This window comes from Stenella coeruleoalba (genome assembly GCF_951394435.1).
Source record: "Stenella coeruleoalba genome assembly, chromosome: 1".
Classification (NCBI taxonomy): domain Eukaryota; kingdom Metazoa; phylum Chordata; class Mammalia; order Artiodactyla; family Delphinidae; genus Stenella; species Stenella coeruleoalba.
The window spans coordinates 36,495,929-36,564,971 of NC_137169.1; the positions used below are offsets into that span (position 1 = coordinate 36,495,929).

Sequence of the window (69,043 nt, forward strand, 5' to 3'; positions counted from 1 at the left end):
TTGCTAATATTTTGTGTAGAATTTTTGCATCTGTGTTCATGAGTAAGATTGCTATATAACTTCTCTAGAGCCTCACTTACAGCTGGGGGCAGGGAATCAGAGAACGCAGTTCCCAACCTACAACTTAAACTTGGAACTGCTTTCTAAAACAACAAGTTGGCTGCATCTTCTATCTCTTAACTACGAACCTCTTTCTAGTTCTACACATCAGCCATTTGTCTTTGAAAACCCACATACTTACCCTTATTTAAGTAAAACCTCAAAAGATTCCACTACCAATTCTCAAGTGTTTCTCTCCACGAAAGTCTTTGCCAAGACACAAAAGATTTCCTTAAACTGGGGAGGAACGTGTATGTGTGTACCATGCATGCCCATCCTCCCATATACTCGTTGGTCCCCCAACGTTTGTGGTGCCTTTGTACCTACCAACAAAAACTTGTCTTCCATTGTAGAGAATGACCCCTAAACATGTTCTTACTGGGTAAAAGCTCCTGACAAGAAAATAAAAGGTGGGACTTCCCTGGTGGCGTAGTGGTTAAGAATCCACCTGCCAACATAGGGGACCCGGCTCGAGCCCTGGTCTGGGAAGATCCCACACGTCCCGAGCAACTAAGCCCGTGCGCCACAACTACTGAGCCGGAGGGCCACAACTACTGAAGCCCCCGCGCCTAGAGCCGGTGCGCCACAACAAGAGAAGCCACCTCAAGGAGAAGCCCGCGCACTGCAACAAAGAGTAGCCCCTCTGCTTGCCACAACTCGAGAAGGCCCGTGCACAGTAACAAAGACCCAACGCTGCCATAAATAAATAAATAGATTTCTTTCTAATTTTTTTAAAACGAAAATAAAACATTAATTTTTTGTTTTTCAAACAGATAATACTGTTAATATTTCTCACGTAGTCTACACTGCATTCTGGTATGCAGATGAGCTAGTCAGGGAAACAACTGTGCCCTCGAAGTAGGTGGAGAGGCCAGCGGCACTTGACTCTGCAGCTGGGGGGACAGCTCATTTCTAAGCCCCGTCTTCCATGCAGCAAGCACTTGTGTTTACCCGCTGTCCTATCACACCACATTACCTGCCCGCTACCAGCTCTGCCTGTCTGGGGTTCTTTTCTCTTTACAAAAATATTCAGTCCTCTGCCATCTTCCCAGGCTCTCCCACAGCCCACCGACCCCTTTTATAGCACTTGTCACCAAACTGTTCGCCGGGCACAAGACGCGTCCTATGCAGGTTGACCGAAAGGCTGAGTCAATGCTGGATGGAATGAATGACTGCGAAGCAGCCACAGAAAATGCCCTCTTTAAATTCTAGTCCCCTCCTCCTTCCTAAGCGAATCTTTCCCTCCTTTTGCTTCCACCACTTCCTAGCTGTGGTACCTTATGGCAAGTGCTTTACCTCTCTGTGCCTCATTCCCTCAAATGTCCAATAGGGATAAGTCATCATGCTGTTGCAAAATGAAGCTCCTTGGTCACAGGGATCGTCACTGGGACTCTGAACGGAGAGCCCTCAGCACAGAGCCTAGGCAAACAAGGCCTCAATAAGGGTCCATCAGAAAGCAAAGTTTCTCTAAACTGCTGTCGACCTTGCCTCCTTTCTCATTTTCTGCTACACATCCCCACCCACTTGCTCTGTCTTCCCGTCACCCCTTGTCTTTCCCCATCCTGTCTCCCTTTGAAGACCCGCCGTCCTTCCCTCCTCCAGGAAACCTTCTAGATTCCTCAAAGCCCTTTGGCGGCCCTACCTCTGTGGGGCCTCCAGCTCTTTTCAGCCTCTAAGCCTCCAACCTTCTTCCTCCGGCTCCGGCTGGTTCTGTGAGTCGCAGGGGGCCTCGGCCTCCTCCTCCCTCTCCCCTTTAACCAAGAGCTCCAGAAGGGCAGGACTGAGGGGTCGCCGGCCCAGCTCCCCCCACGCCTGGCACAGTGCTGGCCAGTAAGGGGTGCTAAGAAAGGTCGATAAAGAGTTGGAGGGGAGGGGGTGCTGCTTCCTTGCGAGGGCGAGGGCGGGGAGTGGAGCGCGGGCCTCTCCAGCGCCCCTGCCTTCCCCAACCAACGAGCTGATCAAGGACCTGGTCAACTACGACGTGTGCCCGGCGCTTCTCAAGGGCCTCGTGGCGCTGCTGAAACCGTCCTTCAAGGAGACCAGCAAACAGCAGTCCCAGATCGTCAGCGGTAGGGATCCGCTGCGATCGGGGTGGTGGACCTCGACGGGGCAGGGTGGAAGACGGGGACGAGGGCTCCTCCAGCCTCACGGCCACTCCTCCCTCTTCCAGACTCTTCGGTTCTGCAGCTCAGCACCCACCTGCCGTGGTTCTTGCAGCAGGCCGCGGCCGCCAACGCCACCGGGTAAGCGGGCAGCAGGTAGTGGGCAGATGTGGCAAGCCAGGCCCCGGCGCTGCCCACGGGCCCCCAAGAGCGCTCCGGCCGCCAGAGGGTCCCACGGGGCCGCCACAGCACGAATCCCACCCCCACCCGACGCCACCCACGCCCAGGATCCTGGCGCGAGGCAACACGAGCCTGGCTGAGGAGATGCTGCACCTGCGCGTGGTGCACAGCCTCATGGCCGCCATGGGCAACACGGACCACAGCAACGGTCAGCGGCAGGCCAGCCTCACGCTAGAGGTGCGCTGGGCGGCCGGGTGGCGGGCGGCAGGGCGGCGCGGCAGGCACAGCGCGTGGGCACGGCAGTCACGCCCCCTCGCCCGCCCACGCAGTACTTTGTGCAGTTATTCCCAGTGGTGGAGGAGCACGTGCGCAGGTCCATGGGGGAGGAACTCTACAAGCTCTTCCGTGTAAGTGCTCCCGCCCCGCCGCGCCCCGCGGGACACAACAGTGCCCCTGTGCACAGCCCAGCGCACGGCCCCTACCCCTGTACACCCCACACACAGATTGGCCTCGGGGCCGGCGGCGGGAGGGACTGCCCCGGCTTGGGTTTCTCCACCTGGCATCCTTCCGTCCCCTTTCCTGCCCTTCCAGTCAGGTTAAGAGCCTGACCGCAGCCTGCAACCTCCATGTGCCCACGCCCAACTCCAAGTCCAGGCTGCCCTGGCATCCAGCCCAGTTCCCCTTGCTCCTGTCCTCAGGGCAACGCCGAGGACTTGTACAGGAGAATAGATAGCACTCAGGCGGACATCTTGGCGGCCAACGAAGTCAATGTCACCAAAGGTGAGTGGGGTGTGAGGGGGCTGGAGCAGAGGTGCGGTGGCACCCACACTCAGGCTCATCTCCCTGTCCCCAGAGCTGCATCTCAGTGGCCTCTCCGACAGCACCATGAGCTTTTGCTTTGGCCATTGTAATCAGGGTCAGGTGGCCTACATCACACACTTCCAGAGGGAGGCTGTGGGAGAAAAGGAGCAACAGAGCCTCCAAGGCAAGCCAGGAAGCCCAGGCTGTGTGGCAGGGAAGCCTGGCAGGAGGAAGGAGCCAGGGCCAAGCTCCGGTTGACTCTTCTTGGCCCTTGGTGGGAGGCTGGGGATCTGCCCGCCAGAAGGGGAAAAGGAGAGCTGGCTGGGAAGGGTTCAATAAACAAACGGTCTTGCTATCTATCTGGTGTCCATGTGTGGAGGGCAGAGGGCGATCTAGTGAGAGTTATGATGACGGGTCGGGGTGCCTCTGCTCACCAAGGAAAAACGCTGGTCTGAGGGGAAGGACCACCAACGTCGTAGAAGATTCAAGGGCACAGCCTGTGGAGCGGGCCTTACCTCAGCTCCCTGCTGGCCCCTGCGCTCTCCCCTCCAGGACACCACACCCACCTGGTTTTTCTCCTGCCTCTCCAGTTGCTTCCTTTCATTCTCTTTTGCTGATTCCTCCTCTTCAACCCAGCTTCCTTCAAGGTGGAGTGAGGCAGGACTCTGACCTGGAGCCTCTTCCCTACCTTTACACCCTGGTGATTCCATTGCTTTAAATACCACTTCTGTGCAACGACTCCCACGTTTCTATTTCCAGCTAAACATTTCTACCTCATGGCGTTGTCGACGAAAAATTTAATCAGTCGATCTAAGAGAGCAATGGAAAATTCTATTTGAGCCAAATTGCGGCGTATATAAGCCGGGAACAGCCTCTCGGAAAGCTTCAAGAAGTGTTCTGCCTGTGAGAGGTCAAAGCACAGTTATCCAGGTCTTTGTACGTTAAATACGTACACAGTGACATTCACACAATCCACATCGACACCTACAAAGCAAGTAATGGGTCATGGGTCATCAGGGCCCCTTACAAGATCAAGGAGGAAGGTTATCTCCTAAGGAGTTATCTTGTTGATACTAGGAGAAGGTTGCTCTTTACAGTTGACCAGGTATTTCTGCCCACCGGGAGGTGGGTCGATGCATGGTGCAGATACGCAATGCACAGTAGAGGGAAGAGAGGAGGCCAAAGGGCAGAGAAAATTATTTATGTTCAAATTTTCCTTGACTCGCTTTAGAATATGCATTTGTATTTCATCAGTGTCCAAAGCTGAACTCCCAGTCCTGTGCCATCTTCCCCAACTCAACTGATGGCAACTCATCCTTCCTGCCACTCAGAACAAAATCGTGGTGTTCTCCTTGATGTCTCTCTTTAACCTCTGGATCCGTCCTGTCTGTTGACTCTACCTTCCAAATATATCCAGGATCCAACTATGTCTCACTACCTCCATTGCTAATACTCGGGTCCAAGCCACCATCATCTCTCTTCTAGATGACTCTGCTTTCTGCCCCGTTGTCTTTGTCAGCACAGCAGCCAGAGTGGTCCTGTAAACTTCAGATTCTGTCACTCTGCTCAGAACCTTGCAGGGCTCTCCATTTCACTGAGTAAAGCCCAAGCCCTTACTGTTACGGCCTCCAGGGTGATCTAGGCTCCCATGACTTCTGAACTCTCTCCTACTTCTCTCTCTCTTCTTCACTGGGCACCAGACACATTGGCTGTGTGGTTCTTGAAGTTGACAAAACAAGCTCCCGCTTTAGGGCTTTTGTGCAGACTTTTCTGCTGAACACTTGAGAGAGGTCCTCTTCCTAGAACCCTCACCCCAGGTGTCTGCATGGCTAACTCCATGAATTCCTTTCAACTCTTTACACAAAAGGTATCTTTTCAGGACTTACCTGGTGGTGCAGTGGATAAGACTCCGTGCTCCCAATACAGGGGGCCGGGGTTCATTCCCTGGTCAGGGAACTAGATCCCACGTGCATGCCACAACTAAGGAACTGGTGAGCCACAACTAAGGAGCCCACCAGCCGCAACTAAGACCCGGTGCAACCAAATAAATAAATAATTTTTTAAAAAAACAAAGTTATCTTCGAGGGGGGGGTTACCCTATTTTAAGTCGCGTCCCACACTACCAACCCCTATATTCTGACCCCGACCCCCTACCACTGCTGGTTTTTCCATAGCACTTATTTATGTGTTATTTATTTATTGGGTGTCTCCCCACCTGAATGTAAGCTCCAGCAGGGCAGGGATATTTGTTTTCATTACTGATATGTCCCAAATGCTGAGAACAATGCCTGGCACATATGAATGAACGACCGAGTTACTGTGTGGGCACTGTCCCTCAAAGTCAGAGGACATGAAGTCTGAGGACATGAAGTCAGATGGCAGTAATTCTCCAGGGTGCCACAAGAGGGCATCACCGGCCCTGATCTTGTTGGTCAGAGGCAGCCTAACTTACCCCAAACTGGGATTTTGAGCCTCAGCTTTCCTCTATTTGGGCGGAGGGAGGAGAGAAAAGTTAAGGAAATATCGGTATGTTTTCCATAAAGCCAAATGGATTTCCTGTTTTAAAGACGTGTCCTGTTCTTTGGTGTCAAGTCACTCTTACTGTTTTTAGTCTTGGAATGGCCTTTTTGTAGAATCATGATTTTAAAAATTAGTACCGCAAAATTTTTTTGGAAATTTTAATAATTGGAAAATCCAAAACTCTGGAAACCACTGGTCTAAGACGATAACTTTTTAATAACAATGGAGCTTTTTTTTTTTTTTTTTTTTAACAATGGAGCTTTAAAAAATGAAATCTTAAGGGCCTTCCCTGGTGGTCCAGGGGCTAAGACTGCACGCTACCAATGCAGAGGGGCCCAGGTTCGATCCCTGGTCAGGGACCTAGATCCCACATGCTGCAACTAAGGGTTCTCATGCCGTAGCTAAAGATCATGCGTGCCGCAGTTCAGACCTGGCTCAGCCAAATAAATAAATTTTTTCAAAATAAATAAATAAAAATGAAATCTTAAGTATAATACAAATATCCAAAACAAATATACGTTACATGAAATTTATTACTATACATTTATTCTCCCCCAACTTGTTATTTCCAAATGTTCAGAACTACAACAAGTTGAAAGAATGAGTACCTATGACACATTTTCTTTCTCTCTCTCTGTTTACTGGGCTATTTGAAAGTTTCAGATGTCATGACATTTCACTGCTAAATATTTCACATTACGTGTCTACTAAGAATAAGGCCGTTCTCCTACATAATTACTATATCATTATTGTGGTAGTGTGAGTCGTAGCCTCCAAATACATCCACATCCTGATCCCAGGAACCTGTAGATATGTTACTTCACACGGTAAAAGGGATTCTGCAGGTGTGATTAAGGATCTTGAGATGGGGAGATTCTCCTGGATTATCTAGGTGGGCCCCAGGTAATTACGAGGCTCTTTATACGGCAGGAGGATCCAGAGTTAGGAGACGACACGACAGAAGCAAGAGATTTGGACTGCAAGGAAGGGGTCACAGGCCAAGGAATGAAGCCAGCTTTCTAAAGGCAAGGGAACAGATTCTCCCTTGAAGCCTCTAGAAAGAATGCAGCCCTGTCAACACCTTAATTCTAGACTCCTGCCGTCCAGAAGTTGTTTTAAGTCACTAAGCGTGTGATAATTTGTTACAGCAGCAAGAAAACAAATACAATTATTAATTGAATACTGTCACGTGAAATAGAGTACATACTAAAATTTCCACAAAGGCACCAAAAGTGTACCTTCTGCTTTCTTCCTGCCTTCCTTTCCTTGGTGTGTTATTGGGTTTTGTTCAGGATCCAGTTAAGGTTTGTATATTGCATTGGATTGTCATGCAGTATAAGCTTTTTCTTGTCTGTTTAATTTATGTACTGTATTTAGTTTGGGCTGTGTTGGGTCTTCGTTGCTGCGTGCGGACTTTCTCTAGTTGCGTGGAGCGGGGGCTGCTCTCCGTTGCGGTGCGCGGGCTTCTCACTGCGGTGGCTTCTCTTGTTGCCGAGCACGGGCTCCAGGTGCCCGGGCTTCAGTGCTTGTGGCACTCGGGCTCAGTAGCTGTGGGGCCCGGGCTTAGTTGCTCCGCGGCATGGGGGATCTTCCGGGACCAGGACTCGAACCCGTGTCCGCTGCAGTGAGAGGCGGATTCTTAACCCCTGTACCACCAGGGAAGCCCTAAGCTTACTTCTAAAATTAAAATTTAGAGCAATTACTTGCGGTCTTCATCCACATTAGAAACTGGAAAACTACAGATGATCTTGAGCATTTCCTTTTCTTTGTCTTTTTTTTTTTCTTTTGGCCCCGCCGCGCGGCCTGCTGGGTTTCAGTTCCCCAACGAGGGATAGAACCCGCGGCCTCTGCCGTGGAAGCATGGAGCCCTAACCACTGGACCACCAGGGAATTCCTAGGATTTCTTATTCTTAACAGTTCTAGTTTTAAGGCTAAACTACCTCATCAGAAATTTTATATTTAAATATGTATCATACAAAAATCAACCAACTATACTTCACTTTTTTGGAAGCTTTTAGAAAAGCCAAGTTACACAAGTGCAGCAGTTAAAACCACAAACCCAGAGAGGTGGACCTCGCCGGAGGTGCTCACGTACTGCCTTGAAAAAACCTTTGCAAACAGATGTGCCCAAGGCTGAACCTGAATTCAAGACCTAACCAAAGCCAGGTTAAGCGGATAGTCTACAGCGAGCAACCGTCTACTGGACGACTGACTGCTCTGTGCCAGGACGCGCGCTGTGCACAAGAAGCAGTTCAACTGTATTATGCCTGGTGGTCTCCAACGTGCGAAGATAAACCCGAAGCGCAAGGAACAACGTGCGTTCTCCAGCTCTGTATTTGAATTCCTTATAACTGTGCGGCCGGTCGCGCGAAGAAAGCGGGGCTCACTTCTCCCGCGCCTCTTTCTTTCCCTTCCCCGGTGCCGCCTTTCTCAAGCCAGGATCGATACCGCCTCGCCAGAACACCACACGGACGCCGCAAGCACCAGCTACACCGTCCACAGCTAAACCCGCCTCCTGAAAACAACCTCACAGAAGCATGACACAACACCTTGTTCCCACTGAGAAACGCAGCTGTTTAGGAGCAGCAGTCAGAAACCGCAAGCACGGCTCGCCCCTGTTATTACACCGCTCCGCCAACCAGTTTAACTCCGGGCGCTTGTTCGGGCTCCGAAATCACACGGACTTCAGGCTCGTCACCGCGAGAACACCAGCCCAACAACCACCCACGCAGAGACACGACAAACCAAAAAACAAATTCCTGGACAAAAACGAACGCGGACTCGCTATCCTAAAAACGGTCTACAACTAAGTCGAAGCACCGTTAACTATTCTTTTCAGCGTATGGAACGCTGCCAGTCGGAACACACCAAAACACAAAACATTCTTTTTTTTACACCAACTTATTAACCTTGTTAAAACAAAGCCTCAAAAAATTTGGGTAGAAACTCGGAATTGTTTCTCTCCACGGAAATCTTTAGTAAAAGGCGAAAGATTTATGCGTTCTGAAGAGAAACCAGAGTATACCATCATAACCGCTCACACAGTCCTCGGCTAACTGGAAGTCCCAAGGCACCAACGGTAACTATTTACCCGCAAACAACCAGTGAGTTCTGCAATTATTTCACACACCCCTGTGAAAACATCCTGATTTCGAGCGGGGCCGGGAGTCAAAAGAAATAGAAGGCTAGAGCCTTTTGAAAGTAGGCAAGATCCCGAATGCAATGCATTGTGGGTATGTAAATGAAGCTGAGTCACCAACCTCGCGCTTTGGCAAATGCCTTCCTTTATTAGTTTTCCTGTTCGGTCAAGAGCCACCACCAGGGGGCGGAGTGGAAGCCAGATAGGAATATAGTGGTCGAGTCCAACCAGAAAGTCTGTTTTATTTTGTTTTGTTTTTTTTAAGGGACGACATTTATTCCTTTTCCAAATGTTACAGTAAGACCAGGGGCAAGAAAATGGTTTTAGCAGTTAGAGGAAAAAAAAGTGCAAATCTGGGGTTTGGCCGTTAAAAGTTATTTACAACACTGTGGGGGGAGGGAAGAAAAGAAGTTGTTTCACATTACAGACTTCCCCCCAACCCCAAAGCTTAATACTTGCTTACAAGGCAAAAAAGAGACACAGTTGATTCACAAGCTGGAGGTTGGAACTTGAGTAAGACATTTAGAAAAACCTAGACAAGGGCAGTGTCCTCCCCCGCCCAGGTGCCACTGCAGGCACAGCACAAGAGACTGCAAACAGCAGGGGAAGGTGGACACTCAGGGTTTGGGAGTGTAGGCACCCCCACCTCTGGCTCAGGGATTTGGGGAGTAAACATAACCTACTTGGAGAAGAATTGGGGAAGACAACCAGCAAACTGCCTTCTGCGTGGCTGGGAAAGGGAAGGAGGTAGGGCCAGGGGCAGGAGAATTTCACATCACTAACCTAACTTGGGAAACTGCAAGGGACCATCTTCAACTGGCCTTAAGAGCAAGAGCAGATGGACGATGGTGTTGCCGAAATATCAGCTTGCCTGTGCACCAATGCCGAACAGAAATACGGAGACAGATTTTGGAGGAAGAGAGAGATGGCTTTATTTTTCTGCCAGGCAGAAAGGAAGACACAGCAGGCTAGCGCCTGAAGAACTGTGCCCCCATCTCCTTCGGGAATCGGAAAAGATTTTATATGTGGGGCTCGAAGTCTGGCATATATGATAAGGATCAAAATAGTGAAGGTCTTGCATTCTTCTTCTTCCTGCGTTATTTCAAAACAGTCACTGCTGGCCTCAGGCAGCCCGGTCACTGGGTCGGTGTGTCATAGGTTCGGGATGTCCCTGGTTGCACAGTGGTTAAGAATCCACCTGCCAATGCAGGGGACACGGGTTCGAGCCCTGGCCCGGGAAGATCCCACATGCCAAGGGGCCACTCAGCCTGTGCACCAGAACTACTGAGCCCATACACCACAACTACTGAGCCCATGCGCCACAACTACTGAGCCGGTGTGCTGCCACTATTGAAGCCCATGCGCCTAGAGCCTGTGCTCTGCAAGAAAGAGAACCCACCGCAATGAGAAGCCTGGGCCATGCAATAAGAGTATTCCCCGCCCGCCGGAACTAGAGAAATCCCACATGCATCAATGAAGACCCAATGCAGCCTAAAATTTTAACAAATAAATATATAAATAAATACATAAACTCAAGAGAAGTCTCACTTTTGGCCTTATCCTCTCCACCCCATCCCCTCCACCCTGTGTTCCCCTGTGTTCATTAGTTTCTGGTTTATGTTTACGTGTTTCTTTCTGAAGAAAAAAAAACCCATTATCATCATTATTATCACACATATTTTATTTCCTTTAACAAAAGGTAACATACACTTTACTTATTTCACTTAATACACCCTGGAAATCAAGCAACGTCAGTTTATAGAGATCTCCCTCATTCTTTTGTGGCTGCACAGTACTGCATTGTGTGGACATACTATAATTTATTCGGTCAGTCCCTATAGGTGGGAATTTCAGTTGTTTACAGAATTTTGCTATTACAGATAATACTGAACTAATAGCTTTGTGCATATGTTTTTTCATATTTCTAAGTGTGTATTTTGGGGTAAATTCTCAGAAGTGAATTGTTGAGTCAAAGTCTAAATTCACATGTAGTTTAGTTAAATACTGCCAAATTCTATAGTTTGTTTCCAAGTGTGCTCCCTCCAGCAACATATGAGGGTGTCTGTTTCCCCACAGCTTTGTCAACAGGATATTGTAAAGTTTTAAAATTTCTACCTATCTAAATGGTGAAAAATGGTATCTCAGTGTAGTTTTAAGTTGCATTTCTCTTTTTTATAAGTGAAGTTGAGTATATTTTTCATTTTTGTATCTTTTTTTTTTTTTTTGCGGTACACGGGCTTCTTACTGTCGCGGCCTCTCCCGTTGCAGAGCACAGGCTCTGGACGCGCATGCTCAGCGGCCATGGCTCACGGGCCCAGCCGTTCCGCGGCATGTGGGATCTTCCCGGACCGGGGCACAAACCCGTGTCCCCTGCGTCGGCAGGCAGACTCTCAACCACTGTGCCACCAGGGAAGCCCCACATTTTTGTATCTTTTGTGTGTGTATTTTCTGTTTATATATTTTGTCCATTTTTATGTTTGCTCTTTCCCCTCAATTTTTCTCGGAAAACTGCATTGCCATCTTTCAGCCATGCATCACAGAAAGGAAAAGTTCCCTTTATTTTAAAGAGCTCTCTGTGTGTTAAGGACATTAGTTCTTTATCTGCCATGTATCGTTAAGTTGTTAATATTCTCTCAGGTTTTCATTTTGCCAAGCAGGTGTTTTTTAATGGAGTCAAATTTATAAATCTTTTATCTCTTCTGGATTTTGAGTTATAGTTCAAAAGGCTTTCTTCACACACGGATTATTAAGAAAAATACACTCATGTTTTCTTCTACTATTTCATGTAGTTTCTTTTTTTTTAAATTTATTTATGTATTTATTTTTGGCTTTCTCTAGTTGTGGAGAGTGGGGGCTACTCTTTGTTGTGGTGCACGGGTTTCTCTTGTTGCAGAGCACAGCCTCTAGGTGCACAGGCTCAGTAGTTGTGGCTCGCGGACTCTAGAGTGCAGGCTCAGTAGTTGTGGCGCACGGGCTGAGTTGCTCCACGGCATGTGGGATCTTGCCCGACCAGGGCTTGAACCCATATCCCCTGCATTGGCAGGTGGATTCTTAACCACTGGGCCACCAGGGAAGTCCTAAAATACTTCTTTTAAATCTCTTTTTCACTGATTTCTACCTTTTCCCCTCTCATTTCTTTGAATCTCAACTTTGTAGTTCTTTTTCAAATTATGGAACAAAGCATCAGTTAGGAATATTTTAGTTAGGTATGTTTTCAGTTGTTGATTAAAGAAAACATGAATAATGGTGGCTTAAATAAACAATTTGGGGGACTTCCCTGGTGGTCCAGTGGCTAAGACTCCATGCTCCTAATTCAATGGGCCCGGGTTTGAGCCCTGATCAGGGAACTAGATCCCACATGCTTCAACTAAGAGTTCGCATGCCGCAAATAAAAAGATCCCACATGCCACAACTAGGACCCAGCACAGCCAAATAAATAAATGAATATTTTTAAAAAATAAACAAGTGGGTTTTTCTTTTCTTTTCTTTTCTTTGTAGTTACATAGCAAGGAGTTGGATTGTAGGTGGTTGCTGGCATTAGTTCAACTGTTCAGCCACCAAGAACCTTCTTGGGCTCTTCCTGTCTTCCTACTTGGCTGTCCTGAGTGTGCTGAATTTTTTTGATCTGATGACTATAACCTACCTCATGATCGCAAGACAGCTGTCACAGCTCCTGACAAAACATCCGTGTCCAAGGCAAGAAAAAAGGGGGAGGACATATTACAAGCAAATGATCCTCATTTCAGCCCCTTCTTTTTTGATCTCCAATGTGGAGATAAGTAAGGGAGAAGGGGGCTGAGAATGGCTGTAGGATTAGTCACCAACAGTGTGGGTCACAAACAACTAGCTCATTTGTTTTCTATCTTTCTTGTTTTCTTTATCCCTTCCTGATGCCATTTGGAAGAATCCTCACCCTAATCTTATTGCTCACCATTTCATTTTGCCTGTAACCATTCTGCTATTCAATCCACGTATGGATTTCAACTATTAAATTTTTCATTCCCAGTATTTCCAACTGATTCTTCTTGTTTGTTCCTACCTTAGGTTAACAATATCCTCCCTTATATTTTGGGGATATTTATTATACTTATTTTAAACTTGACCAGGTCTATTAACTCAGCTTCATCTAATATAGGTTTCTCTGTTTGTTGTTTTTCTTTCATTGCAAATGTTTCCCTTTGAGTTCCTATTATTTTAGGCGTGTCAGTGAATTTAGGGGAAGGCTAAGGCCCAGACCCTAGGATATGAAGCAGGTGGGGAGGTAATGTTTAAGGTCTACTGGTCTAGCCCTACCTAGTCAGGCTGGAGTGCTGGGTTTACAGCCTCATGAGGCAATGGGGCAGGTAATGATCCACCCAGGGTCCTGAGGAGTGGGGGTGAGGAGGGGAGAGGCACAGGTGAGCACAACTGAAATAGCTCTCCCTCAGTCTTACCCCCATCTCAAGGCATCTGACGCCCTTCAACTCTGGCTACAGTCACAGTCTCCCCACAACTGGCCCCCAACTACCTTCCGTCTTCTCATGGATTTCTCGGTTTTCACTCTATATTTTCTCAAATCCTTAACCCCTCTTCAGTCCAGTGGTTGAGACTTCGCCTTCCAATGCAGGGGGTGGGGGTTTGAGTTCGATCCCTGGTTGCGGAGCTAGAATCCCACATGCATCGTGGTCAAAAAACCAACACAGAAAACAGAAGCAATATTGTAACAAATTCAATAAAGACTTTAAAAATGGTCCAGAGCAAAAAAAAAAAAATCTTTAAAAAAAATTTTCAAACAAATAAACGTTAAGTACAAAGACACCATTTTCCATTAGACTGCATCTACTATCATCAATTCATGGCCACAGTTATTTCCTGTCTCCCCATCCCTCACCGCTGGCCCACTGGAGTATTGAATAATTTTAAAACAAATCTCATTTCTAGATATAAAAGACTTTAGGGAATTATTTTCAATTTTTTAAGTATAATAATGATACTGTAATTATGTGGGAGAATGGTCTTATTCTTGGGAGATGCATGTTGAAATACTTAGAGCTAAAGAGTCATGATGTTTGCAACGGTTAAAGAGAAAAACCACAGGCCCAAAATGGTGTCACTTGTGCTAAAGCCCATGACACCAATCCTAGATTTAATACCTAACCTATGGCAGTTTCAACCTTCATTGGAAATGTAATCTTAATCACTTAGTCTGGAATTTTCTAGTCAACACCAATGAGGTAATCTGCCAAATGGGCCCTCTTTGTTCCCCAGAGAAAGAAGAGTCAATCTGTATAATAAAACCCTTGCTGTCCCTTCCCCCACAAAAAGATGTCCTGGCCTAAAAATAATCTTTTCTTCTCTTTTGCTAATAGCTCCCTTGCCCCACCCTCCTTCCTATAAAAACCTTCCATTTTATACAACCACTTAGAGCACCCTCCTAGTTGCTAAATGGAATGCTGCCCGATTCATGAGTCACCAGTCTAATTGCCAATTAGATCTTCAAATTTATTCGGTTAAATTGTGTTTTTTTAACACAACTATCAAGTAGTTCAGAAAAAAATAATGAATAAAACCTAAGTCTAGAGGCTGGACTGGATTTAACTTACACATTTTTGGCATCATTATCTCTTAGATGATGCTGTGTACTTCATCTTGTATCCTATCAGGAGACACTTAATGTCAGGGTGCCTCACTACTGGTGATACTGTTTGATCACTTGGCTATAATGGTGACTGCCACTTTTTTCATATAAAGGTGTGCTTTCCCTTTACAAATTGTTAACAAATAATCTGTGGAGCAATACTCTGGCACCATACAAACATCCTGTACTCAGTAACCTTTCACCTAGCATCCACTGAATCATTTAATTAATTGGGAACTGTAGTACAGTTCCAGAGGTTTTTTTATTTCAGTGGCTGTACTTTTAAAGTGTTTCTAGTTTTTGTTTTTTTCATATATGTCTTTTTTGTAAACATATTGTTCTATCCTTTCACAATGATTTTTTTTAACTTGCTATTTTTTTGATGTAAAGCATACCAATTTTATAGACTCTGATTGTTCTATTACCAGTTCAAGGAAGGGAGGGCTTTTTTTCTCTCTATTGTGGTGATATGTACATGGTAATATGTTGGAGTCCCTGGCACACGTAAGTGTCCCCAATTTAATGGCTTTGTGTTTCCAAAAGTCCTAGAGGTTTCATTATTCTCAGACCATGGGACTCTTCTGGGTCAGTTCCCCTTGCTGCTCTGACTACTCTCTTCATTTTTGGCACAAAAGGAATTCTTGACTTTGGAGACTCTGAGTTTCCTATAGGTTTTACTGTTTTTGGACCACTCGGTGTTAATTCCTTGACTTCAGGTTCCTATAACAGGAGGGTATTGGAATCAGAAACAAGTTATGAGGGCTGGAGTTTTATCACCCATTCAGGGCCAGGAGAAATTCACTAGATCTGACCAAGGTTGAGGAACTGGCAATGCCCCCTGCAAAACCCCAAGTGCCCCAAGGGCCTTGGGAAGCAGCAAGGAAGTTTGCAACTACTTGGACCCACAGGTGGAAAAAGCAAAAAAGGTAGCGAAGGGTCTGAATTTATATTGCCCTCCTAACTCGGGAGGCACAGAAAATAACATAATGAACATCATGTATACACATGATTCATGTTAAAAAACAAAATTCTATTTTGTTGAAGTACCCCTCTCCTACCACTTTACTCTCTCTGCCAGAGGCAACTGCTCTCTTGAATCTTAGTGTTTATCATTCCCAAGCATATCTTTATTCTTTTATCGCATATGTATGTATCTGTAAACAATATCCCACTTCTCTCTCTACTCTGACTTTCATCTTCAATACTTTACCAAGACTGCTCAAGGTCACCAATGACTTAGGTGCTAGCAAATTTAAAGGATACTTCCATGTCCTCATCTTGCCCATCCTTACTGCAGTTCTCCAGAGTTACTTCCTCCTTCATTCCTTCCTCTACTTCTACTCCCTGGTTTTCCTCATCCCTTCAAACCGCCCTAATCTCACCTCCTTTGCTCCTCCTCTGCACTCCCTCAAAATGCTGGTATGCCCCATGGCTCCATGATGGTTCTTCTCATCTCCATCTATACTCTCTCCCTAGGAGATCTCATTTAGTTCCAGGACTCTAAATACATCTACCTAAAATGACTGCCAAATCTCTATCTCTGGCCTGGATCTCTCCCTGAGCTCCTAATTTGTGTATCCAACTGCTAACCTGACACCTCCACTCTGAAGTCTTGTATATACCTCGGACTCAACATGACCAAAGTGAAGCTTTTGACCTACCCCCCCAAACTGTTTCCTTCATAACCCCACTCTCCTATTTCAAGAAATAGTCCACCACCCACCCAGTTGCTCTAGCCAGAAACCAGCAGTCATCCATGATTATCCCTTCTCCTTCACCCACGTATCCAACCTGTCAACCTAAACAGAGGCAAACCAAGGCAAGCTCGAACTACCAGAAATTGAGTTGCAATTTGAGAAACATATGCTGTAGCAAGATACAAGCAAGTCCGTTGAGGGTTTGGGCAGAGCTGTGTTTATGGACCAGAAGCAAGTCTGACCAGAGTCCTAAAGTATTAAGTTAATTGGCTTGAGGATGGGGAGTAATTCTTGGTGGATGTTCATTGGTTAGGAAATAAGTCTGTTTTCTGTAAACCAGGCAATTATGGGAAATCAGTCTCTAAGTTCCATTCTTTGGAGGGTACCTTTGTGAGATTCTCCATTTCAGATCCTCCTGTTTCATTTTAGACTGAAATCCTTTCACAAACCCATCAGCAAGACCCATTCACTCCACCTTTCCACCTCCCAAATAAGGTACACCTTTAATCCATCCTCTTAGCTACATTTCCAGTATCACGACCCCAGGCTAGGCCGGTATAATCTCTTGCCTACTAGGTCACCTCACTTCCAGTCCTGCCCCCTTCAAATCAGTTCTCCACACAGCAGCAAGCCCAATAAACATAAAATCAAATGTAATTCAGATCTTGTCACTCCTCTGCTCAAAATTCTTCAATGATTTCTCATTAGGACAAAAGCCAAAATTATAATATTACTATGGGATACAAGATGCTAAGTTGATCTCATTCTTCTCCCCCTCACCTATTGCCTTCTATCCATACAGGCTTCTTTCAGTTCTTCAAGATCAAGTTCTGTCCCACCTCAGGGCCTTTGCATATATCATTCTCAGATCTTAGTCTGGAAGCCTCTCCACCTCCCTGCCCTTCATTTTGACATTCCTCCTTGTTCTCTAGAGTCAGGTTAAGTATCACTTCAAAGATTTCTCCCCTGACTATTTTATCTAAAGTAGGTTCCTCCATTTTTCTGTATTCCAGTTCTCAGTTTCCCTCAGAGCACTTACTACATATCGTAATTTACTTGTAATTTTCTTCTTTTTGTCCCCTGTTCACGTTAGAAATGTTAGTTCGAGGGCAAGAACTACGTGTCGCTTTCATTATTGCTATCTCCAGCGCCTTGCACCATGCCTACCACGTGGTAGACACTCGATAAAAAGCTAGTGAATCTGGTCTTCCATTCACTGTAAATGATAGCCCCTCGTTGAAACTTAGCAGTAATTCCGCGAGGGAGGAAACATGCTCCCCACTGCGTGAAGAGGGAAGGTTTGTAACTTGTCCGAGGTCACTGAGCAGGCAACTAAAGAAGTTCGGATTCGAACCCATGACTGTAGGACCCGTGAGCCCTCCCTCTGAGATACCATCTTGAGGTTTCTCAGTTTAGGGAACCCCAGCAGTACTGCAACCCTCTGAATGCCTGTAATCTGTCCCCTCCGGCCGCGACGGCTCCCGAACCTCTCTGCAAGCCCTGCGTTCTCCGCTGTGGTCTGACGAGTGGGCGGTCCCATGCCCCGGAAGGCGCCCCCCCCCCCCCGGAGACTACGTATCCCAACAGGCTCCGCAGGGCGCCGCTGATTGGCGGAAGAGAGGCCGGCGACAGCGTGATGACGTTTAGGGACGCCGGCGCGCGGGATTTAAACTTCGGCGGTTTACGCGGCGTTAAGACTTCGCAGTGTTGGTAGAGTGGTGGTTTTCTGGCATTTCGCGTTTCTCTTCCCGGAGCTCCTGCCTACCCATGGACTCGTCGCTTCTTCAGGCTCGCCTGTTTCCCGGTCTCGCCATCAAGATACAACGCAGTAATGGTGAGGGGCGGGGTCCTGAGGCCAAGGGAACCCGTGGGCTGAGACGGCAGAGATTACCTCCCCTCCCCAAACAGCAGGCCCTGAATCACTATTGGGGATTCCCCTCCACCCCCCAGGTCTAGGTCTCCGCACTGGCAGTCAGTCTTCTCTACCAGGGCCAGGGGCCTCTGCACTGGCGGTGGGTCCCCTCCCCGTCCTCCAGGAATGAGCGGAGCTCCTTTGTGTCACTGGACCTCTCTGGGACGTCAGGGTTGCTGGATTCATTTCCCCTCCAAAGTTCGCCCCTGCAACTGCCCTGCTCTTGCAGGGACCTCGGCTTTCTGGCCCCTCTGTTCTCCCATAAACGCTGTGCACTTGCAGTATGTCAGATACTGGGATTCAGGGTAACGAGACAGACGAGATCCCTGCTCTTCAGGAGCTTGCAATCCTGCCCTCTCTTTTTTAGTTGAGCAGCTACCTCACCTCTGGCAGGTCTAATACCCATATCACTAGAATGGTCTGACGTAAAGGTGAGGAGTGAGATAGGGAAACCTGAGGGCGCTAGAGCCTCAGTGCTGTGTTGAGGAACTGCTCACCTAAGCACTAGAGTGATTCCCCTGCCCAAACATACCTTCACCCCACAGTAGGCTCTCTTTTGAGTAGGGATGAGTCCTTATCCTCTGCAGCTCAGTTTTAAGAACTGTTCCTTGCCTACCTCACTGTGGGATATTCCAAGGGTGAAGTGCCAGGAGGTTTGTCTCCTGGGGTTAGAAAGAAAGTCAACTGTCCCTTCCTTCAGGCCAACTCTACATTAAGAGTCTCTGTGGGATCCTAAAAGTGAAAAAGATGGGTAACTCTGATCTTTTCATACTATAGGCTTAATTCACAGTGCCAATGTAAGGACTGTGAACTTGGAGAAATCCTGCGTTTCGGTGGAATGGACAGAAGGAGGAGCCACAAAGGGCAAAGAGGTAGGTTCTATGAGTATGCCTGTACCACATTTAACACCTTCCTACCTAAAAGATGTGTGTGGAAATAGAACTTGTGTCAGCCTTGTTTTTGATGTCGACTTGTCCTCCCTAATCTTAAATATGGTCCTCTTTGAATGCATTGGGATTTTATTTAGGCAGGCCTGTTCTAAATTGAAGCAATCAACAGTTTCTGTTGTGTTTCTAGAAAGTAAACTGCACAGAATTCTAAAACCTTGCTCACCCAAGCTAGCTCTGAGTGCACACTACCTATGATATTGATTTGGGGAGCAAAATTGATAATCTAGTTGGGGAGACAAAAGTATGTTTCTGAAACACCAAATAATAGAAGGCAACTACAGATGAATAATGCTAGAGCAGCTCAGAGGTGGAAACTCACTGAGGATGAGCTGGGCTTGTGGGGGCCAGAAAGCTTAACAGAAACAGTGAGATGGCCCTCATGGGGACTGGTAAAGAAGCTGGCTCCGGGCATTGAGGAAGGCCAAGGATGCTTGGCAGCAGCAAAAAGGCTAAAAAAGGAAACTAGAGGGTCTTTGTCTCTGGCAGTAAGTTGTTTAAGATTTTATTCTGTAGGCAGTAGGAGCCTTGGAAGGATTTTGAGAAGAGGAGGGATGTGCCTAAGATATTTATGTTTTAGAGGCATTGTGGTGTGGTGAAGAGGTCACCAAGCTAAGAGTATGAAAACCTGGATTCTAGAGTCTGGCTCTGCCACTACTTAATGTGTTCTCAGGCACATTTCTGTCCCTCTTAAAAATTCAACTTCCTCATTTCTAAAATGAGGATGATAATATTTACTTATTTTGGGTTGTTTTGAGGACTTATTCAACAAATCCATTTGTACTGGTTCCAAAATGCCAGCCAGTGTGTTTGGTACTGGGGATACAGAAGTGAATAAGACAGACCTGGACCCTCTTCTGTGGAGCTTAACAGATAACACATGTAAAGGGCTTGCTTAGTATCGTGCCTTATGGTAGGTATGCATATATTTAGGTGGTATATCTGAGAAATAGAAGAACTGAATTCTTTACATTATCTGTCCTTGAATCAAGAGGTTCCTAAAATTCCTTTCAACCATCTATTAGCAGTTCCGTGTGACTTATTTTTGTTTTTGTTGTTCGTTTAGAAATACAGCTCTTATTGGGTCTCACTCCAGCTTAAATATTGCCTTTGGAATAAAGTCCAAACTTCTTAGTGAGGAATTAAAGCCTTTTTAAGATCTGATCCCAATCAACTTTTTTTCTTTATACTACACACTCCTTCCAAAGTAGTGCCAGGGCAAATGGGGCAGTTCCCCACTCTATGATCCTGCCTAGTGTCTCGCTGCCTTCACACTCTCACTCTTATTCCTTCCTCCTGAATCATCAAAGTGAGGATCAGTTAATGTCAGAACTTTGGTCTCCTGTGTTGTTTATGCTCTCCGTAGTTTAGGGATTGGAATCAGGGGAGTGGGGGAGGGTAAGGGTCTGTAGCTGTCCAAGAAAAGTGGATAGAAGCCTGGCTACTGAAGTACTCGCCAGCTTTTGCATTTGGTGGTTCTGTCCTCCTCGTCTATCCCATACTGCTTTGGTTTCTAGCCCTTTGTGCACATGGCTTCTGTCTCCCACTAGCATATGAGCTCACTGAAAGCAAGGGCGATACATGTCTTAATTCATTTTTGAATACCTTCCCCCTACAGCTTTACTCATGCCTAATAAGTGTTTGAATAGCTGATTAATACATAAAGGTTGCATATGTAGGAGGTGAAGCTCTCACCCTGGAGTACATGCTTCAGCTCTTTCACATTTTGAAACAGAAATAATCAAGTTGGTACTATTTAGGTGTGTTTGAACCTGCTGTGACGTTTGAGTTGTCCCCAGAGGGTTTCAGGACTCTGGTGATGTAAACCTAGAATTGTGACCTTATTGCAGGCATGAGCAGGAAGTAGGGAAGGCCTGAGCAGGACACTAAGACTGGGGAAGAAGTTTCTGGGCCTGAAGTTTCTGGACCCAGTAGAAAATGTAGGTAGATTTAGGATTAGGTAGCAGTTCTCGGGAACTGGTCCCTGCCCATAAGATCCTGAAGGGCCCTCCATTTGACTATCAGTGGGCAGTTAGAACTTGTTTCCTCCTTGGTGTCGGGCAGCAAGGGGTGCTCAGGGGGCTGTGCCCAGTAGGACCCCACTGCCCCACAGAGCAGTAGGGGAGCCGAGTGGCCTAGATCTGCTGTGGACTTCCTGACTGTTTGCCTGCCTGTCTGCCTTCCTCTTCACCTCATTCTCATCACTGACAGCTACCATTGGCTTGGAATCAGAAAGCAATATCCATCTAGATGGTAAAACACGACTAGGGAATAAATATTTGTTTATAGCTATTAGTACTTGGTGGAACTTAAAGTTTATAAAGTCTGAATCTAGGGGTAGCCTTGACTGCAGAGATGCAATTGGATTGAACAAGCTATGTTGTTCACAGAAGCTTTTACTTGCTCCTTGCAGATTGATTTTGATGATGTGGCTGCAATAAACCCAGAAATCTTACAGCTTCTTCCTTTACACCCAAAGGACAATCTGCCCCTGCAGGAGAATGTAACGGTTCAGGTAGGTGCCTGTCACCTGACTGCAGCCAGTGCCCCATTTGGCTTGTTGGCTCTTTGCTGGTTTGTTTTCTGGGGCTGCTTAGTTCTTTAGCACAGCACATGGGCCCAGGATAGGCCCTTGAGAATTGATAAGAGCCATATATTGTGGTGGTTTGTTTTGTTTTTCAGAAACAAAAGCGCAGATCAGTCAGCTCCAAAATTCCCGCTCCAAAGGAAGGTAAATGGATTTCTACTGGTTCACTGTCCTGGGGTTTGTGCCAGGAATGATGTTCTTGGAGCTCAGGAAGCTGTGAAGTAGACTCATTGCTCCAGTTTAGCAGGTGGCTTTTGTGTGGGCTGAGTCCTGCCCTGTCTTCCAAGCATCTTCCTCAGTGAGGAAGAATCTAACCTACAGGGAGGAAGAAATGGAGAGGTGTTGGTCAAAGGGTACAGAGTTTCAGTTATGCAAGATAAAGAAGTTCTGGAGATTTAATGTACAACATAGGGCCTATGATTAATAATACTGTATTGTACACTTAGAAATTTACTGTGAGGGTAGATCTTATGTTAAGTGTTCTTACCACAAAAGGAAAAAACAAAATACAAAACAAAGGGAGCAGGAGGAAACTTTTGGAGGTGATGAGTAGGTTTATCGCATTGATTGTGATAATGGTTTCATGGGTGTATACCTACCTCCAAACCCATCAAATTGTACACATTAAATATCTACAGCTGTTTATATGTCAATCATACCTCTGAAGCAGTTTAAAAAAAAGAAAAGAAGAGAAAGAATTCAACAGTTCAACCTACAGCTCTTACTTAGGCCAACCTCTCAGGGACTTGGTGCATTTGGGAAATTTGCTGACTGGCCTGTGGAATCCAGAGCAGTAATCAGCCATTGTGGGCTTGTTTTCTCTCCTTGGGGGAACAACATGCCTTGGAGTGAGGTGGTGGGCAGGCTGTGAGAAAAGCTAGGTCAGGGCCATTTAGAAGTAGAGTTGGCAGTGCTGTGGTGATCTGGGGGTGGGGTGAGATTGGACAGATAATAGCAATGCCTCGAACTCCAACAGAAGGTTGGGCTTTCTCTGCAGAAGGAGTCAGCATAAACCTACTTTGACTACAGTCATCTGTGATGGTGGCTATAGGCACAAACTGCCCAAATAATCCAGCTTATAACCCAGAACCAGCTATACCTCACAGCCTGTCCCAGTCCAGGGGGTATCACTGCCTTGACATAACACAGCCACCTTGGGCCCAGAAACGACATGCCTGGAGCTTCGGGTTCCCGGGGGCCCAAGGTGAAAGGTGGTGCAGTTTTGAGCTTCAGCTGGGCATGACTGGTGTGTTGCTGGCCCTCTCTTGCAGGCTATACCACCGTAAGGGCCTGCAAGAGAGATGGGGATGGCAGCCATCCCACTCCACGTGCATGACACGAAAGGATACTGCCACCGCTCCTTTTAATGGAAAAAAAACCTTAATGAATGTGCATGATATTGAACAGTAGAAATGAAACACAAGATTATAGATCTTTTGAGAAATAGGAAAATTATAATAATTCATGCTCTTTATGAAAAATAGGGATTATATAGAGCCATCAGATCAGCCCAAATTTAGGAAACTCAAATTCAGTACAAGTTGATATTTACTTATATGACACAAGTGTTTTATTTCCAAATTCACTACTTCTTTTATTTATAGGTGCATTATTTCTTTCTTATGGAGAGAAACTATATAGATGGGTAGAAATTGGCAAGAATTAAAGTATAACTCAATTGTTTCTCTCAGTTAAGCATTCTTTTAAGATTCCAGAAAATTCATGTAGCTGATCCCATGGTTTCTAAAGATGTGGCCCAGGCCTGGCTCTGTAAAATATCTTGGAGCAGTGGAAAAAGCCCAGACTGGAATCTGGCAGTCTTGGGTTCACATCCCGGTTCTGACGCTTACTAGTTGAGTGGCATTGGGCAAGTTGCTTAATTTTTCTGTGCCTTAATGTCATCTTCCATTAGTTGGGAATACTGATACTTACCTCATGATGTTTCGCGGTATGGGAAGATTGTAGAATGGTAGGTGCTGTTGCTAAGGTTAAGAATGCTTTTTTTCAGGGATTAGGTCTATGTCTCCAGAAATGATTTCAGATTGTCTGTAGGTCCCTCCATTTACTCAAGACAGATGCTCTGTGGGAGCCCTCAGGAGCTCTCAGATTGCAGAACGTAACAAATTAGTTTTGGGGTCACTAGTAGTTGGCCTTTCTAATTTTTCCTTTCCTTGGGTGGAAGGAATGGGGAGTTGGTGGGCTCCTTTCCTGTATAGAATCTTGGAGGGTTACCCCCGACGGCCCTTCTATTATGCCTGTTGGCTCTCCTGATCATGCTGCACTGATCGGCTTCTGCCCTTGGTCCTTCAGGTCTCCGAGGCCGCTCCACTCGCATGTCCACTGTCCCAGAGGTTCGCGTCACCACTCAGGAGAATGATATGGAGGTGGAACTTCCTGCATCTGCAAATTCCCGCAAGCAGTTTTCAGTTCCCAGTGAGTAATGAATCTGTTCTCCCTGTTTGAGGCCCTGGAGTGGTCCTCACACATCGCCCTGAACCTGTTCTAGAATATCCTAGGATTCCTACACTCTCTGGCTTTTGTATTGTTCTGCTCCTGCCCCACTGCTCCCTTATCTGGAAATCATCTCACTTTACTTTTTAAACTTTATTTAAACATAATATATATACAGAAGAGTAAACCTATCATTGACTACATAGTTCACAAAGTGAACACACTCATGTAACTGACACCCAGATCAAACAGAGCATTACCAGCACCCCCAAAAGTCCCCCTCAGGCCCCCTCCCAGTTCCTAAGCCCCCAAGGGTACCTACGTCCTGACTTCAGATCGCATAAATTAACTTTTTCTCTTTTTTTTGACTTTATATAAATGGAGTTTTTAAAACTTTTTTTTTTAATTTATTTTTGGCTGCACTGGGTCTTTGTTGCTGCGCGCAGGCTTTCTCTAGTTGCAGCAAGTGGGGGTTACTCTTCGTTGCGGTGCACAAGCTTCTCACTGTGGTGGCTTCTCTTGTTTTGGAGCACGGGCTCTAGGAGCGCTGGCTTCAGTAGTTGTGGCTCGCAGGCTCAGTAGTTGTGGCTCGCGGGCTTCAGTAGTTGTGGCTCACAGGCTCTAGAGCGCAGGCTCAGTAGTTGTGGTGCACGGGCTTTAGTTGCTCCGCAACATGTGGGATCTTCCTGACCAGGGATTGAACCCATGTCGCCTGCATTGGCAGGTGGATTCTTAACCACTGCACCAGCAGGGTAGAGGGTAGTCCCAAACATTTTTAATTGTCAACTTTACTAGTTATTAGTAAATAAAGTAGGTGATTTTTATAATCATTACATTTAATGTGTATCAAATTCAGCTCTAATAAAGTGAAGGCAAACAAAAGGGTCACGACCAGGTATGGGAAGTAGTGAGTCACCATGGGTTGTACCTTTCTGGGTTGAATCAATATGGTTGGTTGGGGCTTCCCTGGTAGTGCAGTGGTTAAGAATCCACCTGCCAACGCAGGGGACACGGGTTTGATCCCTGGCCCTGGAAGACCCCACATGCCACGGAGCAACTAAGCCCGTGAGCCACAACTACTGAAGCCTGCGCGCCTAGAGCCTGTGCTCCACAACAAGAGAAGCCACCGCAATGAGAAGCTCGCACACCGCAAAGAAGAGTAATCCCTGCTCGCTGCAACCAGAGAAAAGCCTGCACGCAGCAACGAAGACCCAACGCAGCCAAAAATAAAATAAATAAAATTAAAATAAATAAATTTATTAAAAAAAATATATGGTTGGTTGTTGCTCAGTTTCCCATTATTCCTGGGTTTCAGTCCTTGCTCCTGTTAACCACCTGGGTTCTGAAGTCAGAAATTTCTCCTAAATGAGTAGAAAGGCCTGGCCTGGCCTGGCCTGAGAACCCATGCTTGGTCAAGCCTGAAGAGTTCAGGCCTTTAAAGGCTTTTCCCTTCATGGTGAAGCCCACACTGAGCTACTCACACACTCTTTAAGATTTTTTTTTTTTTTTCCCCCCGACCACCTTCTTTAAGATTTCTTGACCCCAGGAGCCAGCCCCTGTGGAGGGACTTCTTGGGTTCAAGGTGTGGGCCGAGATGCAGGAAAAAGCCTGAGCTTTGCTCACACGGTAGGAGCCTGAGCCCTTGCTGAGCTGGCAGTCGGTAGCCTTCCTCCTGGCCTATGACCTGCTAGGGCTCAGATGAGCATGGCTGCCGTATGCCTGCCTGCTTCTCCAATGACTCTTGTTCCCCACAGCCGGCCCCCCTAGGCCCTCCTGCCCTGCAGTGGCTGAGATACCATTGACGATGGTCAGCGAGGAGGTGGAAGAGCAAGTCCATTCCTCCGTCCAAGGCAGCTCTTCTGCAAACCCTGTGAACTCAGGTAGACACGCTGAGCTGTCTGCTGCCCTGCTCCTAGTGCAGGATAGGTAGTTACGGCCTGTCCCACACCTGGCTTGCCTTGGCACCTGAATTCAAACCATGTTTGTCACATGGGGTCATGTTTCCCTGTGGCCACGGAATCAATCTTTCACAAGAGGTGACCCTGTCACTGCCAGGTGGCAGGAGCCCTCTGATGTAGTTGAGGTGCTATCACAGCTAAAGTCTTGGCCAACACCCGAAGAACAGCCCAGAGTGCCCACCAAGACCAAGCAGGGATGATCTCACCTCTTCTGGTTTTTGAGAAGATGCCACAGAGGCATAGAGAGAGCTTGGGTTAGACCTGGAGTGCCCACATTAGCAAGTCTCTTGTAGGCTTGGCCATCCCAAGAGTCATAGCTGTTGCTTCCTCTCCATGCATATGGTGACATAAGAGCAAGGGTCTAGAGAAGGCCTAGTCCTGGGAAAGGCCCAGGACTCAACACAACAGCCAGAGAAGAACAGGCTGGCCTAGACAGGTAAAAGAAAGGGCTTCCTTTTTTTTTCTCCCCCTAGTTCGGAGGAAATCTTGTATTGTGAAGGAAATGGAAAAAATGAAGAACAAGCGAGAAGAGAAAAGAGCCCAGAACTCTGAAATGAGAATAAAACGAGCTCAGGTACCTTTCTTGGGAAGCAAGGGCAAAGGTTTTTGGACAGGCATCCTTAACTGAAACCTTGTCTGCAACAGAGATAACAGTTTGGCCCCAGCATTTCTGAGGCTCCAGTTCTGATATCCAAGAAGTTTAACTAGTTTCTCATCAGGATTCAGAGAACAAATAATTCAGATATTCTTCTGAAGGCCCTCAGATGAGGAATGTTTGCTGCTGATTGTCCAATGGGCACGCCCATCACACAGTTCAGTGTCCAGTGGGCTGCTGGGCACAATTGCCTGCCTCCCCCGACTTCCTAGTTGCGTGTATGCAGGGGTGCCACAGTGGAGTTCCAGTTTGGATTATTTCCCTTTAGTTGGGTTAATGGCACAGGGGAATCCCAGCCTGCTGGTCTCCTAAGATGTGGGACAGTGGCTCTTGCCCCAGTTCCTAGAGTGGTTGGTGCATGCCTAGGCCCCCTGCCAATCTTTGTTCCCAAGACTTTGTTCCTGGGTTCTCTGCCCAGAGCCAGAGTTGGGGGCAGTGAGATCGTGTGGGGGCTTGTCAGCCCTGCAGGGCTGTGTGCATATGAAGAGCTGCTGTTGCTGTTCCTAGCACTGAGGCCTGAGAGCACTTAACATCTTGGCAGTCAGTCTTTCTTCACTCCTATCCCAAACAGGAGTATGACAACAGCTTTCCAAACTGGGAATTTTCCCGGATGATTAAAGAATTTCGGGCTACTTTGGAATGTCATCCACTTACTGTGACTGATCCTGTAAGTAATCCCAAAGGGTTTCTACCTCTCCTTCCTGAGTAGGTGTACAATTTTTTTTTTTAAACATAGTTGATATCAACATTGTGTTGGTTTCAGGTGTACAGCACAGTGATTGAGTCTCTCTCTCTCTACATATATATGTAAATACACACACACACACACACACACACACACACACACACGATTCCTTTTCAGATTCTTTTCCCGAGTAGGCGTACAAGTGAGAGACAGAATCATCTCTTAAGGCAATGAGAGCGTGCAGGAATCTTCACTCACCCTCAAGGGGTTTTTTAATACCCTTTGGTGGGCTGGAGCTAGTGAGGCCTAGATGGGAGGGTCTGATCTTTATCAACTCCCACACCCCCATCCTCCCTGCTTCAGTAGGTTGGCTAGATTCTTACTACTAATCATGAAAGTGTGCTGAACCCTCCTATAGGCAGCAGAGTGAGGAAACTGGGAAGAAAATTCAGAGCTACCTTCTTACGCTCCAGAGTAACTATGGGCATAGTGGGTTCCAGTGTTAGATCTTGGCCCTTGCCTGAACCAAACTTGGGATTAGAACTGGACGGGTTGTGGACAAGCTTTCTTTCAATATTGCTCTGACCTTTTGCTCTTGGTTGTCTTTTCTCATCCTCGAAGATTGAAGAGCACAGGATATGTGTTTGTGTTAGGAAACGACCGCTGAATAAACAAGGTAAGCCCTATTCAGTCAGAATGAGGCTTTGGACTGACTGTGGGTTCCCCCGTGTCCAGGGAGCATCCCCTGAAATACTGTCCTTCTGCAGAATTGGCCAAGAAAGAAATTGATGTGATTTCCGTTCCTAGCAAGAGTGTCCTCTTGGTACATGAGCCCAAGTTAAAAGTGGATTTAACAAAGTACCTGGAGAACCAAGCATTCTGCTTTGACTTCGCATTTGATGAAACAGCTTCAAATGAAGTCGTCTACAGGTTAGTCCCTTGCCTCTTTGTTTCTCCTCCTTCCCCCTGACACTTTACTCTTTCCAATGAGGGGCATTGTGGTAACACTCACGCTCACAGACATGCTGACCCTGAAGCCCTTCCTGGCTTCCTCTTGTGTTTTCTTTGGATGGGCCATGACACAGAGCTGGCTCTGGCTCCCAGCACCTGGAAGGCCCTGTTGGGGCTGTCCCATCCCGTTTTTCAGCTTTAGTGGCCCGCGCTTCTGAGTGGACAGAAGTGAGGTATTACCCATTGCACTCTTTGAAGCTGGGCTGGGCAAGCCCTAGGGGTTCTTCCTATGTCCTGTGCAGCCACCCATTTCCCACTGGGCTTAGCAGACTCAGCAAACTCTGGAACTACTCTGTCCAATACAGCACCCACTAGCCTCATGCGACTGTTTAAATAAAGTTAAAAATTCAGTTCTTCAGGGACTTCCCTGGCACTCCACTGGTTAAGAATCTGTGCTTCCACTGCAGGGGGCTTGGGTTCGATCCCTGGTTGGGGAACTAAGATCCCGCAAGCCATGCGGTGTGGCCAAAAAAAATTCAGTTCTTCAGTTACACGAGCCACATTTCCAGTGCTCAATAGCCATGTGTGGCAGTGGCTACTATCGGACAGCACTGCTCTAGACCAGAGGTTGATAAACTATAGTCCATGGACCAATTTGGCTTGCAATCCCTTCTTATATGGCTCTCAAATTAAGAATGGATTTTGTGTTTTTAAAGAATCATTAAATATATATGTATATTTATGTATGTATGTATGTATATATATGGAAGAGACCTATTTTAGGCCCACAAAGCCTAAAATAATTTAGGTTCCTACTTTAGATGGTTTCTTTGATCTTTGTAGCATATCTTATGCTGGAAGTCGAATGCTAAGCTCAAGCTTTCACCTTGTGTCTCCAGGGTAGAGGAGGTGCTCAGTTAGAGTGTGGACCATCAGCCTGCTCCTGGCAGGTCGGTCCAGCTCTCCGCAGGTGGCTAGGAGAATTTCAAATTTATAAGTGGGGATGGGGTCAGGTGGGACCACTTTGTGTGAGAGGTGTGCTCACGCTTGGAAGGAGGCCTCCAGGAGTCCTGCTTTGTGCTCCATGTTCCAGGGAGCACATTTGAGGAGAGACGTACACTCTTCCCCATCCTTTCTCCTAGGTTCACAGCAAGGCCACTCGTACAGACAATCTTTGAAGGGGGAAAAGCAACCTGTTTTGCATACGGCCAGACAGGAAGTGGTAAGACTCATGTGAGTATTCAGGCCTGGCAGAGAGCAAGCCTACCCACAGTGGAATTCTGGGTCTCTGAAAAGGAGGACAATGAGTTTGTTGCAGAAAATCCCCTCAGTGCAGATGCCCCATCTCCAGATGCCTTTGCTGTGCCAGGTTCAAGGAGGGGCCTTAGTAGGTCCAGCCTCCCCTCCCAGCTTTGGTGTGGCCCACTGTGGTGATGGAGCCAGTAGTGCCCTGGCCTAGGCCAAGGGCCCTTTACCACGGTCTTCTGCCCCCTCCCTTTGCAGACGATGGGTGGAGACCTCTGTGGGAAAGCCCAGAACGCATCGAAAGGGATCTATGCGATGGCCTGTAAGTAGTGTGTTCTGCCACAGTGGGGTTGGGCACAGAAGGGCAGGTTGCTTACTTAATCCAGCCTCTCTCCCCACAGCCCGGGACGTCTTCCTCCTGAAGAATCAGCCCCGATACCGGAACCTGGGCCTGGAAGTCTATGTGACATTCTTCGAGATCTATAATGGGAAGGTAGCTGGCAGGGAGCCCTTTGTTTATGCTGTTGGGGCCCCTGAAGTTTCAGAAACCTTGAGGTTGGCTAGAAATTGTAGAAGCCAAACAACCTGTGGGTTGTCAAGCCTCTGGGCCACTTCGCCCAAACGTGTGGGAGCTTTCATCCAATGGTGGAATGGTACCCACGCTCAACAAGTATGGCAGGAATATGCCTCAGGGCCACCTCTCAGATGGGAGGTTTGCCTGTGTGTGCCCTGTCCTCCCTCCACACACCTCCCTCATAACTCTCTTCCCCATTCTCACACTCGTGTTCTCTCTATAGATGTCTATGTATCTTTCTACCTCTATGCTTTTGCAGAGTCATCTTCCCCAAGTGGGGTCTAGATAATAATAATAGCTAGGGTTGCTTATTAAGATGTTACTAGGTGCTAAGCACTATTCTAAGCACTTTACTTGTCTCAGCTCATCACCACAATCCTACTAGGAAGTATTACTGTCACTGTCACTATTGTACAGATGAGAAACGAGGCTAGGTGGTTAAGTACTTGTCCAGGTTCACATAGCTAGTAAAGTAGCAGGGTCACATCAAACTGAGGCAGTCTGGTTCAGCTCCCAAGTAGACTGTCCGCTGCTAGTCTGGCATAACCCAGCTCAGCCTCTCCTGCCTTTCCTGCTGCCAGCCCTTGTCTAAGCTGGGACCGGCCCTGAAGGAGGGAGGAGTCAGTGGGGTGCCCGGCGCCTGATGGCCTTGGCCTTGTTCCCCTGCCTGACACAGCTGTTCGACCTGCTCAACAAGAAGGCCAAGCTGCGCGTGCTAGAGGATGGCAAGCAGCAGGTGCAGGTGGTGGGGCTGCAGGAGCACGTGGTGAGCTGTGCTGATGACGTCATCAAGATGATCGACATAGGCAGTGCCTGCAGGTCAGAGTCCCGGCCAGGGGAAGGGGCCACCTTCTAATGCCAGGTCAGGTAACAGACTAGCGCTGAGTCCTTTGCTGTTTCCACGGAGCGCCGCTTTCCCTGACTTGGTGCGGGCTCTGAAGGCCTCTGCCTTAAGTGGTCTCAATGGGGCCGATGACCCAGGACGAGACTTATCAGGGTCGAGTTAAAGTATCTTGAATCTGACCAAGGCAGGCTTTATTCCCCGGCTTTTACCCAAAGGCATGCTTCCTGGCTTCTCTGGGTTTCTCCTTGCTGTTCCCTCCCTCTGTGGTGGGAGACAGGAGCTCTGGATGTGCTCTAGGCTGGAAGTGATGGGGCCACAGCTCCCTTCCTGTATAGAGGTAGGGAAGTGCACTACCAGGGCCCTAGGCGTGGTGCACTGGATGCTGGGCAGCTTATGGAGGCCCAGGGAGAGGGCTGCCCACCCCAGGGCCCTTGAGTTGCAGCAAGTGGTTCATGACAGCCCCTCCTTCCCTGTGTGCCCTTCAGCAGAGGCAACTCATGCTTCCCCATGTCCTATGGGCCCTGGGGTCTGGCCAAGGCCCTCACACAGAATCCAGTACTTTGACTGCAAGGGTAAGCCACTAGGTCCAGAGCTGGAGGGAGGGCAGGACAGAAGTGGGACAGGATGACACAAGACATCTTAGAGTCCTGACCTGTGTCCCTCTGCTACCGGAGAACTGACTGCTTTGGAACCTGGGGTGCCATGGTGGCTGGTGACCCTGGGAGCTCATAGTCCTTCTTTGTCCTCCTTTGCCACAGGACCTCTGGGCAGACATTTGCCAACTCCAGCTCTTCCCGCTCCCACGCCTGTTTCCAGATTCTTCTTCGAGCCAAAGGGAGAGTGCATGGCAAGTTCTCTTTGGTGGATCTGGCAGGGAACGAGCGAGGTGCAGACACTTCCAGTGCTGACCGGCAGACCCGCATGGAGGGCGCAGAAATCAACAAGAGTCTCCTGGCTCTGAAGGTAGTGGAGCCCAGCTGGAGGAGAGGGAGTTGGCCTGGAGGGCTGCTGGGGGAGGGAGGGAGAGAGTGGGCATCTCAAGAGGAGGGAGGGGACCTCAGCTTCCCCTGCTGTGCCCCAGGAGTGCATCAGGGCCCTGGGACAGAACAAAGCTCACACCCCGTTCCGCGAGAGCAAGCTGACACAGGTGCTAAGGGACTCCTTTATCGGGGAGAACTCAAGGACCTGCATGGTGAGTAGGGTCCCTTTGGAGGTGGTGGACTCCTGTCCCTGGGCAAGAGGCTTGGTGCTCTTGGCCACTTGGGTTTCTAGGCTCTAACTTGACTGGGCTTCACCCCCTGCTTTTGGACACCAGGCTCCTCTTTGCCTACCCAAGAGGGGAGGAAAGGGTCTTCTCCCTTTATTGTATGTCCGTGCAGCTCTTGTTTTGGGGAAGGTCATTCCTCCCTTACCTGATGAAAAGGGGGCTGGAGAATTCAGAAGGAGGACCTTTGGGGAAGCAGGAGAGGCAGTCCTCGTCTCTTCTGTGGCTTCCCTCAGGGGTCATTGGCTCCCAGCCTAGGAAATAGAGGGCCACAACTGTGAGTGATTTTTGTGTGTGTGTGTGTGGCCGCGTTGGGTCTTTGTTGCTGTGCACAGGCTTTCTCTAGTTGCAGTGAGCGGGGGCTACTCTTCGTTGTGGTGCGCGGACTTCTCATTGCAGTGGCTTCTCTTGTTGCAGAGCACGGGCTCTAGGCATGCGGGCTTCAGTAGTTGTGGCTCGCAGGCTCTAGAGCGCAGGCTCAGTAGTTGGGGTGCACGGGCTTAGTTGCTCCGCAGCATGTGGGATCTTCCCGGACCAGGGCTCAAACCCATGTCCCCTGCATTGGCAGGCGGATTCTTAACCACTGCGCCACCAGGGAAGTCCCCAGGGACCAATTTTTAAGGCACCTTCGTTTGCAGGGCTCATGGGGCAAGTTGCCTGGCACAGAGTGGTTGCTTAATGGGTTCTGCCCCCAATTCCACGTGGGTATCAGCAGCCTAAAGAACCCCTACTGGCAGCCTCTCCAAGAGCACCCTTACCCTGTGATCCTTGACGTTTAAGTGCCCATTCCCTCTTTTGCAGATCGCCATGATCTCACCAGGCATAAGCTCCTGTGAATATACTTTAAATACACTAAGATATGCAGACAGGTACTAGTACCTACACCAGGTGGGATGGGGAGGGGGTGCAGGATGGGGGAGGGAATGACAGCAATGAGAGCGGGGAGGAAGCTCTGGCGACTCAGTGCCCATTGTCTCCTCTTCTGTGACTCGCTGAATCTTGAGGCCTGGGAGTTCATATATGATGCTACAAGGTTTTTTCCGATCCCCTCAGGCTTTGGTGGGGAGCAGTGTGAGTGAGGGACTTCTCCTAGGCCAAAGCAAAGCTGCTAGTCCATTTCCTCGAAGTCTCGCAATCTGAGTGGTGCTGCACACTCGTGAGTGCCAAGGAGGCTGCTGTGGGATCTGAGACCTTCTTCTTTTCTCAGGGTCAAGGAGCTGAGCCCCCACAGTGGGCCCAGTGGGGAGCAGCCAACTCAGATGGAAACAGAAGAGATGGAAGCCAGCTCTGACGGGGCCCTGAGCACAGGCAATGTAAGGGGCAGGGTGGGCCAGGCAAGACAGAAACGTGGCCTCCTGAGATGGGGACTGGGCCACACTGTTGTGTCTCTGCTTTTGCCCCCTTAGTTCTCCAAGGAAGAGGAGGAACTGTCTTCCCAGATGTCCAGCTTCAATGAAGCCATGACTCAGATCAGGGAGCTGGAGGAGAGGGCCATGGAAGAGCTCAAAGAGATTATACAGGTGGAGGGCTAGCCCTGGGCTGGGAGAGACTGGATATCCATCCTAGCACGGGCTCAGCGCCATTCCTTGACTGTGACCTGGGCTTTGCCCCTCCCCGGGTCTTCTGGCTGGGGTGGCAAGAGGCAGCCGTCTACACCAGCATTTCTTAATTCTCCATTTATTTTTTCAGCTGCTCTTCTAGAGCAGCTGATTACCGCACCTCCTTCCCCAGCCTGGCACACATAGGCTTTCCTCCATCATTCTGGCTGGAGCTGGTGTCTCTACCCCATGCTCCTGACTGAGGGTTTGGAGGGTAACCTTGTCTTGTTTGTTCAGTGAATGTTTGGTGAGTACTTTCTATATGCCAGCTCCTGTGCTGAGACCAAGGGCCAAAAACCTGAAGTAAGGATAACAGGCCCGAAATAAGACTTGATCAATCGTGACTCTTCTATTTATAAGCTGATTTCCTTGTGAAAGTCATTGAGTTTCACTGGGCCCCCAGATTCTTCATCCTCAAAATGGGCAAGACAAGATGGTTACATCTGAGGATTAAGTGATATGTTTTTAAAGCACTCAGCCATCCCCAGCATGTAGTCAGCATTTAGTAAGTGGTAGATGCTACCACTGCTGTGATCCCTGCTGTGGAAGAGCAAGTGGGGGAGAGGCCCTAAGAATGGGGCTTTCAGAGTGCAGAGCAGAGGGGAGAGCTCGGGACACTTAGAACTGAGGAGGGAACATGTAGGATAAATGCCTACATGTGTCCTCCCTCCGTGGCACGCTCAGGGTACAAATGTTTGAAAGGACGTGGTACTTTCAGGAAGAATGAGAGGTTCACTCTGGCCAGAGCAAAAGGTGTGAGCAGATGAGGGAAGGAGATCAAGGCTGTGGACAGGTCAGCTGGGACCTGATGCTAAAGGGCCTTAATGGTTCACACCAAAGGCCTGGACTTCGTTATGAGGGCAGTAGATGCCTTTGAAGAGAGCAAAGCAGAGTGGTGACATGGTCACATCAGAGCTTTAGGTACCTTACTATGGCCACAGTATAGAGGCTGGTTTTGGGATGTGGGGCGAGCATGAGTAGAGGCACTTAGGAGTTAAGAGCAGTTAGAAGGTTGTTAGAGTTCAAGAGAGATGTTGGTGTCTAGACCAACTATGACCATGGCCATGGTATTGGAATTAGGGCATGAGATTTAAGAACCATTTCGGGGGTGGAATTAGTAGGATTGGGGGACAAGCAGGGTGAAAGAAGTTCTTGCTGAGATTTCTGGCTTGAGCATCAAGACAGATGATAACATTCATTTGATATAAGGCACACGCACAAGTTTGGGGTGGGGAAGAGGATGAATTCAAGCTGAGAATTTCTGGGAGAGGATCAGGAGGCAGGGTATGGGGCATGGCTGGAGGAGTGGGCATTTGCATTGCAGATGGTAGAGCCCTAGGAATGATTTGCTAGATTGGTTTGGTCATTATTGACCTGACAAGGTTCGCGCTGTGTTGTTGCAGGAAGGGCCAGGCTGGCTGGAGCTCTCCGAGATGGCTGAGCAGCCAGACTACGACCTGGAGACCTTTGTGAATAAAGCAGAATGTGCCCTGGCCCAGCAAACCAAGCACTTCTCAGCCCTACAAGGTGGGTGCGGCCAGAGAATGGGGCTTCTGCGGGTGATGGCAGCTCTGCCAGAGGGAATGAGGCCTCTGAGAGACCCACTAACCCCGGGTGCACCACCCTTTCCTTCCAGATGTCCTCAAGGCCTTGCGCCTGGCCATGCAGCTAGAAGAGCAGGCCAGCAAACAAATAAGCAGCAAGAAACGGCCCCATTGACGACTGCAAATAAAGATCTGTTTGGTGTCACACCCAGCCTTTTCCCCTCCCCTTCCCTCCTCAGCGAACTCTGGGCACCTGGTGGGTCTAGTCAAGGTCTGAGCTGGGACAAGCTTTGGTAAATGCCAAGTATGGGGGCATCTGGGCCCAGGGCAGCTGGGGAGGGGTCAGAGTGCATGGGACACGACTTTCCTTTTCCTCACTTGTAGCCATGAAGGGAACAAGGATGGAAAGAGGGAGCTTTTAGTTATCTTATGTGCTGCCCTTCTCTCCAAGAGGGGAAAGCTCTCTGGTGTAGAGTTTTCCCTTGGGCAGCACTCTGCCTGTGTGGACTGGCTGCTGGTGGAGAGCTCCCTGGGGTTGTCCTGGCTCTTGGGAGAGGGAAGGAGCCTTTAGTTCAGCTCTGCTGGCCCTGGCCTGCCTTCCATACCCTTGGTCGGGGCACTAATATGTTTTGTACTTGAAAAAAAGTTTCCGGGACCTCTTCCTTCCCTGCTGTTTTTTGAGGCCCAAGAGGATCCCTGCTGTTTTCTGTTTTATGTATTTATACATTGTGTCTAACAATAAAGAGAAAAAAATCAGCCTGTTGAGTGGTATGTGGGAAGTGCCTGGGATGTGTATGAGCCTTCTGGGACTTAGGACCCTACTGCAACTCTGGGTAGTGCTGATTCTGTACTCTACCCAGGAGACCAAATCTACACCTGCAGTTTCAGTGACATGGTGGAGACTCCAACCTCTGCCTTGTTCAATGCTGACTAGGTCCTAGGACCTCTCCTGGGCACAGGAGCCGTAAGCAGAAAGGAGATGGTGCTCTGTCATTTACAGTCTGCTCAAGGCATGTTAAAAGATTCTGTGGCAACACTGACACGAAAGCACTTGCCTTGCTAGACAGGAAAGGATCTGATGGGTAACACGTTTGATCTTGAAAAATGAGAAGTTTGCCAGGTAGACTGAGGAACCAAACAATAGGGCATGTATGGTTTGGGAACTAGAAGACTCCAGATCCCGTGTCACAGAACATGAATTATCTAAATGGTAATGTGCCACTGAAAGGTTTGTAGCCTGGGAGCCATACAACCAAATGTGTGTTTCAGAAAGGCCTCAGTCCGGGAGACACGGTGGGGCATGGGGCATGTGGGCTACTGCAGAAACTCCAGAGAAGAGTGGGGTCAGATGGACCAGGTTCTAGCCCTCTCAGCCTCAGTTACTTCATTGTAAAGTAGGGGCATTCTCTACCTCATGGTGAGAAAATTACAGGAGTTTCAGGTGCCATTAAATAACCAAATAGAGGGCCTGGATTCAGAAATTCAGCTAAATCAGAAGTTTGACAGAAATGGCACTAACTCTTAAGGCCTTAAAAGCTTCCAGATACCTAACTTCTCCCACATCTGTAAAACAAGGCCACCAATACCCACAATTTTGTGTACAATTTAGTGGGTTTTAGTATACTAAATTGCAAAGATCCAATGCCACCATCCCAGACCTGACCACCTTCCCTAACTGCCCCCCTTTGTGAATTCTTAACTCCCAGTGACCCATTCTCCCCAAGCAGCCAGAAGAATCTTTATAGGTTCTCCCCTGCTTGGAACCCTTTAATAACACAAAGAATAAATTCTAAATGCCCTATCATGGCCTATTAGGCCCCACCTGGTCAGCTCCTCTCTATTGGTCCAGTGAGAATGTAATTTGAGCAGAATGGTTTGGAAGCTAGAGCCCAGCTTCTCAAGCCATAGTGCAGGGTGGGATCCGACCTCTGTGACTGCAGAACCTTAAGTGGGTTGTTTAACCTCTGTGCTCTCTGAAATGGGAATAATGCTTGTACAGTATAGAATTACTATGAAAACTGAGTTTTGGAATTCCCTGGTGGTCCAGTGGTTAGGACTCTGCGCTCTCACTGCCAGGGGGCCTGGGTTGGATCCCTGGTTGGGGAATTAAGATCCTGCAAGCTGTGAGGTGTGGCCCAAAAAAAAAGAAAACTGAGTTCACACACCAAGCAATAGGTACAATGTCTCACACTTAATAAGTGCTATATAATTACTAGCTATTTAAGCACATAAGAACAAAGATTTTTGTTTTAATACTGTATCCACAGTATCCTGAACATATGACAAGCACACAAAATATTTTGAATGAATGAATGAACGGTTCTCTAGGCACTCACTGTTCTCCAACCACACTGGCCTTTATTTCTTGAATATGCCAGGGCTTTTTAAAAAATAATGAAAATGTGGGCTTCTCTGGTGGCGCAGTGGTTGAGAGTCCGCCTGCCGATGCAGGGGACACAGGTTCGTGCCCCGGTCGGGGAAGATCCCACGTGCAGTGGAATGGCTGGGCCCGTGGGCCATGGCTGCTGGGCCTGCAGGTCCGGAGCCTGTGCTCCGCAGCGGGAGAGGCCACAACAGTGAGAGGCCCGCGTACCACAAAAATAAATAAATTAATTAATTAATTAAAATAATGAAAATGTAATTTTTACATTTATTGAAGTGTAATTCACAGTATGAAATTCACTCTTTTAAAGTGTACAATTTAGTGGGTTTTAGTATACTCATTTAATTGGGCAACCATCATCCCTAATTCCAGAACATTTTTATGACCCAAAAAGAAATCCTGTTGCACGTCAACTATACCTCAATTAAAAAAAAAAAAAAAATTACCCTCAAGCAGCCACATACACACCCCCATTCATCTCTCCCCGCAGCCCCAGGAAACAACCAATCTATTTTTCCTTCATTATGGATTTGCCTATTCTGGACATTTCATATAAATGGAATCATATAATATGTGGTCTTTTGTGTCTGGCTTCTTCACTTAGCATATGTTTTAAAGAATCATGTTGTAGCATGTATCAATTCACTCCTTTTTATGGCCCAATAATATTCCAATTGCATGGCTATACTTTTTGTTTATCCTTCACTTGATGAATTTGGGGGTTGTTTCCACTTTTTGGCATTATGAACAGACCATTTGTGCTATGAATACTCATGTACAAGTTTTTGTCTGAGCATATGTTTTCAATTCTCTTGTGTATATGCAAGTCCTTTGCCCATTTTTTAAGTTGGATTGTCTTTATTGTTGACTTGTAAGAGCTCTTTATATATTCTAGATACTGGACCCTTATCAAATGTATAATTTGCAAATATTTTCCCTCATACTGTGAGTTGTCTTTTCACTTTCTTGATGGTATCCTTTGAAGCACCACAGCTTTTAAGTTCAATGAAGTCTAACTTACATTTTTGTTGTTGCTTGTGCTTTTGGTGTCATATCTAAGAATCTCATGCCAAATCCAATGCTGTGAAGATTTACTCTAATGTTTTCTTCTAAGAGTTTTATGTTCTTATATTTAGGTCATTGATCCATTTTGAGTTAATTTTTGTAGCTGCTATGAGGTAGGGGTCCAAATTTACTCTTTTGCATGTGGAGATCCAGTTTTTCCAGCATCACTTATTGTAAAGACTATTCTTTCCCCCATTGAATTGTCTTGGCAACCTTGTTGAAAGTCAGTTGATGGCAGAGGCAGGAGGGGATTGAATGAAGGCAGTCGAAAGGTAAAAACTTCCATTTATAAGATAAATAAGTGCTAGGGATGTGATGTACAACATGATAAATATAGTTAATACTGCCGTATGTTATACATGAAAGTTGTTAAGGGAGTCGATCCTAAGAGTTCTCACAGGAAAAAAAATTTTTTCTATTTATCTTATATCTATATGAGATGATGTTCATTAAACTTATTGCGATAATCACTTCATAAGTATATAAATCAAATCATCATGCTGTACAACTGAAGCTTATACAGTGCTATATATCAATTATATCTCAATAAACTGGAAGAAATAATGAAAATAAATTTTTAAAAAAGAAAATGAACATATATGAGTGGGCTGATTTCTGAGACTTTAAATGCTATTCCCTCGGTCTATATGTCTATCCTTATGCCAATACTTCACTGTTGGTTACTGTAGTTTGTAATAAGGTTTTCTTTTTTTTTTTCAGCTGTGCTGCGAGGCTTGTGGGATCTCAGTTCCCTGACCAGGGATTGAACCTGGGCCGTGGTTGTGAAAGCCTGAAATCCCAACCACTAGGCCACCAGGGAACTCCCATAAGTTTTGAAATCAGAAAGTGTGAGTCCTCCAAGTTGGTTCTTTTTCAATATTGTTTTGGCTATTCAGGAACACTGGCAATTCCATGTGAATTTAAGGATCAGCTTTTCCATTTCTGCAAAAAAGGCTGATGGAATTTTGATAGGGATTACATTCACTCTGGGTGGTATTGCCATCCTAATATTGTCTTCCAATCCATGAATGCAAGATGTCTTTCCATTTATTTAGGTCTTTAATTTCTTTCAACAATATTTTATAGTGTACAGCTCTTTCACCTCCTTGGTTAAATTTATTTCCTAGGTATTTTATTCTTTTGGATGCTATTGCAGAAGGAATTATTTTTAAGTTCCTTTTCAGATTGTTCATTGCTGGTGTATAGAAACACAACTGATTTTTGTGTGTTGATCTTTTTTTTAACCTCTTTTTAAAAATTGAAGTACAGTTAATTTACAATGTATTAGTTTCAGGTGTACAGCAGTGATTCAGTTATATATATGTATATATTTTTTTCAGATTCTTTTCCATTATAGATTATTATAAGATATTGAATATAGTTCCCTGTGCTATACAGTAGGTCCTTGTTGTTTATCTATCTTATGTACAGTAGTGTGTATATGTTAATCCCAAACTCCTAATTTATCTCCTCTCCCCCCGCCCCCATTGTGTGTTGATATTGTACCTTGCAACTTTGCTAAATTCATTTATTAACCGTAATAGTTTTTTTGTAGATTCTTTTGAGATTCTTTCTATATAGGATCATGTCATCTGTAAATAGAGAAAGTTTGACTTCTTCCTTTTTAATTAAGATGCCTTTTATCTCTTTTTCTTGCCTAATTTCCCTGGATAAAACACCCAATGTAATTTTGAATAGAAGCGGTGAGAGGGACTTCCCTGGTGCTCCAATGGTAAAGAATCCACCTTCCAGTGCAGGGGATGCCAGTTCGATCCCTGGTTGGGCGACTAAGCCCGCACACCACAACTACTGAACTCACGCACCTCAACGAGAGAGCCCACGTGCCGCAAACTACAGAGCCCATGCACCCTGGAGCCCGCGCACCACAACTAGAGAGAGAAAACCTGCATGCCACAACTAGAGAGAAGCCCACCTACTGCAACTAGAGAGAAGCCCGCGCACCGCAAGGAAGACCTGACACAGCCAAAACAATAAAGACGAAGAAAAAAAAAGTGGTGAGAGTGGATATCCTTGTCTTGTTCCTGATCATTAATTATGATGTTAGCTGTGGCTCCTTTATCAGGTGAAGAAGTTCTAATTTGTTCTAAACACTCTAATTTGTTGAGTGTTTTTAACATGAAGGGATATTGGATTTTGTCAAATGCTTTTTCTGTGTTTTGAGGTGATCATGTGTTTTTTCCCCTTTATTATTAATAAGGTATATTACGTTGATTGATTTTCAGATGTTAAACCAACCTTGAAAACCTAAGATAAATTCCACTTGCTCGTGCTGTACAGCCTTCACTTCCTGCTTGTGCAGAGCTTCAAGGTCAGCCATATATCACCGATATTAGGGCCTTTGCAGGTTTGCAGGTCTTTACTGGGCATGTACTCAGTCCTGCATACACACATGACCGTCTAGATTTTCTAGATTCCCAGGAAAATGTGGGAATTTTAAAAACTCCCATATTCTCCTATTTCTCCTTTTTTAAAAATATTTTTTTATTATTATTTTTTATCAGCCTCTTGTCAGCCCCAACTCATAACCCTGCCTCAGGCAGTTGTGTTGCCCCTGACTTTTTTTTCTTATAAACACCAGGGGTAGGGCTGTTCACAGAGTGAGCTTTGAGTGAGATCAAATAAAGACAAGCCCTAAGAATGGAGCTTTTCAGCCAGCTGCCAGACAGGTCAAATGGTGATAGTTCTTTGGGGATGGGGTTTTTGGGGAGCTCCAGACCCATCTGCCCCCTCCACCTGCTGTTAGGCTGCCGCTTTTCACAAGTACCTTAGCCAGAAGGCTACTACTGGTTTTCAAAGCTAATGTGGAGCTAGGAGAAGGGGAGGGGATTAGGGCAAATTAAAAAGCAATAAAGATCACTGAACAAAGTTTTAGCTGTTGTTCTTGAATAAATGCTCCTTGGATTGTTGTAAGTCTTTAGTTAATTTCAGAGTTCTGGAAAAGTTGATTTTGACGATTTTTGCCAGTGTTCTCGTTGCATTATTGGAGGAGTGGTTTTTCAAAGATCCTTACTCCACCATTCCAGAAGTGCACACCCTTCTCAGGGCTTTTCACACTTGATGTTCCTTCAGACTGGAATCATCAGCTCTTCAAAATGTTCCTTTTTTCTTTCAGGTCTCAGTTTACCCCAGGTATCTTGTCACCCCAGAGAAGCAATCTAAGAGCATCTTAACTCAAGTTTGCCCTAAGACAGCACATTATTTCCTTCATAGCATTTATTACAGTCTAAATATCTTGTCTTCTCCAGTAGAGTTTATGCTTCAAGTAAGTTTTTTTTTGGCCACGCTGCGCAGGCAGTTCCCCAATTGGAGTTTGAACCCAGACCATGCAGTGAAAGCCCAGAATCCTAAACACTAGGCCACCAGGGAACTCCCCAAGTAAGTCTTTCATTGTAAAGATCCTCCAGGGCCTAATGCCAATTATTGTTCTTAATTTCTAGTGGCAGTAGTCTGCAGATATACGTGCCTTTAACCAGCAGCATTCTGTAACCCAGGTGTCAGGCACAAGAGGTTGGACCAATCCCAGGTTTAAGGACTTACAGGGTGAGGAGCTGGTGAAAGCTTACGGTTGAGGGAGGTAAAGATGCTCATGTGTAGGCACAAAAAAAAATGCCAAGGGTATTATTAGAGGGAGAGACAGTGAGTCAGGACACAAAATCTTCCAGGCACAAATTGGTGAGAACTAGAATTTACAGGTAAGTTCAATAAAGAGGAGCAGTGACTATTGTAGTCTTAGCTTCAAAGTTTGGTTTTTAGGGAGGATAGAGTAAGAATGGTCTGAAATTGGCAATGAAGACCATGGAGCACACCTGTCTCCCATCTAGAGAACAGCATAGTCATCCTCCACTTGAGAAGGCTGACAAGAAAAGAGAGAAAATCCCGAAAGAAGCAGATTTATGGTAAAAGGAAACATTCAGAGAAGAGGGTGAAGATATACAGGATTTTTCTGATGAACACAGGACACAGAAGATTTTTAGAAAATGAAGAATGGTGGGAGATGGGTTTAAAAACGATAATATAATACCTAGGTCAGGATTAGAGCATGGGTGATAGGTATAATCTGGGAGATGATTTTTTTAAGGTGACTAATGAAAATAAGGACAAAGCCATAAGACAATTAATGTTAATGGTCTCAAAGCACATGGAGTGATGGCCTGGCTAGGAGGACAGCAGAAGAGAGGATCTCTCCAGGATCACACAGCATCATAGAGCCCCTGTTTGACTTCTGCTAAAGCAAGAGTAGAGACTTGGAGGGCATGGTGTGGGACACAGAGAACTGTCTTGCTCTGATTTCAAGAACTCCAGAGTCCATCTTGAATATTGCCCCAACAGATTCAGATGCATTTATTAGTTTACCTTTCAAGTACATTAAAAAAAAAAGGCTCGAGTTCAGGGTTTTGGGGCATGAGCCTTCCATCTTGCATGGCCCTGCAAGAAACCTTTCTCTGCTCCAAACTCCAACGTTTTGGAATTGTTTGGCTTCACTGTGCGTTGGGCGCAGCAATTTGTGTTTGGTTACATCTCTGCTAAAAGAAGACAAAGTACGGACCACAGTGTCTCATGATCTGCAGATGCAGACCACGGTGGCGGCTACAACCCAGAAAAATACTCAGCTCATTTACAGCGCCTCCATGTGAGCAATATGCCACCTACGTCTGCAAGATGTCGAGGTTGTTGAACACCCCAGGTAGCTATAGATTCCACTGCCTCGAATGGGGGACCCCAGGACCGGCTGTTTCCTGCACTACATCCACCCTTACCAGACCAGTGAGTACCTGAAGGCCTTGGTAGCTGTGGGGGAGATTTGCCAAGACTATGACAGTTTTTTGGTGGAATGCTGTGGAAAATTGGAATTCAAAAATCCCACTGTTGGGCTTCCCTGGTGGCGCAGTGGCTGGGAGTCCGCCTGCCGATGCAGGGGACACGAGTTCGTGCCCTGGTCTGGGAAGATCCCACATGCCGCGGAGCGGCTGGGCGTGTGAGCCATGGCCGCTGAGCCTGCGCGTCCGGAGCCTGTGCTCCGCAATGGGAGAGGCCACAAGAGTGAGAGGCCCGTGTACTGCAAAAAAAAAAAAAAAAAATCCCACTGTTTCTATCACATTGAGGTCATCCACAACGCGGAAGAAAGTGGCTCCTAATATAACTTCCCACAGTGCCTCTAAATTACATATAGACTTTGGGTGAATTGGATCTGGGTAAGGCTTTGCCTTTATGTGGAAGTTTGATGTTTTCTCTGCTTTTCTGGCATGGTGTTTTGAAAAGTAATTTACTTTCTAGTAATTTCAAACGTACAGACAACTTTACATACATAAAATAAGTCTAATAACTTGATTAAATATATTCCTAAATATTAATGTTGACATTATTTTAAATGGAATTTTTTGTTTTTTCTGTTTTTTTTTAATTAATTTATTTTTAGCTGTGTTGGGTCTTCGTTGCTGCGCGCGGGCTTTCTCTAGTTGCAGCGAGCAGGCGCTACTCTTCCCTGCAGTACACGGGCTTCTCACTGCGGTCGCTTCTCTTGTTGCGGAGCACAGGCTCTAGGCACGTGGGCTTCAGTAGTTGTGGCTCGCGGGCTCTAGAGCGCAGGGTCAGTAGTTGCGGTGCACAGGCTTAGTTGCTCCGTGGCATGTGGGATCTTCCCTGACCAGGGCTCGAACCTGTGTCCCCTTTATTGGCAGGCAGATTCTTAACCACTGTGCCACCAGGTAAGTCCTAAAGTGGAATTGTTTTCATAAATTCTTTTTCAGATTATTTATTGCTAGTGTATATATATGACAGATTTTTGTGAATTGATATTTTGTCCTATAACTGCTAAATTAGTTGACTAGCTCAAATAATTTTTTGTTGTTATAGGAAGTTTTATAAGATGAAGTTTTATAAGATGATGTGATCTGTGAATAAACACAGTTTTAATTTTTCCATTCACACATGGATGTCTTTTATTTCTTTCCTCAAGACTCTGGGTAGAACTTCCAGTACACTGTTGAATAACTGTGGTGAAGGCCTGCTTCCTGGCCTTCTTCCTGATTTCAGGAGTAAATCTTTCAGTCTTTAACACTGAGCCAGATGTTTGCTGTGGCTTTGTAAACTACTCTTTTCCATATTGAATAAATTTCCTTTTATTCCTACTTTGAGTGTTCATATTATGAAATAGCACTGGGTTTTGATTATAGCTTTTTCTGCAGTAACAACAACAAAATGCTCATGTGAAACAGACTAGCTAATGGGGTGGACCACTGGGTTAGGTGGATAGAGGACTGAGACCATGGTGGGTGGGGGTGGGAATTATCAGTCCCATTCTCTTCCAAGCTTCAGACTCATCTTTCCAACTACTTTAAATACAAAGATTAGCACCTATATGTCCCACAGGCAATTCAAACTTATCCTAAGATTGAACTTTCCAGAAACCTGCCTCTCCTGTGTTCTCTATTAATGGTGGTGTCACCCCACCATTAATGTGTTTTCCCAGGGAAGAAACCTCATGTCACCCTTCTCTCATCCTCTTAATCCAGTCTATCACAAAATCCCATCACCAAACAAATGCCCCCTGAATCCACCTCCTCCTTTTTGTTTTTTTTGGTTTTTTTGGTTTGGTTTGTTTTTTTGGCCACACCAAGTGGCATACAGGATCTTAGCTCCCCGATTAGGGATCAAACCCTGTCCCCTTCAATGGAAGCACAGAATCTTAACCACTGGACCGCCAGGGAAGTCCCCCCTTTCTCCTTTTTATGTCCAATGCAATTCCCTTTTCTTTTTCTTGTGCCAAGGGGCTGGGGATGGAGAGATGAATGACATATGTGCACTAATTCTTAAGACCTCAGTCTACTGGGAAAACCCATTGAATACAATGTTAGTAGAACAATAATTTACTCAAATATTTGAGTACCATTCAAATATTTATTGAGTACTTATTAAATGCCAGGCATTATTCTAGGTGTTGGAAATACAGTAGTGAACAACACAGTTCCTACTCTAATGCATATTATATTTTAGTGGGAAGACAGATAATGAGCATGTAAAAACAATGTTAGTATTGAGTGGGTAGAGAAAAAGGAGTGTTGCTATTTAGAGAGCGGGCGCAGGGACTTCCCTGGTGGCACAGTGGTTAAGAATCCTCTTGCCAATGCAGGGGACAAGGGTTTGAGCCCTGATCCGGGAAGATTCCACATGCCGCGGAGCAACTAAGCCCGTGCGCCACAACTACTGAGCCTGCGCTCTAGAGCCAGCCCGTGCTCCGCAACAAGAGAAGCTACCGCAATGAGAAGCCAGCACACCACAACAAGGAGTAGCCCCCGCTCACCGCAACTAAAGCCCGCGTGCAGCAAGGGAGACCCAACACAGCCAAAAATAAATTTAAAAAAAACCTGAGTGGTGACACAGACCCTACAGCCCACAAAGGCTACAGTATTAACTTACCTTTTACAAGAAAAGTTTGCTGTATGCGCTCTCCCTAGGTTCCGTTCATTCTGGTAGCTTTGGTTACCATTTATACGCCAACGATTCCCAAAGTAACACCTTCTGTCCAGATCCCTTCTCTATGGATGGACCAGACATGACCATCCATCTGCCTGTCATTCCCACGTGCGGGAGTCACCAAGAGCTCAAAATGCACACGTCCAGACCAGCTCCTACCTCAGCCTACCCATTCTCACTAAGTGGCACCAACAGTCATCCAACTGGTCACGTGAGGAATTCGGAATCCTTGACACACCTCCCGCCCCCTAAACCAAACCCTTCAAAACAAAACCCAAGTCCCCCTCTCGTTTCCACCTCTACTGCCTTCCGCCCTTCTCCAACGCACTCACAGCTCTCATCCAGGACTACAGCAGTAGCTTCTAAAACGGGTCTTTATAAGGCGTAAATAAAACCGGGCAAGCCCCGCCCGAATTGTGCCCTGGGTCTCTCAACCTCCCCCCGAGGCGCGCACACGGCCGGGTTCTGCTGCACCCCAGCCTGACCCTCGGCCGGGCTGCAGCGCCCTCACGACCCTCTCAGATCCAAGACCTCGGCGCCCCGCCCTCCGACCCAAGGCCGCTCTCTGCGGCGCCCGGAAGATACGTCAAGAGGCGGGGCTACATTTTACAAACGGAACCGTGACGCTTTGCGTTTTCTCTTTCCAGCCAGCGCCGAGCGATGGGTGAGTGGTTTCCTGCTTTGGGGCCGCGGCTGGGGAACGAGCTCAATCCGGCGCCATCCTGCCTCGCAGCCCAGCCGGGAGCGCGGGCGCCCGGGCCCCGGGCAGCGAGCCTCCGCGAGGAGGGTGATGCTCGGGCTTGGGCCGCCTGGGCCGCTCCGGGGGCCGCACGGACCGGGGCCGCGAGCGGCACCATCATGGCTGCCAGGGTCGGGACGGGAAGGGGCCGGGCCGCACGCGCGTGATGACAATTTGGAAATGCTGTGACCTCCCGACTGCGCTATGGGGGAGCCAACCTTGGAGAGCTGAGCGTGCGGCCGCCGGCGCGGGGCGTTGGGCTGGCGGGCCCCGGCCCCGGGCTCCCTGGCTCAGGCTCCCTCGCCCCAATTCCACACGTAGGCATCTCTCGGGACAACTGGCACAAGCGCCGCAAGACCGGGGGTAAGAGAAAGCCCTACCACAAGAAGCGGAAGTATGAGCTGGGACGCCCCGCTGCCAACACTAAGGTGCGTGCGGGGCCTCACCGCCCGGGAGGTCTCCCACCTGCCTTCCGCGGTCCGCCTGAATCTTTGTGGGGCTCTGCGATTTGCTGTAGGGACTAGGCGGCCTCCTCGCCTTTGCGTGTTGGGTAAATACTGAGAGATTGCATGGTGACAGCTACTGTGTCCTAGTGGTACCTGCAGGGCGCCTGGAGCGAGTGGGCTCTTCAGTGATAGTCAGAAACCTGGAATTTTTGTTGCACGGAGACTTAATTTTCAGTGTTTGGAATCAGGTTTTTCTTCTTGGAGGTAACTAGAGTGATGAAGAAGTATCCTTAGGCGTGGTTGTGGCCGTCTTGGTCACCTGTGTGCCACTTGCCAATGCTAGGACTTGTCATAGTTACACTGACTGTTACCTCCGTCCAGCTCGGGTTCCCTTCCTTCTCTCTAGCTTCTCCTTGATAACCTACTTCCTGTCTCCTTGTGTTTTCTAGATTGGCCCCCGCCGCATACACACAGTCCGTGTGCGGGGAGGCAACAAGAAGTATCGGGCCTTGAGGCTGGACGTGGGGAACTTCTCCTGGGGCTCCGAGTGTGAGTGAGGCCCTGCAGGCGTGGGTGGGAACTCAGCACTTAAACCTTTTCTAAGCTTCAATAAGTGCTTTTAGCAGGAAGTCCATGGCCTGAACCAAGATACTGAAATTTCTCCTGTTGAAAGACCTTGAGGTTCTGGAGCTTTCTCTCCATCCTGTCCTGCCTCTTAACTCCTGTAGCTTCAGGGATTGGGGCTGAATCTAGAGACCATGTATGTGTGGGTGTCAGCCACGTCTGGAAAGATGGGTTTGTGGAAGATGAGCTTATGCCCTATGGCTCTGTAAAGGCTTAGAGTTCCCATCTCCTTAGGCCCTGCTAGGGTGCGGGTGGGGGACAGTTAACCTTAGGTTCACATGGCTTGATTCTGAATTTCTCCTGTGAGCAGGTTGTACACGCAAGACAAGGATCATTGATGTTGTCTACAATGCATCTAACAATGAACTGGTCCGTACCAAGACCCTGGTGAAGAACTGCATCGTGCTCATTGACAGCACACCGTACCGACAGTGGTACGAGTCCCACTATGCACTGCCCCTGGGCCGCAAGAAGGGGGCCAAGCTGGTGCGTGTTTGGGGAACCAACGTCCTGTGGGGGGAGGGGAGGCCGCCCTGATTCCAGCCTTCTTGTGATGAAAACTCTGTCCAGTTCTGCTACTAAAGGGAGAGATGAAAGCTTTTAGTGCTGAGGAAGGTGGCAGGGGCATGGGATATGCAGTGTTGAAGGCTATGACATTCCTTCCCTGAGATAGGGTTTGGGGAGGCCCCACTAACCCATGTGTGTTTCCTTTATTCAGACTCCTGAGGAGGAAGAGATTTTAAACAAAAAACGATCAAAGAAAATTCAGAAGAAATATGATGAAAGGAAAAAGAATGCCAAAATTAGCAGTCTTCTAGAGGAGCAGTTCCAGCAGGGCAAGCTTCTTGGTGAGATGGCTTTTGCGTTTGGCAAAGGGGAGGGTCCCAAGATACGGTGTGCCCTCTGTGGGCTAGAGAGTTTGGTAACATCACACAAGCACAAATCAGAATATTTGGTCATCCCATTAGTTTGAAGCTGAAATGGAAAATAGTGGGCAGGAGCCCATAGGCCTGAGCTTGGTTTTTGCCTCTGAATTTCAGGAGTATTCTGAGAAGTCTGTGTCCAGGCTTAGGGGGTTGTCTTAGTGATGAAAACTTTGTCCAGTTCTGCTACTGACTTTAAGTGATGATAAAGTATATCTGAGGAGACAGTGGGCTTCATGCCTGCCCCCAGGATACCTGGACCAACATGGACTCCTAAGGGGATACGTAGTGTGGGTAGGCCCACAGTGTCATTTTGCTAAGGACCACATACTCTCTTGCAGCTTGCATCGCCTCAAGACCAGGCCAGTGTGGCCGAGCAGATGGCTATGTGCTAGAGGGAAAGGAGCTGGAGTTCTATCTGAGGAAAATCAAGGCCCGGAAAGGCAAATAAATCCTCTTCCTTCCTATCTTAGCTCATGTTATAAAGGTGTTTATTGTTCTATGCCCTGTGTCTGAGAATATTTGATTGTTTGGCACACAGTAGAGTGCCCCAACTCCCTTTGCCTGCCTCCGTTTGCCCAGGCCTATTATGTGCCTTTCTATAGCAGGAGGAACATTTCTCACCCCTAAGGCTGAGTTTCAGTGGCATCAGGGATGTGGCATGCAGGCTGAGGAGAGACTGTATGAGGGAGGCATCCCAGCACGGGGCCCCCAACAGTATTGGGCTGTTGACTGGACCATGATTGGAACCTGAAACCATGCTGCTTCTATAAGGTTCTCTTAGAGACCCTGTGTGCAGACCTTGGTTTTAGGGGTTTATTACAGGTTCATGGATGGTCTAGAAACCTTGAAATTGTGTTCCAGATTTCTGCATTGTTAAACAGGTTATACACATTGACATAATCTGTATGCTGTCAGCTTTTGGATGTCTTTCTGAAGTTAATTTTCCTTTGAACCCTAATCCTCTCCCCTCTCATTACTCAAAATTATGTAATATTACCAGTGATGGCTGCTGAATCTCTAAGGGTCAGCTCTTGTCTTCAGTTTAGCTACATTGTCTGTCATCAACTTTTAAAGATGGTTTAAGCTCCATCTTTCTAACTAGCTCAGACCTACTTGACACCTGCATTTGGATATCATAATCGGACTCTAAAGGTCACCATGTTCAAAACTGATCACGTTCTTCAGCTTTCCCTTTTCAAACAGTTTCTCAATTATTTGACTGCAGCAAATAGTGGTCTTCATATGACAACATAAATCTTAAGGTCATCCTTGGGTCATAACTCCCACATCTAATGTCACCACATCTTGTTGCTTCAACCTTTAACACCACCTCTACTGTTCTGGTCACATCTCTGCATCCTACTTGCTCTTCTGTTGTCCCCAGTGCAATCCCAGCTATCAGTGATCATTTTTAAAGATATGATTTTTTTTTTTTTTTTTTTTGCGGTACGCGGGCCTCTCACTGTTGTGGCCTCTCCCGTTGCGGAGCACAGACTCTGGACGTGCAGGCTCAGCGGCCATGGCTCACGGGCCCAGCCGCTCCACGGCATGTGGGATCTTCCTGGACCGAGGCACGAACCCGTGTCCCCTGCATTGGCAGGCAGGCTCTCAATCACTGCACCACCAGGGAAGCCCAAGATGAGATTTTTTTTTACAGGACATCCCATCTCAAAATTCCTACCAGATGGTACGGAACTCAGTGGGACGTGGTCCCTTCTATAGTGACTGCCATCCTGGCCTTACTGAACATATGTTCACTTACTATTCCCTGTGTTGGGAATACTTTCCATCATATACCCACATTGCTTATTCCTTCCAGGTCTTTGTTTTGTTAGTCTAGTGAGTTCTTCCCTGATCACAGGATTTTAAATTGTACTCCCCTCCATGCCATATCCTTTGCCCCTGTTTTTTCTCCTTATCTCTTAATTTGGCATAAATTTTGCTCGTTTTATTTGCTTGTCTTTTTTTGCCCTCTATTAGAATATATCTCCAGGGGAACAGGGATATGTTTCCTGTGGCATCTCCAATACCTGGAAAAGTACATGGCAATATACCAGGCACTCAAATATGTGCTTAAGTTAATGAGTTCTAAAGAAAAAAGGTTTTATCCAGTTTAAAGTTGTTGGAAAGCACATGTCTTAAGAGCTAAAGAAGTACAAAATCTAATTGGTCCATCACCTTGGCTAAATTGCAGACTTCTGTGAGTAGACGTTTGGGAAAGGTGAACCCCCTTTTCTAGTACAAAAACTTAAGGACAAAAAGTCAGTCCAGTCCTCTAAAACCTTACCATTGGCTCTGGGGAGACCTGGCCTTGGCCTTCCCACCCAGTGATCTTCCCTTACCACCTGAACATTAGCTGATGTTTGCTGAGCTGTGTGTTGGGCATGGCCCAGCAACACTTTGCCTTCATCTTCTAATTTGAGCTCTACAAGGCATTGATGTTTATTCCTCCCCTCCTTCACCCTCTAGTCAGTCCGTAGGATAAGGGGTTCTTTTTCTAAAGAGCCTTGAATTCATCAACTATCCATCTGCACTGCCTTCATAGATGACCATTCTTACCCTGGAGCAAGGCTACCTCTTCTGTAGACCCAGCAAAACACCTCAGGTTCCTTCTGAGTGAATGGTGACCACAAGGTGCTTTGTCTTCACAGTATAGATTTGTCGACCAAGGCTGAGAAAAATTCAGTATCCCCTGTCACCCAGCAGGAAAGTAGAAGCCAGCACTGTAATCCTGTCAGTCAACAGGAGGCTGCGCGTCCTCACAACCTCTACCTACACTCTTCATGCCTCCCTTCCTTTGAATTCTGGCATTTGTCTTCCTTTGGCCTTAATGTTCAGTTTTGGCATTCGCCAATTTTTTCAGTGGTGGCTGAGCTTAGAAGGCAGGAATCTTAGAGAAAGTCAGTTTAGCAGCAACTCTAACATAGTGCTCTGTGGGGCTGTTTTCCACAATGCCCCGTCTTACTACCATCAGCTGAGTGCTGCGGTCCGACCGCAGAGATGGATGGACCTGCAGCTTTCACCCCTTAAACTGTCCTTTTTCCCTGTTTGGTTGGTAGGAGCAGAGAAGGGCTTGGTTCAGATGCTGGAAGTCTAGGCTGGGTGGTGTATGACTACCCTCACGTCTCAGTTGAATCAGCTTCAGGGCAGACTCTCAAGCCCTCATCTTCAGTCCATCGGCAGAGCATGCCAATTCAGTTTTAAGCAATTTTAATTGCACAGTAATAAATATATTTTCATTGTAAACAAAACTGAATATGAGAGATGAAGCAAAAGTACCCCAGCACACACTTTGACCCCTCATCAGAGTGAGGTTATCACAATAAGGAATATCCTAAGCATCTTTTTATGTATGACTCAAATTGTGATCCCTGGGGCAGCAGCAGCAGCATTCCCTGGGAACTTATTAGAAATGCAAATTCTTGACCCCATCCCAGATTTAATGAATCAAACGCTGGGAGTCGTACCCAAAACTTTAACCAGCCCTTCAGTGATACTGATGCTCCCTCAAGAACCGGCCTAGCCCAGCATTGCGGAGGAAATTAATCGTGTCCCTTGGCTCTAGTCCTCTGTACCTCGCCTCTTGTATCCTAGCTTCACCTCCCCCAAGCCAAAATGGATGCATTCCTAACTCTGGTTCAGGCTCTTCTGCCCTTTCAAGGGTCGTCCCTAAGTGCTCCGGCTTAGGGTGCATGGAAGTGCTGCTCTAATAGCTCCGGAGGGCCTAGGGGAGGCAGCCAGATGGCCCGGCCCCGCTGCCTCTGCTTAGGGCTCCTGAGCCTCGTCCCCTGACCCCGACGCCTCCTCCTCGATGCGGTCCGCGGCTTCGAGGTCGCCGCCCTCCTCGGCCCGGAAGCGCAGCAGGTGAGGGGTCCGGGGGGCTCCTCGGATGCGGCCGAAGTTCCGGAGGCTGATGGCTGGCGAGGGCGCTCCTACGCCCAGGAAGCGGCTGAGCAGCGGGGTCTGCGCGGCAGTCACCGGCCGGGCTGGCCCAGGGGACGTCTCCACCTGCAGGCTCTGCTCAGGGTCGTCGCTAATGCTGCAGGTGGGCGGGAGGGCGGTGTGAGTGAGCCTCTGGCAGCTGGGGGACCGGCTCCCCAGAGTGGGGCCTGGGGCAGGAGGGACCGAGTCCTGGGCACCCCGGAGGGTGGGTGGGGAACTGGGGCCCATGAGCTGACTCAGGTCCTGCCTCGGCCTGCGTGGGCCACTCACCGCAGGTTGAAGGTGGAACCCAGGAAGGAAGGCCGCAGTGACTCGGCCACAGTGGCCACAGTGTAGGGCGGCTGCGCCGAGTCTTCATCCCAATATGGGTCCTTCTCCGCAGGTGGCAGGTTCTGGTACATGTCATCCACGGAGAGCAGGGACACCTGGGGCGGGCAGCGGGTCACAAGGATCCCCCTCTCCTGCATACCTGGGCTGAGAGCTGGCAGGGAGGGAGAGCCAGACTGCCAGTGAGCTGCCACCAGACCCCTAATCACCTGCAAGTTGCGGTCTATAAGCTTGTTGGTTTCAAAGTCGTCATCATCCTCACCAAAGGGATTGATGATCTGTTCTGCCACCTGCAGGTGATGGAGTGTTTTCTGGGCTTAGAGCCCTATTTCCTAACCCCAGAGTTGGGGTGGGCCCTGGGCCCATGTCTTGACCACCCGAAGTGCCCACCTTGAGCCAGCCAGCATAGAAGAAGAACTGCAGCAGAGTGGTGAGAGGCACGTACATGTCCAGGTCCCCCAGGGCTGGCCCTGGCTCCAGAAGCTTCTGAGGTTTCGCAGCCCCTGCCTCTGACTCCACGAACTGGCGGCCAACCAGGGAGAGGGCAAAGAAGGAGTATACTGCTATGGTCACCACCTGGAGAAAGGGAAGCCAGGCTAAGTGGGGCAGGGAGAAATGCCACCCCTGCCCCAAGGGCCAGTGGCAGATCTAATAAGTATAATAAAACATGTAGCAAGGTGTGGCAGCACCAGATAGGAGGGGATCATCTTAGTGGGGGGGTCCAGGGAGGCTTTGAAGATGAGCCTGTGGCTGTTGAGTGTCTCACTGGACCAAACTGTCCCAGGGCAGGTACCATCTCTAATTCTCAGTGTCACACACAGCACAGGACATACAGTAGGCACTGGGACAGGGGAGGTGAGAGGCAGTTACTTGGGTGTAGACGAGGGGGATGCTGATCCAGTCATAGTGGAACAGCATGCTGCACTTGGCCCGGTACTTGTTCAGCTCCTGGTGGAACAGCAGGAAGAGGAAGTCAGTGGAGGCGAGGAAGGAAGAATGGGGAGGGGACAGGGGAGCCCAGCACACGTTAGGCCTGGGCCAGGTCTAGAGGCTCATTCTGCTTTCAGAGGTGTTGTCAGGCTGGGGTGACTGTGATGGAAAGCAGTTTAGCAAAGAAACTGCAAGGACAGAGCCTGGAGCCAGGTCTGAGGATGATTCCCAGCTCCACTAACTAGCTGTGTGACTTGAGCAAGTTTCTTTTCACTCTGTGCCTCAGTTTCCTTACTTCCTCACACTTGCAAAAGTGTGCTGTACATAATTGGCACCATGTAAGTGTTAAGCACTAAAATTATTATTCCAGTTTGCAAAACTAGGGGGAGGAGGGCAGATGGGTCTGGTCCTAGGCTGACTCACTTCCAGGAGCAGGCAGAGAGCAATGTCATCACGGATTCGCCCATCCCTCCGGGCCTGGGCCGCCAGGTTGGTGAACCAGACGCAGGGGATCCAGTACTTATTGAAGTCAGATTTCAGGCTCTCAAACTTTTTCCTCTCTTCCTGGGACATGAAACCTGCAGGGATGAAGTGAGAGGGATGAAGACTCACTCATCCTTGTCCCCGGGGACTCACCGCCTTGGGGCCCTGGAGCTCCCCCTAGTGGTCAAACCTCCCCTCCCAGGAAGCCCGGGAGGCAGGTCCGGTCCCGCCCGCTCCAGGGCTCCCCCAGCGCGGCACCTGCGTCTGGCTGTGGGCCGCGCACCTGCGTCCACCACGTGCTCCATGGTGGGGAAGCGCTTGAGCACGCGGGTGCTGACCGAGCGCAGCACCAGTACCGACGCGAGGTTGGCATAGCGGATAAGGGTGCGGCGCAGCAGGCGGCCGCGCTGGTCCACGCCGTGCACGCTGGCCGAGATGACGCACATCAGCTGGTCCGGCAGTGGGATGCTTGTGTACTGGGCCCACCAGCGGTTCACCACCAAGGTCACGTAGAAACCTGGTCACCATCATGGGTAGGGGGGACGGGAAGGCAAGATGGAGGTCTCAGGAGTCAGCGTGTCCTGCCCCCACCCAGAGCGCGTGGTCCAGGCCAGGTGGAACCAAGGCAGGGGGAAGGACACATTGGCTCCAGCACCCTGCCTCTCTGTCAGGGGGACAGCCTCTTCCTCTTGGTCCCTCCCTGATGTACCAACCCAGGCAGGGAGGAAGAAGAGTGCAAACCTCCTCAAGCAGAAGAGAAGTGATGGTTCAAGTGCAGGCAATGGTTAACTCTGAGCCCTGCTTCACATGGGGGTCGGGAGGGAGGTGTCACCTCTCTCCAGTTCTCCTCCAGTACCCAGAGGGTTGTGAAGCCAGCAGGTGGCTTGGGCCTTGTTTGGAGTGAGGGTCCAGCACGTGATAGGCAGGGCCTAGTCCTCTGGAAATCCTGGACCCCACACGCAGCTCCCATGCCTGCTGAGCCTGCTCTGGTTGCCCTCCAAGCGGTTCCGCTGGGGTAATTTTGACCCTCAGAGCTAGCAACCCAACCCAAAGGTAAGGAAAGATGGTTAGGAGGCTACAAGGGAGAACCCCTGGTTCTTTGAACTTACCTAGTACAAAGGACAAGGGGATGAGTTCTGCAGAGCGGTTGCAGTATCGGGCCACCTGAGCATACACAAGCCTCTGTTCCTGGGTCAGCAACAGCCTGGGGAATGTCAGGTGAGGCCTGGCTTAGAGAGAGGTAGGCAGCCTAGTCACCCGCAGGCCAGCCCTGAGACCCTGCCCTCACCCTCGCACCGGTAGGTGATGCTGAGCAGAGCATACAGGGCGATGAATACGAGGAACTCCTTGTAGAGGAGCTTGTAGATGCTTCCCCTCCAACGGAGAAGCAGGCCAGAGAAGCCTCCGAAGCGGGCCTCCGCTACTTTGAGGGTGTATGAAACCGTCATGGTGCTGCGGGCCTGGGGCAGAAGGTTACAAGAGCTGCTCCCAGAGCTGTCCTTCTCCCCCAGCAAACCTTCTCCTTAGCTTGCCTTCTCATCACCCACCTTAGATCCCCAGGCAACCTTCCTTCAACTCTGGTCACCCGCCACCCCAGCCTTCACCCTGTGTCAGTAGACAAGGGGGAGGAAGCTGCAGAGCAGACAGAGCACACGCCCACCCCCTAGGACTCAGTGGTGTGTGGGTCAAACCAGGATGAGGTAGGGCAAGGGGGAGCTGAGGTCTACACCCTCTCATGCATGAAGCTTCCCTAAGCTCCTCTTCCACTTGCAGGGCTAGGAGTAACCGGGTCCTGAACTGCTGAGGACAGGAGATCCAACTCTAGCCCAGACCCATGCACCTTGGAGTCTTGCTCTCGAAGCTGATAGCTGGTCTCTCAAGGCCCAGGGCACTCTCACCCGCACCCCACATCTACTTACCTGCTCTGGACAGCAGCCTGTGCTGAGGAAGGGGAACTGGGCTAGCCTTCACCCCACAGCACTTAAGTACCTCCTGGGCCCATAAAGTTTGGCTGGACTGAGGTTATCATTGATGGATTGAGGTTGTCACCCAGCTTTCCCTGGTGCTGGGAACTGGATGTGTCTCCCTATGCCTGCAGGGCTGGGCTGGCCTTTGAGTGTCATAAATGCCATCATCATTGACCCCACAGTTCACACCATGTCCTTGAAGCCAGGGTGACAGGAATTACTGTCCCAGCTCCAGGTGAGAAGACAGATGCATGATTAAGTGTTACAACAGCTGCTGATCGCAGAGCACTGACTAAGTGCCAGGCACTGTGCCAAACACCACTACATCACACCTCTGACCTGTCCTGGGAAGCTCCTTCCCCCACACTGTGAGCTGGTTCTCAATGCAAGTGTTTTCTGAAGAGAGGAAGCATGGAGAGGTGGTTAGGAGCACAAGCTTGAGAGACAAACCTGAGTTTGAATTCTAGCTCTCTGTAACCTTGTCCAAGATACCTAATTTCTCTGAACCTCAGTTTCCTCCTTTGCAAAACAGGATCAATAACTCCTTCCTCACAGGGCAGTTGGTAATATTCAGAGAAACAATGCCTGGAGCCTGGAGCATGCAGGCATTTATCCTGGGCGGCTGTTACCATGAAAAGCCAAGTCTTTTCCCTTTGGTTTCCACCTACTGGTCCTTCCACTGTTTGCATCCCAGAACCAGGCAATCCTGCAGAGACTGAGAGTCAGAGACCTTTCCTCTGATGCCTGTCCTGCCTGTCCCTGAGCCAAACAGTGCCAGGTCCTGGCTTTTAATCTGGGTATAAGGCCTCTGAGATGCCCCCCACTTCCACCTGCCATCACCAGCCTCTGGCCTCACTCCTTTTCACTGCTCCTTTGAGGTCCATCCTTGCATAAGTTAATCATCCTGGCCTATAATCCATCTACAGAGAGATCTCCCCTCCAGCCCATGAAACCCTTGAGGACAGGATTGCATCTGATTCATCTCAGTAAAGCTGGGGAGGACTTGAACCCAGGCAGGCTTTTCTTTTCTTTTCTCTTTCTTTCCTTTCTTTTTATTCTATTTTTTAAATTTTTATTGGAGTATAGTTGATTTACAATATTGTGTTATTTTTTGCTGTACAGCAAAGTGAATCAGTTATACGTATATCCACTCTTTTTTAGATTCTTTTCCCATATAGACCATTACAGAGAATTGAGTTCCCTGTGTTATACAGTAGGTTCTTATTAGTTATCTATTTTATATATAGTAGTGTGTCTATGTCAATCCCAATCTCCCAATTTTACCCCCCCATCCCCTTGGTTTTCTACATCTGTGACTCTACTTCTTCTTTGTAACTAAGTTCATTCATACCCTTTTTTTAGATTCCACGTATAAGTGATATCATATGATATTTGTCTTTCTGTCTCTGACTTCACTCAGTATGACAATCTCTAGGTCTATCCATGTTGCTGCAAATGGCATTATTTCATTCATTTATGTATGTAATGCATCTTCTTTATCCATTCTTCTGTCGATGGACAGTGCTTCCATGTCTTGGCTATTGTAAATAGGGCTGCAATGAACATTGGGGTGCATGTATCTTTTAACCTGAGGGATCCCCCTCCCCAATTTTTATAAGAAACTCCCTGGATGAGCAAGGTCTGGAAGCCAACTCATGGCCTGACAAGTTATGTTCTTCTTCCAGGGCCCAGGTGAGATGTCCATATGTGGAAAGAACAGGACTCCATGTGTGTGTCCTGGAGGTCTGGAAGACCCAGGACCTGACCTGGGAAGGGCAAGATACCAGCTCTGGGGCCTCAGCTATCTTGGCCATGCAGCCCCTTCCCAAGCTCTGATCTGTGACTTTTCTAGAGCATTCTGGGCTGCTTACCACTTAAAGAGTCTCTGGTACCTGGGAAGCCAGGCCCTGGGACTGTGGGAGCTCAGGCCCTGAAGTCCTGGTAGCTTCTCTCTGACAGTGCTCCCTGAGGGCAGCCCAGCTGGCTGCATTTCAGACCTCAGCCCCCATCCCCATGTGAGGCCCCTTCACATCTGCCTGTTACCAACTCTCTGGATCACTGGGTCGTGAATTCCCACTGAGCTGTGGGTAAAGGTACAGAACCTGAAGACTCGCCCCAGGAGGGAGCAGTCCCCAGGCCCCACCCAGCCCCTCCTTCCTCGGTCACTTTATCTCCCTTCCCAGCTGCTGTCAGGTCCCTTTGGTTTATGGTCCAGGAGAGGGAACCACTCCACCTGTAAATCATTTTCCCCACCCTTCTTTATCCTCCTCTGGCTCTTGCCTCTCCTTCTCTTCCAGTCCTAACCACCAATGCCCACTCCCCTCCTCACAGCCAAGAGCTGTATATATATATGACTTGGCAGTTTACAGCATGGAGTCTGGAGCCAGACCGCCCAGATTTTTAAATCCGGACTTCACTGTGAACTACCTTTGTGACCTTGACCTTGAGCAAACTGTTTAACCTCTCTGTCCTTAATTTCCCCTTGGGGAAACCGAATGATAGTATCTATCTCACAGAGTCGTTGTGACTGTTAAATGAATTAATATTTATAAAGCGCTTGGTAAGCATGAAATGCTACTGTAGCTATTAGCATCTCTCTTCTTTTTGGTCCAGCTCTTTTACTTCCACCTCTGCCACCACCAAGGACACCTGAGATCTCCTTATTGCTGAATCCAGTCGGCCCCTCCTGAGTCCTAACCTTACTTGGTATCTTTCATTCTTGAAAGACTCCCTCGACCTCTGTGACCTGATACTGTCAAGAGATTCTGACTCTGAGCTGTCAAGGAGCAAGGAGTGTGGGATACGTGCTCAACTAGCAGCGGGCCTGAGAGCATCCTCTGGGGGATGGAGACCCAGAGAGGTCAGAAAAAACTCAGCTTGAGCAGGGGTTGTGAGAGTCTTGGGGGGAGGAGAAAGGGCACTAGTAAGAGGGACAGGGAGACATGGAGTAGTATAGGAGGACAGATGCAAGGTCAGAGAACTATGGCTCTGAGAAAACTCAAGCAGGGGAATTTCCTGGCAGTCCTGGCAGTCCAGGACTCCGTGCTTCCACTGCAGGGGGCACGGGTTCGATCCCTGGTTGGGGAACTAAGATCCCACATACCAAGCAGCCAAACAAAAAGAAAAAGTCGGGCAATGATGAATAGTGGAGTCAGACATCTTGGGTTCAGATCTTGGCTCTGCCCCTTGGTAGCTGCATATGACCTTGGGCAAGAGGCTTAGCCCCGTGAGCCTCGGTTTCCTCATCTGTGAAATGGGGATAATAATCACATCCACATCATAAGGTTACTGTGAGCAGTCCAGAAGATAAATGCTTAGCCCCATGCCTGGTATGTGGCAGGTGCGTAAGATCCCTTAATGGCAGCATATGTTACACTGAGGGAGGAGGCAGAACAGGCTGCCAGCCCCTCCAGTTACAGCATCAGGAGGATGTCCTCCTGATGCTGTGGCTCCCGGAGGAGGACTCAGGAGCCTTGTTAACCTCCCAAGGGGAGGAGCCAGTGATGGTTACGGAATATGCCACCCCAAAATATGCCACTCTGGCATATTGATTATTTTGAGCTGTAGGCACTTGAAAAACAGCAAATGCAGGGAGAGGCTTTCTCTGAACTCCCCTTAACTGCCTAAAGACAGAGCCTCCAAAAGGAACTCAATGGTCATAAATCCCCTTCCTGGGAGTTTCATCTCATATCACGGGAGAGGAAATTAGAATTCTATATCATATCCAGGCCACTTTTGTCATAAACTATCATACCTCCCATTCATTCTTCTAAGGGCCCATTCATCTTTCCTAGAAATTATTTACTCTCCCCTAAGAGGCCTACATTCCCCTCCCCCTTTCTCTACTCAGATGGTACTTTTTAAAAAAAAATTATTTATTTTTGGCTGTGTTGGGTGTTCGTTGCTGCGCTCAGGCTTTCTCTAGTTGCGGCGAGTGGGGGCTACTCTTTGTTGTGGTGCACGGGCTTCTCATTGCAGTGGCTTCTCTTGTTGCGGAGCACAGGCTCTAGGTGCATGGGCTTTGGTAGCTGTGGCATGTAGGCTCAGTAGTTGTGGCTCGCGGGCTTAGTTGCTCCACAGCATGTGGCATCTTCCCCGACCAGGGCTTGAACCCATGTCCCCTGCATTGGCATGCAGATTCTTAACCACTGCGCCAGCAGGAAAGCCTACTCAGATGGTATTTAAGCCTAAATTCTAAGCCACATGGGAGAGTTATCCATTTTTCCCTGGATATCTCCCATGTATACATAAGCTCTACGTGTTAATAAACTTGCTTTTTGTTTTTTGTATTGTTCTTGTTAATCTCTTTGTTGAAGAGTCCTGTATGGGTTAATTTGTTAAGGGAATCCAACTTTAGGTAGTGTCGTTGGGGAGACCTCTCTGAGGTGGTGACATGTGAGTTAAGCCAGAAAAGATGAGAATGAATGAGTAATAAGTAAAAACTAGGGGGAAAGTATTCCAGGCAGAGGGAATAAATGTGCAATGGCCCAGAGGTAAGAACAGGTATTATGTGTGAGGAAGAAAGAGAAGGCCTGGCTGGAGCAAAGTAGACAAGAGGAGATTGTTTAGAGAGTTAGGCAGGGCCTGATTAGGGGGAACTTTATAGACGGTTGCAAGGATTCTAGATTTCATTCTCAGAGCAATGGGAAACCACTGAAGAGTTACTTGTAAGAAATGTACCAACTAATGTGAGATGATAATAATAGGGGAAATTCTGTGTGTGCAGGGGCAGGGGCAGGGGGAAGTATACGACAACTCTCTGTACTATCTGCTCAATTTTTCTGAAAAATCTAAAACTGTTCTAAAAAATAAAGCCTACTAATAAAAAATACAAAACTGAAAAAAAAAAAAAAGTCCTGTATGAAAACCTAAGATGGATGGAGCTTTGACTTCTCCTAACCCCCAGTACCTTAGATTGTGACTGTATTTGGAGATACGACCTTTAAAACGGTCAAGTTAAAATGAGGTCCTGAGGTAGACCCTAATCTGATCTGACTGATGTCTTCAAGAGATGAAGCAATTAGGACACACAGAAAAAGATCATGTGGGACTTCCCTGTGGTCCAGTGGTTAAGACAAGACTCTGCGCTTCCACGGCAGCAGGTGTGGGTTCGATCCCTGGTCTGGGAACTAAGATGCCACATGCCGCGAGGCACAGGGTTGGGGTGGGGTGAGGGGGGGCTCCGGGGGGGCTCCGTGGGGCTCCAAAATAAAAAAGATCATGTGAAGTCAGAGGGAGACTGACACCATCTACAAACCGAGAAAGAGGCCTCAGAGGAAATCAATCTTGTCAATACCTTGATCTTGACCTTCCAGCCTCCAGAAGTGTGAGAAAATAAATTTCTGTTGTTTAAGCCACCTAGTCTGTAGTATTTTGTTATGACAACCCTAGAAAACTCATACAAAGACATTTTGCTTTATTTTCCAAATATGAAATTGCAATATCAGGACTTCCCTGGTGGTGCAGTGGTTAAGAATCCGCCTGCCAATGCAGGGGACATGGGTTCGAGCCCTGGTCTGGGAAGATCCCACATGCTGCGGAGCAACTAAGCCCATGAGCCACAACTACTGAACCTGTGCTCTAGAGCCTGCGAGCCACAACTACTGAGGCTGCATGCCACAGCTACTGAAGCCCACGCACTTAGAGCCCGTGCTCCGCAACAAGAGAAGCCACCGCAATGAGAAGCCCGCGCACCGCAACGAAGAGTAGCCCCTGCTTGCTGCAACTAGAGAAAGCACAGCAACAAAGACCCAACACAGCCAAAAATAAATAAATTTTAAAAATTGCAGTATCAAATATGCCTTATCAAACTATACATGCTTCAGCCCCATTTCCCCTGTGGATTTGCTTTTTCTGGCCTCACTTCTACCATCTACCCCCCTAGAAAATTGCTGACCTGTAGAATAAAGACCAAACTCTAGAGTATGGCAGTTAAGGCCTTCCTGCCCACTCCCATTCCCCTCTCCCCCTCACTCATCTGAACTACTAATATTTCTCCACCTCTCTGGCTGGTTTGTTTCTCCATTCAGGGGTCATGGAGGGCAAGGTGAGAGAAGCAGGCTCTTGTGGACCTGATGAGGGACTGGGTGGGATATCCATATGGTGAGAGGTTGAAGTGGAGATGAGACTAAAGGCAGGGAGTCCAGCAAGGTGCTGTAGCAATTATCCCAACCTGAGAGACTGTGACCCAGATTAGGGTGCTTGGGGAAGATGGAGCGAAGTGCATAGATTTCAGAGATATTTGGAAGATAAAACTGACAGGAATTGGGTACTCAATAAATATTTGTTGAATTTCCTGGCTACTGTCTCTAAAGTAAGCTCTTTGGTTGCTCCTATGTTTAGTTCCTTCACAGCACTTTTCACAGCCTGCAGCTACCTTGTTTATATACTTGCCTATTATCTGTTTCCATCAAGCAGAATGTAAACTAAATGAGGGCTGCAACCTTGACCAATCTTACACACACAGTGCTTGGCACTTACTAGGTGCTCTCAGATCTTTGAGGACTGAACAGGTTAATAATTGATTGGATGGTACAGAGTGAGCAGAGAGGTGAAAGGACAAGCCCAGGAAGAAGCCTGTGATCCTGGGATTCAGAGGGGTTAAGATCCCACCTTTCTACCACCCCACACCAGTCAGAATGGCCATCATTTAAAAGTCTACAAATAACACTTTTCATCACGTAAGAGGCTGTGGAGAAAAGGGAACCCTCCTACACTGTTGGTGGGAATGTAAATTGGTGCAGCCTCTATGGAAAATGGTATGGAGTTTCCTCGAAAAACTAAAATAGAGTTGCTATATGATCCTGCAATCCGACTCCTGGGCATATATCCAGAGAAAACTATAATTCGAAAAGACACATGCGGGACTTCCCTGGTGGGGCAGTGGTTAAGAATCCACCTGCCAATGCAAGGGACACGGGTTCGAGCCCTGGTCCGGGAAATCCCACATGCCACGGAGCAACTAAGCCTGTGCGCCACAACTACTGAGCCCACGTGCTGCAACTAAGGCCACGCACCTAGAGCCCGTGCTCTACAACAAGAGAAGCCACCGCGATGAGAAGCCCACACACCGCAACGAAGAGTAGCCCCTGATTGCTGCAACTAGAGAAAGCCCATGTGCAGCAACGAAGACCCAACGCAGCCAAAAATTAATTTAATTAATTAATTAATTTTTTTAAAAAAGAAAAGACCCATGCACCCCAGTGTTCATTGCAGCACTATTTTCAATAGCCAAGACATGGAAACAACCTAAATGTCCATTGACAGATGAATGGAAGAAGAAGACGTAGTACGTATATAGAGTGCAATACTACTCAGCCATAAAAAAGAATGAAATAATGCCATTTGCAGCAACATGGATGAACCTAGAGATTATCAATCCAAGTGAAGCAAGTCAAAAAGATTAAGACAAATACCATATGAGATCACTTATATGTGGAATCTAAAATGTGACACAAATAAAATCTACAAAACAGAAACAGACTCACAGACATAGAAAACAGACTTGTGGTGGCCAAGGGGGAGAGGGCATGGGGGAGGGATGGATTGGGAGTTCGGGATTAGCAGATGCAAACTATTATATATAGAATGGATAAACAATAAGGTCCTACTGTAGAGCACAGGGAACTATATTCAATATCCTGTGATAAACCATAATGGAAAGAATATGAAAAAGAATATAGATGTATAACTGAATCACTTTGCTGTACAGTGGAAATAAACACAAAATGGTAAATCAATTATACTTCAAATGAAGTAAATTTTTTAAAAAGTCCCCATCTCTCTGTCTCTGGCCCTGGGAACGGTGGGCATAGACCAGATTTAGGGGTTCAGATGGCCCGGGGACCACCTGCCCAATTGTCTATTGCTAGATTTGAGAAAATACAATTCCCATTCCTCACTTTCTGGCCTCTGGCTGCTGACCCAGGGCAGTGGTTGTTTTCAGGGAAAGGGAATAGGCACCCCTCCAGAACCTGAGATCTGCCCTTCAAAGGTGTGGATGTGGGTAGCGAAAGATGTGGCCTGGCTCATGTCAAAAGCCTTGAATGCCAGGCTGTTTGACCCCAAAACTCAACATAGCAGCCCAGGCCTCCACGCTCCTCCCCACGCCAGGCAAGCCCAGCTGGGCGCGTGCAATTCCTCTCAGGCCCTAAGGGGGGCAGCACTGGCCTGAGCCTGGGGGGCTTTGTCCAGGGGCGTGGCCAGTGCCAGAGCGCGCAAATTCCCGCGCACTTAAGGGGGAGTGTTGGTGACGAGCTCAGGCAAAAGCGAGCGCCGCCCCTGCCTCTGTTCTCCAGGCTGGAATGCTAGTCCATCTAGTTGCCAGGGGGATTGCCCAGATGTCCAGGCCCCCTCGGACCTCAGCATAAGCCTCCAAGGATGAGGGAAAAGAGGACCCCCATTAGAGGGACTCTCAGTCACCAGGTAGGTAGGGGACCGGGGACACAGCTGGCTCCTGCATCCTGATGGCCAGCAGCATGGTGACTAGCGGTATGGCTGCGTCTTCAAGGCTGGAGCAGGAAGCTGGGCCTCCGGGTGCATGGGTGGGAGGAGGAGCTTCTTGATGACGTAAGGCCCGAGGAAGGGCGTGGCTTTTTGGTGACTCGCCTCCAGGAAGGGGGCGGGCTCTTAATGACGAGACGCCAGGGAGGGGGCAGGCGTTCATTGATAAAAACGCTGGGCTCTCTCGGGCGCGAGCGCCGCGTAGCAAATCCAGCCAGCGCCACGCGCTGCCGCGGCCTGGCGGAAGCCAGAATTAGCCGGGCCCGCGCATCGCCGAACCGCCCTCATGGAGCCCGCGGCCGGCTTCCTGTCCCCGCGCCCCTTCCCGCGTGCTGCCGCCCTGCCAGCGCCCCCCGCCGGGCCCGGACCTCCTGGGAGTCCCATGCCGGGACCTGAGCCGGAGGTGCTGGCCGGCCCGCTGGCGCTGGACCCTGGGCGCCTCATCACTGACCCGCGCAGCGGCCGCACCTACTTCAAAGGGCGCCTTTTGGGCAAGGTGAGCTGGGGGGTGGTGTCAGCGAGGGTAGAGGGGGACCCTGCCGGCCTCTTTGCCCGCACGGGGCGTGGCAGGGGCGTTTGGCCTCGGCGCGGGAACCTCTGCTGGCCTGCCCTGGCGCTCCCCTGGAGCGCCCTGCCTGATGCCCCCTCCTTATAGGGGGGCTTCGCCCGCTGCTACGAGGCCACTGACACAGAGACCGGCAATGCCTACGCGGTCAAAGTCATCTCGCAGAGCCGCATCACCAAGCCGCATCAGCGCGAGAAGGTGAGCCGGGACCCAGTCCCAGCAAACGACGGGTGGGGTGGGGACAGTGGCGTGGGAGCCCTTTGCGGATGACAACCCCGCGTCCCCATTGCAGATCCTAAACGAGATTGAGCTGCACCGCGGCCTGCAGCACCGCCACATTGTGCGTTTCTCGCACCACTTTGAGGATGCTGACAACATATACATTTTCCTGGAGCTCTGCAGCCGAAAGGTGAGGGATGGTGATGGAGGTGGGGGAGGGAATGGGGACCTTAAGACCCAAAGTTGGAGCCCTGGTTTTCCTCAGCAAGCACAAGTGGAGGGAGGATCCGGGAGGGCAGACGAGGGGCTGAGGCAGTGGCTCTCTGCAGTCCCTGGCCCACATCTGGAAGGCCCGGCACACCCTGTTGGAGCCAGAGGTGCGCTACTACCTTCGGCAGATCCTTTCCGGACTCAAGTACTTGCACCAGCGAGGCATCTTGCACCGAGACCTCAAGCTGGGTGAGACTCCTGGGCCAACAGGATGGGGGGTTGGGGAGGCAGAGAAAAAGGCGTCTGACACATTTCTCTACCCCGGTCCAGGAAATTTTTTCATCACTGAGAACATGGAACTGAAGTTGGGGGATTTTGGGCTGGCAACCAGGTTGGAGCCCCCGGAGCATAGGAAGAAGTGAGTGTTTGAGGAGGGGGGTGGCCACAGTCTGTGTGACACAGATGACGTGCGTGACAGACACTAAATATGTATGTGGTAGGCACGATGACTGCCTGATGTGTCTGTGTAATAGATGGGAAAGGATGATGGGCTGTGTGTGTGTGTGTGTGTGAGGTGGTGGCAGTGGCAGCCTGGGTGAATGGGAATGATGGAGAGGCTGTGGGTCCTCTGTGTGTTTAGTCCCCGAGACGGATGGGTGTAAGGATTCTTGGAGTTGTATGACTGATCCTGTGTGAATGTGGATGGTGACATAAGAATGTGTGAGATGGACTGAGAGTGTAGGGATGGTGGGACATGACACCCCGTGTGTCACGATAACCTGCTGTGGCAACGAAGACTGGGTGTAAAACAGATAGCATGTGTGGTAGTTGAGTGTTTATGGGGGACGTGACAGCTGGTGTCGGTGTGTGTGGCACAGACCATAGGAGGTGACAGCCTGTATGGGTGTCTGACAGACGGGAGTGGGGGAAGGAGGAAGGGATCAGTGATGGACCCTCTGTTGACCCTGGAGGAGGGGGCTGGGTTGGGGGTCAGGGCCTCCCCCTGTCCTGCAGAGCAGCTGAGCAGCTGGGCCAGGCGGGTGGGCAGGGACTCAGCTGCCATCCCTGGCATCCATTGTCTCAGAACAAGCAGGAGTTCTCTGGCCTTTGGTGACAGGCAGCTGCTTTGTCTGGACTCACAGTGGGGGCAGGGATGAGGGGCCAGCCAGGCTGCTTCTGAACCTTGTCCTCTGCTCTTCCCTACCCCCTTTCAGGACCATCTGTGGCACCCCCAACTATGTGGCCCCAGAAGTGCTGCAGAGACAGGGCCACGGCCCTGAGGCAGATGTGTGGTCCCTGGGCTGTGTCATGTGAGTCCCAGGGTCATGTGCACACAGGGGGTACCCAGGGAGGCATATGTTCCACTTTACTCCTGACCCCCTTTCTCTGCCCCACAGGTACACACTGCTATGTGGGAGCCCCCCCTTTGAGACGGTTGACCTGAAGGAGACATACCGTTGCATCAAACAGGTTCACTACACGCTGCCTGCCAGCCTCTCACTGCTTGCCCGGCAGCTCCTGGCCACCATCCTTCGAGCCTCACCCCAAGACCGCCCCTCAATTGACCAGATCCTGCGCCACAACTTCTTTACCAAGGTTTGTGGCCCCCCAGACATGTCCAGTCTGCGGATTCCCAGGGGATTGAATGGGAGCAGGTGACAGGACCCCTGCACTGCTCTTCTCTGCTCACACGCCTTCTCTCTTCAGGGCTACACCCCCTACCGGCTCCCTGTCAGCAGCTGTGTGACAGTCCCAGACCTGACACCCCTTAACCCAGCTAGGATTCTGTTTGTCAAAGTTACCAAGAGCCTATTTGGGAGGAAGAAGAGTAAGAGTGAGTCTGGGACGTCAGTGGTTTTGAGGGTGCAGAGCGGCAGGGGGCTCGTCAAGTACATGTGAGGGTGTGAGGCTGAGTCCCTGGGGAGAGCGTGTGTTACACAGGCACGTGGGGAGGCCTAACAGTGTCATCCCAGCGGGAAGCAGGGGGGCTGGACAGGGTTCTGAGGATTCTCTCTTGCCCCACCCAGATAAGAACCATCCTGAGGAGCGGGACGAAGTCTCCTGTTTGGTGAACAGCCTCACTCGGATGTCCATTGGCCGTCAGGGTGCCAGGCCCGAGGTGAGGTGCTCACGTGGACAGTGTTCTCCTGACTCACCCCCACCCTAGCAGCTGCGGGAAGCCTGGGATAAAAGAGGCTGATGAAACATCTAGCCTCGTGGTGGCCTAATTGGCTGTGTCTCATCAGCCAGGAAGGGCTGACCTGGGGTGCCCCGGGTGCCAGGGCAGGGCCGGGCCATGGACTCTCAAGGATTTGGATTTTGGGGCCTATCTCACTCCCTTTCTCCACCCAACCCTCCAGGCTCCGGCAGCTTCAGGTCCAGCCCCCGTCAGCCTGGTAGAGACAGCACTTGAGGACAGTTCACCCCGTGGGACACTGGCGAGCAGTGGAGATGGTGAGCCACCAGGAGGGTGAAGGGTGCTAGAGGTTGCTGGGCCTGAGACCAGGCCCAAAGGGAAGGAGTGGGTGGAGAGTCACTGTCTAGGACCTTGAGGACTATTGCCTAATTCTCAGTGCCCTGTTCCCTTCAGGGTTTGAAGAAGGTCTGACTGTGGCCACAGTGGTGGAGTCAGCCCTCTGTGCTCTGAGAAACTGCCTGGCCTTCATGTCCCCAGGTGAGGCTGGGGTCTGGTGTATGTGAATGGTGGTGGGAGTTCTTAGACTGGGAGGCCAGGAACAGGTCCTCATTCCTTCCTCTTCCATGACAGCTGAACAGAACCCCGCTCCCCTGGCCCAGCCAGAGCCTCTGGTGTGGGTCAGCAAGTGGGTTGACTATTCCAACAAGTTTGGCT

General features: G+C 48.6%; 4 protein-coding genes across 5 annotated transcripts in view; 3 read left to right on the top strand and 1 right to left on the bottom strand.

Annotated features, from left to right (window-relative positions):
* Positions 1-18,849: 18,849 nt before the first annotated feature.
* Positions 18,850-36,050, top strand: KIF2C (kinesin family member 2C). Its single transcript, XM_079941280.1, has 20 exons — positions 18,850-18,939; positions 21,428-21,529; positions 21,697-21,745; positions 23,912-24,034; positions 25,807-25,932; positions 26,484-26,584; positions 27,237-27,332; positions 27,972-28,026; positions 28,118-28,280; positions 29,444-29,534; positions 29,805-29,868; positions 29,948-30,039; positions 30,797-30,939; positions 31,723-31,927; positions 32,046-32,156; positions 33,030-33,097; positions 33,436-33,541; positions 33,635-33,748; positions 35,230-35,353; positions 35,463-36,050. The coding sequence occupies exons 4-20, from the start codon at positions 23,935-23,937 to the stop codon at positions 35,543-35,545; spliced, it is 1,842 nt and encodes a 613-aa protein (XP_079797406.1). The 5' UTR covers positions 18,850-18,939; positions 21,428-21,529; positions 21,697-21,745; positions 23,912-23,934; the 3' UTR covers positions 35,546-36,050.
* A 10,876-nt stretch (positions 36,051-46,926) lies between these two features.
* RPS8 (ribosomal protein S8) lies at positions 46,927-49,546 on the top strand. The gene is made up of 6 exons (XM_079930523.1): positions 46,927-46,976; positions 47,373-47,479; positions 47,947-48,046; positions 48,432-48,607; positions 48,840-48,969; positions 49,386-49,546. The coding sequence occupies exons 1-6, from the start codon at positions 46,973-46,975 to the stop codon at positions 49,493-49,495; spliced, it is 627 nt and encodes a 208-aa protein (XP_079786649.1). The 5' UTR covers positions 46,927-46,972; the 3' UTR covers positions 49,496-49,546.
* Positions 49,547-49,667: 121 nt separating this feature from the next.
* Positions 49,668-56,177, bottom strand: BEST4 (bestrophin 4; the record flags this gene model as incomplete). Its single annotated transcript, XM_079930511.1, has 9 exons — positions 49,668-53,086; positions 53,260-53,414; positions 53,526-53,606; positions 53,707-53,892; positions 54,187-54,264; positions 54,670-54,824; positions 55,013-55,246; positions 55,839-55,933; positions 56,026-56,177. 9 exons carry the CDS (start codon positions 56,175-56,177, stop codon positions 52,813-52,815), a joined length of 1,410 nt encoding a protein of 469 aa, XP_079786637.1. The 3' UTR covers positions 49,668-52,812.
* Positions 56,178-64,780: 8,603 nt separating this feature from the next.
* Positions 64,781-69,043, top strand: part of PLK3 (polo like kinase 3) — a 5,539-nt gene continuing 1,276 nt past the window's right edge. The window contains exons 1-12 of one of the 2 annotated variants that reach the window (XM_079914725.1): positions 64,781-65,694; positions 65,854-65,961; positions 66,056-66,172; positions 66,312-66,441; positions 66,523-66,610; positions 67,407-67,502; positions 67,590-67,788; positions 67,900-68,026; positions 68,220-68,311; positions 68,553-68,646; positions 68,783-68,866; positions 68,960-69,043. The exon at positions 68,960-69,043 is cut by the window's right edge and continues 79 nt beyond it. In XM_079914725.1, coding sequence (XP_079770851.1) covers positions 65,485-65,694; positions 65,854-65,961; positions 66,056-66,172; positions 66,312-66,441; positions 66,523-66,610; positions 67,407-67,502; positions 67,590-67,788; positions 67,900-68,026; positions 68,220-68,311; positions 68,553-68,646; positions 68,783-68,866; positions 68,960-69,043 — 1,429 coding nt within the window. In that variant the 5' untranslated portion in view covers positions 64,781-65,484. Of the gene's footprint in view, positions 65,695-65,853; positions 65,962-66,055; positions 66,173-66,311; positions 66,611-67,406; positions 67,503-67,589; positions 67,789-67,899; positions 68,027-68,219; positions 68,312-68,552; positions 68,647-68,782; positions 68,867-68,959 lie in introns of both variants that reach the window. The other variant, XM_079914726.1, reaches the window with a different exon arrangement.

Bases quoted from the DNA above. Each gene is read 5' to 3' on its own strand.
- KIF2C (XM_079941280.1), top strand. From the start codon at position 23,935: ATGTCCACTGTCCCAGAGGTTCGCGTCACCACTCAGGAGAATGATATG. The intron at 24,035-25,806 runs GTGAGTAATGAA...TGTTCCCCACAG, and splicing joins CAAGCAGTTTTCAGTTCCCA to CCGGCCCCCCTAGGCCCTCC. The intron at 25,933-26,483 runs GTAGACACGCTG...TTCTCCCCCTAG, and splicing joins TGCAAACCCTGTGAACTCAG to TTCGGAGGAAATCTTGTATT.
- RPS8 (XM_079930523.1), top strand. The intron at 48,608-48,839 runs GTGCGTGTTTGG...TCCTTTATTCAG, and splicing joins GCAAGAAGGGGGCCAAGCTG to ACTCCTGAGGAGGAAGAGAT. The intron at 48,970-49,385 runs GTGAGATGGCTT...ACTCTCTTGCAG, and splicing joins CCAGCAGGGCAAGCTTCTTG to CTTGCATCGCCTCAAGACCA.